The sequence below is a fragment of the Sebastes umbrosus genome, chromosome 21 (assembly GCF_015220745.1).
Source record: "Sebastes umbrosus isolate fSebUmb1 chromosome 21, fSebUmb1.pri, whole genome shotgun sequence".
Classification (NCBI taxonomy): Eukaryota; Metazoa; Chordata; class Actinopteri; order Perciformes; family Sebastidae; genus Sebastes; species Sebastes umbrosus.
Genome location: NC_051289.1, coordinates 9,972,413 through 10,026,601, shown reverse-complemented (window position 1 = coordinate 10,026,601; position 54,189 = coordinate 9,972,413). Strand labels below are relative to the sequence as shown.

At 39.7% G+C, this 54,189-nt stretch overlaps 1 protein-coding gene across 2 annotated transcripts; it reads left to right on the top strand.

Moving 5' to 3' along the window:
- Nucleotides 1-1,255: 1,255 nt before the first annotated feature.
- On the top strand, nucleotides 1,256-36,181 carry plod2 (procollagen-lysine, 2-oxoglutarate 5-dioxygenase 2). Of its 2 annotated transcripts, XM_037756969.1 has the most exons (20): nucleotides 1,256-1,718; nucleotides 13,851-13,942; nucleotides 15,041-15,177; nucleotides 17,069-17,232; nucleotides 19,747-19,859; nucleotides 19,953-20,016; nucleotides 20,270-20,367; nucleotides 22,053-22,154; nucleotides 24,797-24,922; nucleotides 25,029-25,150; nucleotides 26,746-26,850; nucleotides 27,759-27,884; nucleotides 28,935-29,076; nucleotides 29,838-29,900; nucleotides 31,185-31,298; nucleotides 31,609-31,674; nucleotides 32,417-32,521; nucleotides 33,958-34,104; nucleotides 34,337-34,462; nucleotides 35,041-36,181. In XM_037756969.1, the coding sequence occupies exons 1-20, from the start codon at nucleotides 1,616-1,618 to the stop codon at nucleotides 35,194-35,196; spliced, it is 2,271 nt and encodes a 756-aa protein (XP_037612897.1). In that variant the 5' UTR covers nucleotides 1,256-1,615; the 3' UTR covers nucleotides 35,197-36,181. The 2 variants fall into 2 exon arrangements, with proteins under 2 accessions (XP_037612897.1, XP_037612898.1); XM_037756970.1 differs by lacking the exon at nucleotides 29,838-29,900.
- The last annotated feature ends 18,008 nt before the right edge of the window (nucleotides 36,182-54,189 follow it).

Below are 54,189 nucleotides of genomic sequence, written 5' to 3'. Positions count from 1 at the left end.
AAAAAAACACTTTTATAGGCTGGCGTGTTTATAAGTTTGTTGCTTGCAAATCCTTTGGTTTTTGGTTTTATTTGTCTTTTAATTCTGTTCTTTTATATTTTATTGCTTTTATTGTTGAGTATCAGCTTCCGTTTTATAAATTGTATACGTTTTCATTCTGTGTACTATTATTTATTTTATTATAAACTGTGAAGCACTTTGTAACTGCTTTATTTTGAAAAGTGCTATATAAATAAAGTTTATTATTATTATTTATTTTGTTGTTTAAATGTTAAATGTTTACTATCAAGTATTTTTACACTGTGGTATTTCTACTTTAACTGACTTAAGAGATCTGGATACTTCTTCCACTGCTCCTATATAGGCATTTTGATGCTACACTGTAAAAAAAAAGTGTAAAATAACGAAAATTTTCCGGCAGCAGGGGCGCCAGAAAATGTCTGTTAAAAAAAACGGGAAAAATACTGTCCGTTAATTAACATAAATAAACTGTAAAAAAAAAAAAAAGACAGTAATTATCTTTATATAATTAGCCTTTATTACTGTAATATTACAAGAAATATTTTACTTTTAACATATTTATTGTTAGAATAGTCATACACCGTAAATCTAAGACCATTTACATATAAATCACAAATGAAACATGTAATTTTACGTTGCAAAAGTCAAAATTTACATTAACTCTCAGAAGTTTTGTAAAAGAAATCTGTATTTTTACAAGAAATATTTTTAGAATTCCATGAAATCCTTTTCTTCTAACATAAATTAATTGTTAAAATAGAGTCATAAACATATAAAAACTGAATAATCAGCTTTAAAAATGATCAAGAAAAGATTAAATACAGATAATTACGATTGTGATTACAATAAATACTGTAAATCTAAGACCATTTACATATAAATCACAAATGAAACATATCATTTTTACATTTTCTTGTCATTTTGAAATACAGACAAAAAATGTAAAATTTCTTGAAAAAAAAATGCATTTTTTTTTTTTTTTACAGTGTAGAGATGGAACAAATAAAAAAAAATTATACAAAACTATATAGTATGTTGAACTTTAACACATATTAAATGTGTTTTTTATAGTTTTGTTCCACGGTTTACACTAGTGAAAGTCTCTTCTAGTGTAGAAGTGGAGTAGTGTTGGCCAGACAGGCGCTGGGTACTCAGTGGGAGTGAACCAGAGGAGGGGTATGTTTACAGTAAAGGGGTGGGGGGGTTCAAATGCAGCTGTGCTTAGTCAAACTTTCGCGCAGGACGTGCCTGTGTCAGGGCTTTAACACCGTTATCTTGCCTCTCTCTCTTCGTGGGCTGGAACTTCACCCCAAGTGGCTGCAGTCGCAATTAAGAAACCACGCCTGTTGCTCTCCAGTCCTCCTGCTTTACACTACTTATACTTCCCTGGAGCTCAAGCTGTCTCCAGAGCTGCTGCGTCCAGACAACTTCACAACCACTGGAGGAGGATTTTTTTTTTTTTCCTTTTATTATTTTATTATCGCGAGAGCGTCGGCTACATTACGAGCCTTCAGGGCTGAACCCGGCCACTGCTTTTCGGGCTGGGAGGTATAATAGTCCAGCTTTGTCCAGGGAAACACGCACAATAACAGACATGGAGTACCTCAAGTTTTGTTTTGTGTTTTCATGCTGGATGAAGTTTGCAAATTGCCTCTACTCTACTGATACACCTCAAACTCCTGCGCCTATTCCTAAAGGTAAGAAACTTTTTTTTTCCTCCTCTCTATTGTTTGCGTCATTACGCACGAAGCTACATCATATTTAATCCACGTTGGATCGTCTTCTATAGCTGCATATCAGAGCTGCCAAGTGTGAGAATATTGAATTATCTATTTTTAGAAGATGCAATTTAGACATGATGTCACCTACTGTACTTGCTTGAGGCGCAGGTTGCATGCCTGTGTCTCCCTGTGCGTGGATCTAAATCTGTGGAGCTCTCCATATGTTGGAGCGTAAAATTACATGATGCTTAACCACAAAAGAACCGTCTGCGGTTTCACACATTCCTGTTTTTTTTTATTTGATGTTGTCTGGCAGCGTCTTGTATATACACGTCAGGCTGTAAAATGTCAGTGCAACGAAATAACTAACCAATTGGAGGCGACTCTTTGAGGGTTTTCACTTGTTGACACTTGCTTTGCATTTTAAGCTCCAATGAAAACCAGAGCAAGCAGTTATAGAAGCAATGCTTGATGCTTTACCATAAATCACAATGTGCAAGAAATCCATTAGCATTTGATTTAATAGCAAACAAGCAATTATGTGCTTGAGAAACAGAGAAGTGGTTGTAAACCTGTTATAATTGAAGGTTGGTGGAGTAGAGCCAAGCAGAAGCTGATCAGCTGTTGAGACAGGCTCTATATAATACAGTACATGTATAGCTGTCTGAAGCACCCAGTTTTATGTTGTTCCTATTGCTCAATTGCTCTAAATTACCGTTAACTCATTTCAGTTAAAACACAGCCCTTTTTCACAGTCTCAGGGAATCTTGTAAAGACCTGCAAACATCAACATAAGTGGGTGCTGTTTGTTTTTATACCGGTGTTGATGTCATAAATGCTGTGGGATCGTGTGTAGGTTAAGTCTGGTACTTTTTTAATGATGCATTTTGCTGGGAGAGGCAGGGCAACAACAGATGCCTTCACTCTCCACAGGCTTGTTTTGTCCTGGACCAACTGGGTGTCTCCCATACAGTAGCCACATTAACTTTACAAGGGTTAAAAATGTTTGCTTATAAAGCCTTGTTATCCCTGGGGGATTATGTCCGGAGGTAAATGTAATAAACTACTAAATCTCTCATGAATGGAATTTAAAGGTAGATTAGCAGTTGTAAAAGAGAGCTCTCATACTTTAGTTTATATGACCGTGCAAACTGAGTGCAATTAAGATTTCATTAAATGACGTTAACGTGATTATATGAAGTATTTCAATTGGATTGGGTTTAATGTTGCTCCTGCTACTTAGCTCTATTTTTCTTTTAAAGTATATAATGCACTGCCTTTGCTACAATGGTTGAAAAGCAGAAACCTTTTTTCTTTTTAGATCAATAGATTAAATAGATTTGATTTCTGTAGGAAAAAGGGTGGGTCAAAAGAACATACATTCAAAATTTAGTCCATTTTTTTCATTTTTTCCTTACGTTTCATTGCCAAGGGAACATCATACACAGATGTTTCGACTCCCTTGGTGTGCAAAACAGCAAAATGGGATTTAGACTAGACTCAATTTCTGTATGTGAAACCTTTCTTTAACCACTAAAGGTGTTGTGATGCACTAAACAAGGCACTGGCGAGCAATTCTACTGACTCAATTAACAGTTAACGCAGCTTAACTCCGTGAATAGTTTGCTGTGTTGCAGTAGGATTTTGAAGCACAAGACCCAACACACATTGCATGAGGCATTGCGTTACACATTATATGCCAATTTTAGATGTAGATCATGCGTGCCTTTGTTTCTCTTATTTTTCTAATCCAAATAGGAGCCATTTGTTTTTGACTCATAGTGATAGTCCAATAATCAGAAATTGTGGGGCCTGTCTGGGTCGTAACGTCAGAAACACTTCATTACACTTATTCTATGAGGTGTTAACAGTGTGGAATATCAACCTGATGAGTCATCTTTTCCCGCAAGTTTCAAGTCAAACACTTTTTTCTCCTCTTTCCTGAACAAAGAAGAAGATTATTGGGGTGAAAAGTGAAGCAAATAACTTCTCCTTTAGAACACCACATCAAAAAGAACAAGTTGTATGTTCTGTTTCAGGGTGACGTTCCTGATGCTGCTCATCCTGACAGGGTATTACAAAGCAGAAATAGTGATTAGAAAGGAAACAATAAAAAGGTTACACGAAATATTGCATTTACAGGCGGCATAAATGTATTCACACTTCCTGGTTTGTGTTGAATGCCACCAGTGCAGATGTAGGGAGAGTGTTTCTCTGTTAGTTCACACTTAATGCAGATTCTGGTACCTCTCTGCCAACTCTCCTCTAAGACCACAATGACTCTCCAGCGGTTGTAGCACAAAGACGCAAACGGTGCAATTCAGCAGCAAAAAGGGACAGTGAAAGAAGAAGGAATGCAGGGCTCTGCCCATTTCTCACCTATGCGCACCTTGCCAATCGCTGTGAACAGCGGACGTGGCTGTTGGTTTGTCGGTTTTGGAAAGTTACAAAATTGGGCGGCGTAGACCCCCACTGTCCAGCCACCTGAAAGGAACCTTTCACTTATTTTCTGTCTGACTGTGTGAACAGCACCTCTGACAGAGTATATTTATATTGGATTTAACGGAGAACATTAATATCTGAAAACGATAAAAGCTGTGGTGATCTAAATGAGATCTGTTTTATATCAACACTATCTTACAGAGAGATGTTGACATTTGCTTGGAAACAACACATTTCTTGGGGAGTGTATGTGTGGGAGACAAAGAAAAGAGCCATTACGCAGTATGATCTGACAGTTTCCACGGAATAGTCATCTTTAGATTAGACCTTTCCCAGACAACAACACTGATGTGTCAGCAGGGAGCATGTTATAGAGAAAAGAAAAGGAAACTCCACCTAAGGTTGTCCATGCCTTATATGCTGTATAATAGCGCTCTATTGCCTGAAATTCCAGTCTAACAATCTAACAAACCCTGCTGGCAGACCAAGCCTGCAATCATGCCTAAGAACATTGTCACTGTATCACCACAAGGTCGTTTTCGTGCCTCCTTTCCAGCCAAATATGCGTTGTGTTGTCTGCTTTTTTTGTCTCTTTTTTTCTTAGCTGTCTGAGGTATTCTGCCGACTATCAAGTAGATAAGATGGCAGGATATCAAGCGGACAGTTCCAATGATGAAATGTCTTCCTCTCAAGGAAAACTGAAAACAGATGACATTTCAGCTTAAGTTGTCAGGACTAGTAAATATGCCATTGTCCTACCTAGCAAGTCATTTAAATGATGACTGTGTGAAAGTGGGAATTGAGCAGCTGTTGATCTTTGGCAAGAGCTGTTGGTTGAATCTTGAACTGTTGAAATCGCCACGTATTGTTCAACTTTATGTTAAGTTGTAGTCATTAATAGTTGTCAACATACTAAATGGACTAAGGCTTGAATATTTACTGTAATATACCAATGTGATAACGTTTTTTTTTAAAAAGGAGGGAAATGGCTACAGGAAAATGAGACAATCACAATTAAAATCTGTAAACAATTGTCAGAAGTAGGCAGGACCAGCTTGCAGCTTTTTACTGGGAAACTATCCCTTGGTCGAATCACAACAGGTTATCCAATAATTTCAAAGTACCGACTTTTGTTTGTGTTTTTTAAGAGCCAGATATTTCAGTTTGTATTTAGAAATCATTGAAGCCTGTTGAAATAAATCAGCTAGCTGAGGAGAACCTGTAGATGATGCCAAACTTGCAGTTAGGGAGCATCTCACTGCTCATCTTTAAAGAATTTTCAATTTACTTTCCAGGAAGGGAGAAACATGAGCCGTTTCAAAGAAACAGCATGTGGTTTTACATTACAATGATTGGCTCATATCTCCTTTGCAGGAAATATTATCAAAATATAATATCTTATATCATCAAATTGTGGTTTTCTTTCCACTTACAGCAATTTCAGCACAAAAAATTTGAAAACACACTGTTTAAACCTAAATTGTTAACCTCTAAATGTATTATGTTGAATCACGTGTGTGTTCCTGTTAACAAAGAAGGATTTAAAGCTCTACAGTAACACCGGACTGTGGTCAACAGAGGAAATGACTGCACTAACAACAGCACTGCCTGACATAAACCAGATTAGATTAGTTCTTCATTCTTTTTGCATTACAGTAGTTTTTGTAGGGTAAAATAAATAAGCTATTCTTGATTCAAAAATGGCGTGAGTCGAGACGACAAAATTGTTTCCTTGCCTAATGCTAGTGACATCATGCCACATCCAGAGGCTCAAGTGCTTGTGGTCTGACATACTGTATGTAATTGGAAACACAGGCCTTTTCTGCAGATGCACTACACAGCCCTGTGTGCGTTTTATCAATTATTGGTGACTTTGAAACGTCACTAGAAAAGAAACTCTATTTTAGTTTAGTGGACAGCTAAAGTAATGTCTGACTACCCAACCAGTGAGCATTAGCTTTTCTAGACCCTTTTGTATCCATGCATAAAATGCGTTGAATACGGCTAATTACAAACACATGGGTTACTTACCAAGGTAGCAACAATGGTATTTTTTAAGCAAAAAGGAATGTCTGCAGGTCTGGGGGTTTAGATAATAAGTGATACTTCTGTGCCAAAGCTGCATGTAGGTACATTATTTCTAATGCATTCTAAAGCTGGAAAATCTTTAGGTCAGATAATATGCTATGTTTAGCTGAGGGCTGAGAATTGAATGGATGAAAGAGTTACTTAAGTGAGGACTAAGCAGTTAAAGAAATGTATTCTATGTCTGTCTACAAAGACGGCATGAATTGATTTTTGGGTCTATTTATTCTTCTTGTATAAATTCAGTCCAATACACTAAGCAAATGTGCTCAAGAAGTCTTTGTCCTTAAAGGTTCTCTATACGATATCTAGAGCATTAATATAGCAACAAATAACTATTTGCTATGTAAAGATATAGAGGAATAATGTCTACCTGAGCAGAGAATGAAGTCTCTCTCCCTCTGTGTGTGTTGTAATCTGAGCTTCTCCTCGCTTTGTTGACCTATCCGGGCTGAGTATGCATGCTTTTAGCCGTTGTTTTCACCGTTATCGCTGTTAGCACCGCGAGCCACGAGCTGCCGGCTCAGTTGTCGCCATGTTGAGAGCCGTGCGAAGGCAATAGAAATGCGACCGATCTCACATTCAGCACTTTTAAACTGCTAGTATGCTTCATCAGAACTGCGCAGGAAACTCCAGAGTCCCCGGGCACCTTTCCAACGCCACTTTCCGTAACCGACACTCCGACACATTCATACCCACTTCACACAGCGGTTAGCCAGCTGTGCGGAGGTGACAAAAGAGGCAGGGTTTGAACTCGTCTCTGTCTTTTTTCATTCTTTACACAACTATCTCTTTTAAATGTACAACCGAGTGCAACACTACGAATGCCTTCCAGGGGGGACTGGAGTTGCTCATAGTGATGAATATACAGAGAATTAACACCTTAATCTGCAGCTCCCCTCGATGTATGGAGCTGTATAGCGGGTTTCAGATCATTGTTTAGCTGTCCGCCCCGCAACTTTCCTGTTTTGGTTCACTCTCACTGCTCTCACAGTGTTGTTTATAGTGGGAGAGCTTCACAAACCCACTGTATATACACAACCTCCTCAGCACCAAATGGCAGACAGACATTTACAGTAGCAGCTGAACAGCCAGATATTTCCCCCAGGAGTTGATAGAGAACCAAAAACGGAGCTGATAGAGAATATTGAAAAACTAAGAATATTGGATCCAAACTAATGATAATGTTGCTCCATAACTGCTGGATGTGTAAATAATTTCCGCTGTTCCCAAGTGGCCAAAAATGTATTTTATTGGAGGTTTAATAATTGCCTTTCTGAACAACTCTGCATGCATCCATTTAATGAAGTCCAGTAGTTATGTATTATTTCACAGTTGGATTAAATGCGTGTTTGCACTGTTGGTGAGATTAACACCTTCCTGGTTCTAGCTGTGACCCAATATCCAAATTGCAGCACCATTTGAATGTGATTATTTTTTAAATGAGTTGAATAACTTATCCAAGAAATTAAACATTTCATTGAAACAAATTTTTTAGCATAAACTAAAGTATAAGCAGGGCCAGAGTTACATTAACCACGACAGTAGATAAGAACATGACACGTGGCCTTTTATATTTTGCAAAATGGATGTGAATGACTCTGAGGAATGTTATACAGGCCTCTATGGAGAGAGATAAGCTCTGTTCCTGCTCTGATTTATTCTGTTCAGTGTCCAAAATATGGATTGTGTGTCTTCGCTTACACGCTGACTTCTTCAAAATGCTTGTCTTTCCTTTACTGTTGTGAAAAATTAGGCCACAGACTTATTTGCCTTTTCATTTCTCGCTGCTAAGGTAGTACCTTTCATTTACTCGGGACATGTCTGTCTCGCTGAGGTGGCCAAACGATGTCGACATCAACCCATGCTTTACATACCAACAAAATACTGCAATGTTGTTTTTTCCTATAAATTTCTTCTTATGCAACCTGGCTCGAAATTCCACAGCATTTCCTTTTAGAGAAAACAGTCACCAAGATACAAAGGTTGTATTACTTTGAGTAATACAATGAGGGGTTTCAGCTGTACAACGTGGCAGTGCACATTATTGTACTGCTGAGATTTTGACACAGCTCAAAGGCTAAGGCCCATTCATGAAGAATAAATGCCTGGTGGGAGTCTGTTACACTCAGCGCATTTAAACAATTTCTTACCACTCTCCATGTACCACCGATAGTGATGTCGCCTTTCATTATTTCAGTTCACTGACTTGAGTTAAAGTTAAATTCACATTTAATATGAGGGCTGGCTTTTCAGGAGGGTGCTCATCCTCAGGCAAATCTCCAGGTTCAGACATGGCACATTGGATTGCACTCACAAAAGCAGAATTAAGCATTGCTGAGCAATCCGTGCAAGTGCAAATCAGGTCAAACTTGGTTATAAGCAATCATTTTTCTTTTCCCCATCTCATAGTTTCTTGCTTTACCTAGGGATTAAAGTCAGGCTCAGTCAAATGCAAGGGCAAAGACATGCAGGATTATTAGCTGAACTACTTGCACTTTCCTTTGCCTGACACCTTTTGTGAACACTGTTTATTTGGATGACCAAAATAGAAAGAACAGGGGTTTGTGTTCACTGCCCAGGACTGTCTCCTCAAAGAGGAAGGCTCCTGTTATCCTTATGCTCAAAGCCAGGGCGCATTCCCATGATACTGCTTTCCGTTCTGCAAGAAATGCTTACTTAAGCTTAGTTCCAGCCAGTGAGTCAGAACCTTTGCTCGTCGAAGTGTGAAAGTTTACCTAGACGGCTAGGCCCATGTGGTCCGGAGAAAGAGTGAGAGAGAAAGACCATTTGGCATCCGTGCCTTTCTCAAAGAAGAGTTACAGCAGCACTGTATGAGCTGCATTCCTCTCCTCCCGTTGGCTGTTCATACAGTACTGACGTGAGAGCTTGCTGTGTTTACTCTGACTAGACACTCATCCTCCAAAATCCCTGCTGTCTAAAAAAACTTTCCTTTTGTGTGTTGCCATCTGTCTCCCAGTTAGGCTTCATTATCGATGGGATTTATATAAACACATCAAAGGAATGGACAACTGGCACAGGATTACATTTTGTAGTTAGATTGGAAGGTAGTATTGTACTTTTGTTATCCTTGAACAATTGTTTTCTCTCCTTTTAATTGATTAATTTGAACAATGAAGCAGTACGAGACTAGCCATTCTTATGAACAGAAAATAAGGTACGGTCTGCACGTTGCATGAAAAGGGCAAATACCCAGACACTATTTCTAAATTGTAAGCAAAGGGAAATCAAGTGAGACAATATTACTTTCAATCATGGGAATCTATTTCACTTTGGTTGGTGTCATGGGATCATGGGCTAACTGAATATGACAATGGGTCAAGGTTGTACCTTTTGTAAATATGTGCCTGTTCTGGTAATATCTAAAATACAGATATCAAAATTAAAATCAGAGTAGTACATTGGTAATAGAGTAATTCCCAGGTTGTTCACATAAAATTTAACTTAGTAAATGTGCATTTAAATAACAAGTGGGTGCAGATCATCCGGTGTAACATAGAATTAGATATCATCTGCGTAGGGATTTTACAAGAACCCATACTTCGGTACCAAGTCGATACCAAACTTCTGAAGACATGACAGTACAAATTTTTCTACAGTATCACAGGTACCATAGATACCGGGGGAGCTTGAGACTAATAGTGTCTAAAATCCGGAAGCAATAAACTCACCATCGACGCATTCAGGGGACGCACCCTATTTTTTCCCAGAACACTACAGTAAACAACAAATCTATGATGAAAAATTGGCAGGTGGTACGCTACTTAACGTTAGCTGGTAGCAGACAATGTTCAAGCTCTATTCAGAAAAAAATAGTATTATCATGTAATCTTGTAAAATTTAGTTTTTGGCGAGAAACCTAAATAAATACAGTTGTTCGAAAGAGATGTTTTCACAGCAATATAAATTATATAATATAAATACAAAATACCGAATTATGACCTGTTTAACTTCCTAACACTACCTCAAAGTGTTTATTGTTTTGTTTTTTACCGTGGTAGCGTACTGGGTTTGGAGAATTGTGGAATTTCACTGGTATTAGTATTGACCACTAAATGTATGGTATTTTGACATCTCTACAACTGTGAACACACAGAAGTTAATACTATGCTTGTGGATAATGGACCCTAGTGGAAGCAAACATATACAAACCGAACAGTGTGGAATCAATGATGACCTGAAAGGCATGCCTCATAAATGTTCTGTACCTGAGGCAAAAAGGGACCAAAAGACCACTTTGTTGAGAAAACCAAAAACACTCAAAATTTCCTTTACATATTTTTAGATGTGCTAAAGGACGTGCTATAAGACCGTGTGATGGCATAAATTATGAATGAAAGTCAGTTAAAAATAATCTGCTCAACATTTAAAGTGTGCAAGGTTGGTCACTTTTAGCCTGTGATCATAGTTAGATGTGCAATTTAATTAATTTGCCTGTCTCATCTTTTAAATCAAAGGTGGTTTGTATCTCCAGGCTGTACTTAACTTGGAGCTTGCTTGTTGGGGTGCACTGATGTGGCCTGTATGTTTACAGCCAGAGGAACATGTGTGGTTCCATAAGGTCAAGGCAAAGTCACCAAGGGGTAATTGGTGTGAGCTGTTGGCCTGTTTCATTCTGATGACAATGTCTGCCTGACATCACCGGCCAGCGAGTCAGCGTTTTTGTTTTCTGGGCGCGTGCAAAAGTACAACTTTTAATAGTTTAGGAAATTAAAATAAGTCATAGTACTAAGTGAATAGAGCAGGGATCACAACACGCAGCTCACCACATGCTTTCATTGCACAAATACAAACAAAGCTACTGGTTGTGATTTTATTATGGGCACAGGGACATTTACTGAATCATTGCAAAGAGAAATACAAAACACATGTCCTGGCTGTAATCACAGCATTATGAAATAGAGAATGTTCCTGGAAGTACCAAATGTTGCCAATAAATCCCAGCAGACAATTCTTGAGGCACCGGTATACTCTCAGAACTGGTTGCCGGACGGTCAAATAGCTCTGGAGACCCCCTCCTCCCACCCGTACCTTTCATACATCGGATTGAGGGGGCTGTGTCCAACTATTTCTGTAACTTTCCAACAATCCAACAGTCACACACAAACTTTGGCCAGCTGTACAAAGGTGTTTAAAAATTAAGCTGTGTTTGAAATTCTCTTTCAGGCTCTCTTTTTTCATGGTATTTGTGGCACTTCTGTGTGCGCCGTTATCCCTATATTTATAACACATCTTTTGCCAGATGAATTGGTCTTCATGCATGCCCATATTAAATTTAATTGCCTGAAAATGTGTTTCCCACATGTGGGAGATACTGTACTAACCCCCTCACTGTGCTTCATCGTCCCAAGCCAAGAACAAGAACATGGACACACCTGTGGCTCAGAATAGGCACCCCTTCCCTCTGTGCGGTGCTTAATTTGAAACTCATGTTGCTCTGAATCTGCCCAGTTTTTTTGCTATCTGTCACATGATGCTGTTAGGTTAGAGACAGACGGAAATATTTCTAACCTGTAACAGAACGTCTGTGTCAGAGGAGTGCTGGAATTGCTATTAGAGCGACGACAGGGCCAAAGGCTAGACTGGGATGAGAGAATGGCTAAGTCACATTGACAGGAAATGGATGGAAAAGAGCTGCAAGGAGGCTGCTTGTAATGTACTTTAGTGTGGATGAGTGGGTGGTAGGTGGGTGATTTAGATGACAAATAATGACTTAGACTAGGACCTAAGCTCTTGTATCTCCTGAGGCTGTTTAGTTTAAAGGTGCAAAATTCAATATCTAGAGCCTTAATAAAGCTGCAAACGACTATTTGCCATGTCCTGAGTAATGTCTACCTGAGCAGAGAATGAAGTTGTTCTCCCTCTGTGTGTGTTGTAATTCAAGCTTTGCTTAGCTGGGCCGGCCGCGTGTGCTTTTAGTGCATGTTCGTGCATGCGAGCTCTGCACTCCTGACGGTTGCAGCTGATAGCGCCGTCCTGATCAACGCCGCAGAAGCGTAGCGCCCACCCTCCGGTTCCGCCCAGGTTAACACTGTTATCTCTGTCAGCACTTTTGCTGTTGTTTGCACTGTTAGCTCTGTTAGTACCATTAGCTACGAGCCCCCGACTTACCGTCGCCATGTTGAGAGCCGTTGAGAGGTTATAGAAATGCTCCCAATCCCATATTTAGTACCTTTAACTCTCCGGTGTAGGAATGAAGTACAAATACAGTGGATGTCAAAAATCGCAATTTATGTCCAACTTTTCAACATCCACAGACCACTGATTGTCTGGTATGTTATATATATATTATTTTTGATTCCAATGGAGTTGTTTTTAGGAGTTGTCTATATCCCTATCCAAACTTTCCCCTTCCATAGCAAACAGAGTGGGTTTGCATGATGGTGAGGGGATTTGTACCACAAATAAAACAGTGACATCACCACATATCTTTTTTTTTATAGCTTGAATCTTTATGTGCTTGGTGATATTTGCTGTGCAGTCAACAAGATAAATAATCAATGAAGACCAGGCTAATGGCAAATTTCCCCAAAAATGAAACAATGAAGGCATGTTAATCTTGGTATTCCAGCCCTTTAACAGGCAGAGTGCACTTTTGGGCCCTTTATAGGGCCCTGCTATATTCTGTTTCACACTTCCAATCCTACTTGCCAATGTCCAATAAATCATTTACAAGAGTTTAGTGGAACGTAGTGCTGTATATTAAACAGAAGGCAGATTGACTCTTGAAACATGAAAAGCAGGATTAGTATTCAAGTGGTCCTATAAAACCATATTAAAATGTCATTAACTTTTTGTTGGCCTGCCTGACTACTAGCGCAGAACAACATTTTGCACATTTTGAAATGATCTTTTGGAAGCTGTAAATGAATGAGTGCTCCCCCGTCATGCAATAACAGAGTTTGATGAACCGGATAGAGAGATCCACGGTACTTCCCTCCTTGGCTCACAATCACATATTGCGGCCTTTCTAATCAAAGCTACCCCCGGTTGGTTTTACAAAACATAATAGGACAAGTGAAAACTAGCTTAGTGGGTGTGGTCTGCCTCTCTCACATGAGGCCATGGTGCTAATTTGTATTTTTGTATTTGGTCTAACCTTTCCTCAAACCGCAGACTTTAGCACTCATGGCCACTGGAAATGTCCTGGAGGTTTTGTGGGAGTTCTTTTAACCCAAGAAGAAAGGAAGTCCGAGTTTAAAATTATGCCTCTGTTTTTGAATCAAATCAAAACTACAGTACATGTTCCTAATTTGAGATGTAGGTTTAGGCTGCTAAACCAAATAGCTGCCAGTTTGTTGACATAGGTCTGAGGTTTACAAGGAACCTGGTTCACAGGATTGGAAATCACAATACTTACTGTATATATAAGCATCAAACGCTAGACACATTTCTGTGGATACTCTTCATTCGAAACCAAGAATTTGCTCTAAATTCACAACTTCAACTGTCACAACTTAGTATATCCGCACATCCCTATAATTTGGTAGCCAGAAAATATGTGATGACTTTATAAGTCCCATAAATAAGGTTGTGGAAATGTCTCTCCTTCTTTTGCAGAAAAATTGCTCGTCCTTACTGTTGCAACAGAGGAAACGGATGGCTTCCTCCGCTTTATGCAGTCTGCAAACTACTTCAAGTACAATGTGAAGGTAAGATCGTCTTCTCATATTCTAAAATTATGCCCAGAAATGTGTAGTTTGTTCCAACTAACGATGCTACACTCTCACAGACACACACGCAGCAGCCAAATGTTTTCAACACACACTTCCCAAGATTGATTAGACCTGTTAAAGGAAACAATGAAGTGCAGCAAGCTGCAAAAACATCCTTCTTAAAGGGATACTCCTCAATGTGGGTCCACAATTCCCCTCTGAGCCAGCAGTAAAAAAAAACATTGTTTTTTTTTGCTCGGAGGTCAGAGTTAGTGCACCGCCTGCATTTGCGTGGTCCTCTTCCTCTCTTTGTGACCCTACTGAACCTGTTTGTATTCTATCTCTTGCAGTCAAACACTTCCAAGCTACTTTGCTAGCCTTTTTGAGCCCTTACTGAGACCTTTCTAAATAAGAGTTAATGTTGTCAATTTCCTGTTATTCTTTGCTTGGTTATATTGTTTCTCAGGGTTGGTGTACACTTATCTTTGTACAGCAAACCCAATGACACTAGTAAACAAAGAATAACAGAGGACCTGATAATTTGACTGCAACTCAGGTGTTACCTCAGTACCACAGGTAACTCGACCCATGTGGATGATCAGTATGAAGCTGCCTTAAACTCCAAGGCTCACACTCTTACTGTATCTACATCTCCCCCTAGCTGTGTGCCTTTTTACATTCACAGTTGTGTTAAAAACCAGAGAGATTGTGTGAAAGTGTATTTTGGCAGCACTTAACCACAGGAGCTTATAAAATGTGCAATTCTAGCTACCACTGGGTGAAAAGGGTAACATAATTGCCCTATTTTCCAAAGCAGTTTCTTTACATTCTTTTTTTTTTTTTATAGATATTATAGTCTTATGCTGACCTATTCTAGGAAAGTTCTTGGAAATGTCTTAAATATGAGAAGAAAAGTGAAAATATTCCTCCCACTTGCAGAATTGCTCACTGGTTTTGAGAGATAAAAATATGAAGACGGAAAAATGAGACTTTGGTAGATGTGTATTTTTGCAGTGCTGCTGGGCTGCCTTCTGGTGTAGTTTGGTGTCAAGCCAGCTCATGTTGGGCTCTAAAACTTCCTGTGTTCTGTCTCAGGTGTTGGGAATGGGAGAAGCGTGGAAGGGTGGTGACGTGGGCCGCTCTATCGGTGGAGGGCAAAAAGTCAGACTACTGAAGGAGGCCATGGAGGCTCTGGCTGACCAGGAGGATCTTGTTGTCCTTTCCGTGGATAGGTATGTTGACGAATAAAGACTTTTTTTTTTAGCTGTTTTTGTTTTACAGTATTTAACTTTATATGACAGAATGATTTCACCATTTTTATGGTAACTTTAGACCAATGCTACCTTCCCCTTGTAGTCTGACTTTTCTTAAAAGAAATTTGATTCAATAGCAAGAAATATATCCCAAAGCTTAAATTAATCTTTGTTCAGTGATCCCTGCAGAGGGATTTATGTTAATAGTATCTGACTATCTTCTGTGAGAGTCATTTTCTCAAGAGATATATTACTTTAAAATACTGTAGAGAAGTGAAGTCCCTCATTCTGATTCCATATGTTTGCAGCCAACAAGTATAATAAATAAAAAATATTTGTTATAAATTTTTTCTTTGCTCATTTATATGTTACTTTTCTTAGAGATTGACCTACTGTATATACCAATTTAGCTTTGATTTGAAATATAAATCATTTCCATAAGAAAGGGATGCAAAACACCTTTAATGGCTGTGTATCTGTATGAATCAGAAAATAAGCACATTTCCACAATCACAGAGTGTAATAATTGCTATGAAAGCGACGCCTCCTCAGTGAGAGGTGCTTCTGCACATTTATGTAGCTCTAAACCGCCCCCCACTCATTCATGTAAAGGCATTATTACAGAGCAAAGGCAAATATACGAGGAGAGTAATTTTCACATGCAGGTAGCTGAATTACGAGTTTTCAAAGCCGATGGAAAGTTTTACTGAGTTAATGTGAGTGGTTTAGAATAATAACAGCTTTGCAGGCCGTATTTCCTCAAATGGAGCAGAAGATGATGATATTTAGTGCACCATGTCACATGAATAATGTGAGCTATAATTGCTGTGCAAAGTTGTCACACCCTTGAAACAGGTAAATGAATGTTTTTTTCTTTTAGAGGAAATGATAGAAGATTATGAGCCATTCAAATGTATTTTTAAATCTATAATCCTGCTGGGCCACTTTGATTGTTTTGACAGTGTCTGATTCAGTCACAGCCTAAAATGTTGTCCTATATGTAATTCACTTACTGAAATGTAAGTGAAATCCAAATTCATTCACTGTGTTGTTGAGCTTCTGCGCGTGGGCTGAAATTCCCAAAATGAAAAGAAAATGATTGCATGCAATTCCAAAGCGATATACCTTAAACGGAGACTTCAATTGCCATTCACACTCGGAACGTTTTCAGCCGCTCTATTCACATTTGGATACAGATAGAGCATACAGGCTTATTCACCTACTTTAGACTTCTCTTCATCTCACTACATGCCCGACCGAGGTGGTTCAGGTTGTCTTTCACTTTTCCTGTCACCTTATATAAATTATGTGTATATAGTACAGGAATTTTGGGGATTGGCCAATTTTAAATTAATGTGCACAGTACACAGACAGAAGAGGGTGTTTTATAGCGAGTGACTCTGTGGAAATGGTGTCACCAAAATGAATCAGCTCTTTTACTGTTATGACTTCACGCCTCAACGTACAATTGCCAGAAACATTAGGAGTTTCCACATCCTAAAATATCCACCCTTTGAATAACAGCCGGCTTCAAAAAAAGTCACCACGTGGCCTATTTAGAGGGTTAGGCACTTTTTCCTGTCTGTCACAGAACTGTGTGTGCATTGTGTGTTAATGTCTGTCAAAGCAGGACTCTTTTGGAAATACCTTACAGTACAATCCAGAAATGCTGGCCTATACAACTGCTCACTCATGAAGAATGTTCACTGTTTACATTAAGATTTGTATCTATCTCAAGCAAGTAGAAACCTAGGTTGTGTGTGAGATGATAAGATAAAACCTACTTTAGGACAACTGTCACACTGCCCCTAAAGGGGGAAAGAAATGTAATAATGATCTGTTGTATTTTATCTTCACTCCTCCCTTTCAGCTATGATCTTATCTTTGCTGGGGGACCAGAGGAGATTCTCAGGAAGTTCCAACAAGCCAATCACAAAGTGCTGTTTGCTGCAGAGGGACTGATATGGCCAGATAAGAAACTAGCTGACAAGTACCCCTCAATCCGCAGTGGCAAGCGCTACCTCAACTCTGGAGGTGGGTTCAAAAAATTCTAAATATGAAATATATCGAAAAGTTTTGACCTGTTGAATCCCTTACCAAACTCTGACCAGTGTCTAGAAGGTAACACCCATATTGCAAAACTCTCACGAGATGGTACAGGTTAGGCATTGCATTGACCTCGAATGGTTAAGGTTAAGCAACCGGAGAGTAGCCGTTTACGTTACACTTACGCGACAGCACAGTGCCGCAACCGTGGGTCGGGGAGCAGCGTTGTCAGCGGTAACCGGTGTATGAGTGATGTGCAGTGCAGCGGCGATTAGCTAGCCAGTGGGACACACAAACAGCTTGCATTAACATGATGGGTATCGAATGAAGTACTCTATTGGTAATAGTATCACTTTAAGGATACTGGTATTGGTAGTGGCATCGTAATTATTTAAAAGATACCCAGTATCACTTTAAGGATACTGGTATTGGTAGTGGCATCGTAATTATTTAAAAGATACCCAGTCCTAGTCATGGGGCAGCAAGTATCGTGAGAGTTTTTGCTAGTTTTTGCAATTTGGGGGTTACCTTCTAGACACAACCACCCTGACCTCATGACCCTGACTAATTCTAACCCCAACCCTAACTGATACTACAGCATATCTACCATTTACCTGAAGAATAACCATTACCCATAGACTCATCTGTACAGACAGAATAATCCCAATGTAGTGTGATGGTCATCTGTGTGGGTCAGTATGGGACAATGTGAAATAAAAGAATAACTTGCTTTATCTGAAGATAATACTAAAATATTCACAAACTCAAAAGTAGTTTAAATGATAATGATTTAATTTATGTTCTGTGCATAGTGATTTTATGTCGGGGTAGACTAGTGTTTGAGTAACTTGATAGTTAACTCATAACGTCTATGAGTGTGCATGGGTTTATACATTCCACCATCAGCTGTCAAACGCTGAAGACCTGCAGGCCTCGTTGGAATTCAGGGGGGTGAGCAGCGGTGCAGCTTCGGTGTTATTGGTCCAAATAGTGGTGGAGCGATTTCAAGGAATGACAACATCATGGAGTTACTCTTAAAATATAAAACCGCAGGACTTTTATTATTATCTCTCGCTGTAAAATGAAAGTATATTTTCCCTGTAAACTGTCTCCTCGAGGTATTTCCTGTCCAAGTGGACAGAAGGTGACAGAAGCCCATTCATGTGAATAAGAACTGCAAACTTTGCTCCTTTTCAGCTATTTTTTTATACTCAAAATTAATTTAGCAGGCATCTACATTACATATGAAGATGTTTTTAGACATAATATGATTGTGACATTAAGTACACAACAGATGCTGAAGGAGTACTGAATATATGCAAAAGTAACAGTAACAGTAAGTTATCATCCATAATCCACATGACATGGCCAGCTGCATCCTGCCAGTTGTTCAGAACACCGAATTACTGCTTTCCCTGTGGTCATCATCTGGTCTGACCTCCCGTATTGGAGCCTAGCCGTCTCAGACTGATCACAGACCGTTTTTAGCATTCATTGTCACTGACATGACATGTGGATTTATCTTGGCCCCCAGAGTGTGCCATAGTTTGTATAAAATTGCAGGTTTTGTTTATGTTCCTACGGCTACCGCCCAAGTGACCATTGGGGAACTGAGAGTACAGTATTTCAGGGAAGGAATCAACATACAGTTGGGTTGTGCTGTGTTGCCTGTGTGTTATAAATGGTTGAAATAAGGACCTGAAACAAATGGGAGGTTGAAAAATAACTCTTGCAAGAGCTATAAATTAAACAGTTTTCTTGAATTTTCTACAGACAGTCATATGATAAGTTATATTGCTCCATGTTGCATGCTTTCAGAACAATGTACACTGTGTTTTCCAGCCGCGTAGCATAAAACTGAATTTTTGCATCGGGTCAAAAAGGCATGCACTTCTCAGCCCTGTCCGCAATTTTAAAGCCATCATTTTGTGGATCCGCTACCAACAATATAATTTGCATAAAATGCTGTGATTTCCTTTTAACTTTTTCTCATTCCTGCCATTTAGATTATGTCATGTCTATCCGCGGACTTGTTTACAGTGTCTACGGCTTCTTCGTCTTTTTAAATGATGGGATGCAAATCGCCGCACACCAGCAACATAGCCAAACCCTGCAATCTGTCACTGTGGTCAGTGTCCTTGAGCAAGAGAAGGAAAATGTGGAGACCGGGGAAAACTGGAGTAGAGAATGTACACTTAGAGAGGGTGTGAAATGCTAGCACACACTGTTGGGAGACAGTTAAAACGTATATATTACAGCTTTCTTACTACCCATTACTGCACTCCTTTCTATGTCCAGACTGTGGGAAGAGAGAGTGCCTGCCCATTTCTTGTTTGCTTGGGATTTTTGCCAAAAATCACACTTTATGGAAGGCATTCAGGCAGTATACTGCAATTGTCACCAACAACCGTCTACCAGTTGTATACGACCTTGTAAACGTCTCTCAACCCTATACTTTGCCGCTGGATATGTGTTTCAATTCACACTGTTTATTACTTGCAGGTATAATCGGCTATGCCCCATCCATAAACGGAGTTGTTTCACAGTGGAACCTCCATGACAATGACGACGACCAGCTTTTCTATACCAAAATATACGTGGATCCTTTACAGCGAGTAAGTATTTTGTGTCAATGCCTAATATGAAAATACATCCCTATAAAGCATATCTTGGATGGCTAAGATATTCTATGTTTTCATGACTTTCAGCAAACTCTCAATATGACTTTGGACCACAAATGCCAGATTTTCCAGAACCTGAATGGGGCCGTTGGTGAGAAATCAGAGAAACTGAACCAATCTGTATATTATTTGTCAAATATCTAAAACCCCAGTTTTATGCTGGCTCTTGTAAGTGAAAAAATTGTAGTTCTGCTCTGACACTCTGTGAACGATTGCATATTTTCATAGAACTTGTAGGCTTGGCAATTTACCCAGTAAGTTATAAACCTTTACAGCTCTAGCCCATGTGGTAAGTCGATTTTCATAACCTGGCCTGAAACGTCTCGTGTTCCTCTTTTTGGCAGATGAAGTGCTTCTCAAGTTTGGAACAGACCGCGTCAGAGTTAGAAACACAGTGTACGACTCTCTGCCAGTGGTTGTCCATGGCAACGGAAACACCAAAGTGAGTAAGAAGAAGTTATGCCCTCAGGCACACCTAATATATCGTGCTTATGGCACAGTATAAATACTTTCAAGGTAATCAGCCTCATCTAGGAAATTAGCTTTGAGTTGAATTATTGAACTTGTCTTTTCCATTTGCCAATGAGTTAATGTTGGCATGTGTATTTTAGATTTTCATCCAACGAATATTAATCGCCAAAGATTTCGTTTCACTGCATAAATTCCCACACATTCAGGAAATATACATACGTTTCATATGATACTTGCCAGTAACCCTGGCCATAAAAGCCAGCTCATTATTCAGTGGAAGACAGAGCTCTGGCCAAAACTAGGCTACAATGCCTCCGTCCATATGTCCCACATTTTCGTTTCTCCTTCGCTCTCTGTAAATTAGAGTGATGGGCTCCGCAAGCTGAAAAGCAGGATGTCTGTATGATACCATCATCATTTCGTGGAATTTTGTTTCTGGCCTTTTTCCTTCCCTCATCTCTTCACAAGTCTCTGGCCTTCCTTGGTAATGAACCAAACCCACCACACTGTTGAGTCATACTTCCCAGACAAGCTCTAATATAGATCACAGAATCCCAGTCGGTCCGAGCAGCGGTTCCTACCATTAGAGCTGCCTAGCTGGATTTCTGACCATTAGCTTATTATTGTTTCCAGTTATGATGCCAAGGATAGACGCTAATATTTGTGCACTGGCCCCACCGTCTACCAAGCCCCTAAATTTGGTGTCCAAATTACATTTTTGGCGGCCCAAATGTAAATTCATGTAAAAACAATACAGAAAAGGCAATTTGAAGCAACTGAACACAGCCTTCCTTAACTGTGGCATTAACCGAATGAAAATATGTAATTATAAATTAAATTGACTCGTCCATTGCAGGGCTTTCAAAGCGAGCCACAGGAATAAATAGAAACAGGGCCTCCGACAGAATTCAGTCATGCTGTGCAACGCTGCGTCGCTGGTGGTCAGTTAGGACACTCCAGTAGAAATCAATGCAATTAAACTGATTTTGTTGCTGATGCTCGCTTGCGTCACATTCAGTATACAGTTCATGGTTAGGACACAGACACCGCAATCTCATTGAGACACGCAGTATCATTCTCAAGAGAGACCTGATAAAACTTGGTGGCCACAGGGGGCCACTGGCGGGGTGTTTGGTGGCCAGAGATTAACTTTTTGTGGCCATGGGCCATCGGGCCCACGAACCCTGGATGCCAACTTCAATCTGGTTACAAACACATGATCACAGTGTCAATGTCTGCGATAAGAGATTTGTAAACAACAGTGCACTGAAACTATTATGTTACCCATAAATTTGTACTTTCCGTGCACACTAAATATAGAGCAGAGATACTTGTGATGACAATATGTTGAAATTTATGAAGAGAATTGAGAAGTAAAGGGATAATTAAACCAGACTGTGAAGTCTCAATTTCCCTAGAAGAGACATTTAAAGCCCTTTGGTCTTTAGTCTGGCAAGTGTTTCTGACTGGTCATCATATTCCTACAATGAATAAGAGGATTGAATATCCACAGTAATATTCCGAGGTATTCCAAACACATCATGATGATAAAAGGGAGTTCTGCTGAATCACAGGAAAGATTTGGCGTTTTTGCTTATGCTGATGTTAATCTTCTGTAACCTGGCATTCACCTGCTCTGAATTCTTTCCTCAACAGATGTACTTGAACTACCTGTCCAACTATGTCCCCAATACATGGAACTATGAACATGGCTGTAGCCACTGTGATGACGATATTGTGGACCTGTCTCAGTTAAAAGTAAGTGCTTCAGATTAATTAATTTTCCTCAGAGTGCTGATGTGGAACGTTTGTATTAAGCCACCTCCCCGTGGGCACAGGAAAGGATGAAACACCACCTGGTCTTCCAGTGTGAACCATCCATCTATCAGTGACTGTGTAGACAGCGGGAGTGGGGCACAGCTTGTCCTATTTCAACAGATATGCAAGACTGCTGCACACACTCCCTTTCCAACAATAATAGGTTATGTGCCCGTTGGTCCTTTTGGACCCTTTTAAAAGAGCATAAGTGCCAGGGAAACTACTTGGGAAAGAGGAAGCACTGTGCTGCTGTGGTGCAGGATATGGCTTCTGGGGTTTTCAGAAGGGCTCATTTAAAGGGGAGTCACTGACAACCAGCCTGCCTTTTAGTGGGCTCCGCAGTATGGGTTTTATCCACAATAGTAAGTTATAGTGGTTATGCCGAAAATTTGTCGCAGAGTCCAGCCAAGGCTGGCGATGTATAGACAGCAGGAATGGCAGAAGGCACTAGAAAATGGCTCTGGCTGTGTCTGTCAACAATGTTATGAAACCTTACTTTACTCTTTGTGAGTGGTGAAGCATACACAAGATCCCAGTTAATCTATTATCCCTGTTTTTATCTTCTTTGTTTCTGCAAATTAGTTTCGTACAAACCTGTTCAAAAGTGCAACAAGATGTGTCTCTGCTAGAGATGCTAATTTTGAAAAATGTTCTTAACCAATAACTGACCCTCGTAAACCGATTATTAACAGTTAAACGACAAGATTTGTGCCTCGCATGCAGCGGTGCGGCAGCTGCAGTGTATGAGCACAACAGACAACGGAGTTCATAGTTCACCCGTACGGGAGCGTTAACTTAGCAGATAGATAACTTAGATGCTGCGTGTAGTGTCGCGGACATGCAGCCACTTTCCCAGTAAAACATTATAGTATAACATTTCTTATAACCATTTTAACCGATAGTGTTAATCAGTTAAAATGCTTAATGACGGTTAACGGTTAATTATTAACATCCGTAGTCTCTGCAATTAAATAACACCAAGGTCTTCGCACTACACAAACAGAACAAGGTCTATCACAAAATGTGATACTGAGTCATGAATCCCTCAACATTTACTGTACCCCTGTAGGCTCCATAAATAAATGTGCTGAAATAGTTTAACTGGAAAGGATTCAATACAAACCTAGCTACATGAAAGGCATCTCTGTGAAAGTTGCTCTCAGTGACCGTCCATAATGAATGCAGGAAAAAATGCTGCTTCTCAATAATAGGCAAGTGAGTGAAGAATTTCATTCTGCTGTTCCACTCTGTGTGTTTGGGATTATAAGATCAGGTCATGTGGAAACTGGTCACACTGTGTCCAGGCCTTTTCTTGTGGGGTTAACCCAGGCCACTGTCTGTCTAGCTTGGCTCCTTGTGTACTTTGGTTTTGGGAATAATCTTAGGCTTTACAAAGATGGTTACACTGCTACACTATACTGAGCTAGCCAGATCCATTCACTACCTAGTTTTGTCTCTTGTGTTCAAATGAAAGTCTGTGTTGGTCCGGTCTGCTTTGATAGATGCTTTAGTTATGCTTTTCCCTGCCCTTTGTGCCACTCCTTTCCTTTTGCTGCCTGTCTGCTGTATGTCCGTAACAATTTAAGCTCACATTGGCAAGATGCTTGAGTTGCGCCTGAAGCAGTCATTGCGGAACACGCAAATTAGACGGTTCGGCTCGGATCCCTTTTCATCCCCGGCCCAGACCTTGCTGTGAACTGGTCAAGAGGATGAGGAGACCAGACTGAGCTGTGTGGGCAGGAGCTTAGTGTCATGGGAAAATGTATCCTCCTCTCTGCTCTGTGTCTCTTGCTGTACAGTATTTATTTTTCTATCTTCTTTGCCCTAACGGTCTGACCCATCATTTTATATTTCTGCCCTCTGGAAAGAGTTACACGTGGCAATCTGGGTTAGAGGATAGGATTCCCGTAAAGCAGTAAAAATACTAATAGTTATTGGATGTAACTTCAGTTCTATGAGTATGAGAACTGCAAGGAGAGGATGAGGGAGTGTGGCGGTGCCTGGACACGGGCAAAAGATGTGAACCGTGATCAGATTATCATAGTTTATAAAAATGCAGTGAGGATACAACCATTTCACACACCAGTTGTATATAACGCAGAAGCATTCAACCCACGTTGGACCCGTTCGTATGAGTCCAACGTCTCTCTCTCTCTCTCTCGCTCTCCTAGGCTTTAATACGTTTAAACATTCTTAAATACATTTTTTTTTCCAAACATCCACATTTTAGAGCAAGCTCTAATTGCCTGATCTATTTTACAATCAATAACCACAACTCACACATCCTATTGTACAAATTGCCTACAAGTATCACTGCACAGTGACAGTAGGTCAGTAGCAGTTGTAAGCTTTAGCTGACTGGAGATAGAGTCTGCATCACAAGGAAGCTAATAATGGACTAATACACCCGCCCACGCCCACACAAGACAATGTCGTCATGGAAAACATCTGTTGCAAATTAACTGTTTGCTTTTGTCTGACATGATATGTCAAATCATCCATGATTTATGTTAAACAGTGTCCCATACCTAAAGCCTGTTGTGTGAAATGATACTAATTCATCTCCTCTCTTATCTAAACAGGAGTATCCCAATGTGTTGGTTGGAGTATTCATTGAGCAGCCAACTCCATTTCTTCCTGAGTTCTTCCAGCGGCTGCTGACCCTGGATTATCCCAAAGATAAACTCAAAGTTTTTGTCCACAATAACGTGAGTGTGTGCAGCTGCAGCTGCTCTTTGGTTTTCTTCTAGATCTCTACCGTGCATGGCTCCTCATATGTGGATTCTAATCCATTAATATTGGCTCTCCACTCAGGAGGTTTACCATGAGAAGCACATCCAGCAGTTCTGGGAAGAGAACAGGAATGTGTTCAGCAGTTTCAACGTTGTGGGACCAGAAGAAATTTTGAGCCAAGGAGAGGCCAGGAATATGGGCATGTATGTCTCTAAATCTATCAACTCTCAGAACTGTGTTTTGAAGAACTAAATTGATAAAACCAGATGATGGTGTTTTTGGATCCAGATAAATCATATCCTAAAGGAAAACTTGCATGTCAAATTACTTTTAAAACCTCTAGATGGTGTTTGCTTGATTTCTATTTAATACGGTCATCTTGTGTTGCAGGCAATGCTAATGCATTGTTTCCCAGGTTGTTGTGGTGGTCCCTTTTGGCCCCTGGGTGTTTCCATTCCATTCAAACTAAATGTTTAATGCACATGTTAGTTCTCCAGACTTAATGTGTCCTTTCTTGACTAAAGCATACAGTATTGTGTTTCCCAGTGGTTTTCAAAGTGGGGTCCAGGGGTCCTTAAAGGGGTTTCAGGGGATCCCCAGCAAAAAGGGGCATCATTTATTTTCACTATATTTCCATCCATAAGTAACACAACGACCGAATGCATGACTATTTTGGTTATGGGTTTCATACACTTTCTGTAATACAGTGGTACAGGGATGACGTATTTTAGTTTTTTTAGCAGTGGTTAGAATTGCACTGGTTCCCTCGACAAAAAGCCAATGGGATTTTTCCATTGGATTTTGGATTATTGCAGAAAATAAACTCTGTGGAAAAACAAACGTTTATGATACTTGACTTAAGCTCCACAAATGAACACCACTTTTATGAGTTTTGAAATGTGAATGCAATAGCCTGAATTAAAAAGCTAGGGTTAGGCTATAAATGAACTACACCACGGTCGCATGAGCGCGAGTTCACGCATGGACGAGTCGGCGTGACTTTTTTAAGATGTATAAAAGCTTCAAAGTTCACAAGTGGGATATTTACTGACATATTTTCTATTGTACAACAAAATGTTAAAATCTCTTATGCTTGTGTCAACCACAGACCTTATTTCAGACATCTAACTAAAAACCCATTAAAAAAAACATTGACTTTGAGATGAGGGAACCAGAAGTGCTAAAATGCTAACTCATTTTCAGGGTTTTAGGACTCATTCTTGCACCACTCTATAAAACATCTAAAGGCAAAAATCCTATCAGATGGGGGGGACACTGGGACAAAAATCATATCAAATGGGGGTCCGTGGTCTAATCTGTGTCAGTGTAGGGGTACTTGACGTGAAAAAGTTTGGGAACCACTGGTGTATGCGATATACGACATAGCAGACAAATAGGTGCAGTATTTCTCCTTGATTCCTCTTTTATGGGCTGTGTCTCTCATTACTCAGTGTTAAGTAATAGTCAGTTGTCACGGTGATAATTCAATCTGGGAGACCACATCACAGAGATACTATCAAAAACACAGTATGCCTAAAAGCATTGCTCAGGACAGCCCTATAATGAAGAAGTCTAAGGTTTATTAGCAGCCTCTAATCTTCCTAAAATCACATTATCCTCTGGAGGCTTAAAGATTAGTAAGAGTCTCTGTCTGCAATTGGAAATGACATCTTATACTTAGGAGCTGATAAATTTCAACATATGACCATGATCACTTCCTGGTATTTCATTGACTGTAATCAGCCGTTGATTGAATAATCACTACTCTCTCTGCCATGTCTGTTTTTTATTTCTTTAGGGATCTTTGCCGTAAGGATGCCACGTGCGACTACTACTTCAGCATAGACACAGATGTGATGCTCACCAACAGACAGACACTGAAGCTCCTCATTGAGCAGAACAGGTAATCATATGGTAGCTGGAATAGAAACCACGCTGGAACCCATTCAAGAAGCCTCCCTGGTTGTTGTGATCGTTGAACCATTGAAAGTGGCAAAGCCGCAGGAACATTACAGCCGAGAGAATAAAAGTTTAAAAATAAGCCGCCCTGGCTTCCTGTTTTTGCCCGGCCACATGGAAACAGTGAAAGAGTCTGCTGCCCTAACCGAAATGCCACTTTGCGTTATACAAAAAACAAACATCCAAACCCTTTTCCCTTCTGCAGCTCGTGATTTTGAAGAAACCTCCCAATGAACTAGATGTCATTGTGGCGGTGGCGTGGCATTGTGACCTATGGGAAGCATGCAACGTAAAACCCCTTCCAGGATATTTAAAGACGGCATGAGAATTTTCTGCTGGTACTGAAGTTGTGGGAGGAAAATTTCAATCTATCTTAACTTAAAGAAACTTTTGCATCAGTATACTGTGGGTCATCCATATCAACCAACTGTGATTTATGGCTCTATTATTTTAAATCTGCCCTGTTTATTTCATATAAAAAAATCCCTTTCATTGTGGTTTCGGTTTGTAAGACTAAGAGGAAAAATCTTGTGTTACTGTAAGTCATGCAAATTCAAAGAAACAGACCCAATTCACGGTTTAGAAAAACAGCCTGCTGCAGCGAGCCGCGATCTTTTTTTGAATCCAGTTGAGGATGATTTACGGCTCTGGTTTGCATTATGCACTTCAACGATCTGACTGTTAGTGACTTGGCAGTGATCATATCTTTCCACGGAGAGGCTGATCTCCTCGATGCAGCACCACTACGAGGCCCAGAACATTAGGTGGTTGGCTGCCTGTGAGATGTCACTGATTTTTATCTGCTCTGACAGAATTACCATCTCTCCACGCTGCCTTCTGCTTCCCTTACAGAAAAATAATTGGTCCCCTTGTCACTCGTCACGGCAAGCTGTGGTCCAACTTCTGGGGAGCCTTGAGTCTGGATGGTTATTACGCTCGCTCCGAAGATTATGTCGACATTGTGCAGAGGAAACGTGTGTAAGTCACAAGTACAATGAGGGTACACACACACAGCAATGGCTTTGCATTTTTATGGTTCACACACCAGTATTGGATCTCTCAGCGTGTCCATGACTAAAATAAATCTCATCCTGTTGTGCTGAAGCTGTTTTTCTCATCCATGTTTAGCCATAAACAAGACACATGAGATGCCTTCATCATGAGCTACATCCTAGAATACACGTATGAACAGTCATTACAGCCACAATCTACCTGAGAAGTGATTTAGTACTGAGCATATACGCCTGAGGCACTGTAGTCAATTAATTTCTTCTCTCTCACTTTTTATGCTTTTAGAAATAATTGAATGGTGGCCAGATGGCGCAAAGGAGTAAACATTCACCCACCACAGTAAAAAAAACAGATTTAATCACCTGCGGACCTGTGGGGAGGAAGACAGTAAGGGTTCACTTTAGCAACTCCTACTGGTTGGTCACCTCCAAGACAAAAACTGTAGCACAAGTGGAATTGGCCGTAAACAAACTGAGACAAAAAGGGGGGTAAATTTCAGGGGGAAAAACGTCAAAATGTAGCACAACTTTGGAGCATTATTTAGCTTTCTCTCCGACAAGCTAAAATTACATTGTTGGTACCAGTGGATTCCTTAGGTTTTCCAGTTTCATATGATCCCAGTATTTCCACTCTAGCTTTAAGCTTCAACCTCAGAAAGACAGAATATGGGCCCCGGCAAATTAAGAGGTTAATAGTTTATATAATAAAAGTTTGATACTTGATGTCCGTGTATCGATACAATATTTCCACGCAAGATATTGCCATACTATGCTGTATTGAATTTTTCCCTCATCCCTAAAAATAGACAAGATTCTGAAAGAGTAGCATCTTTTACCACATTTGACATATGTTGCCTTATTTTACCATTTAGTTCACCAATATGTTCTCCAACAACTCCTACAACACACATGTAGTCATGGATGGCGTGATGATTACAATAAAAAATCTCCAGCACTCCAAGAATGCAATTTTGCTGTAAAATGAGCTCTTCCTTTCTCTATGTCTTGTTGTTTCTAGGGGTATGTGGAACATTCCTTTCATGGCACATGTATACCTTGTCAAGGGCAGTGCTTTGAGGAATGAACTGAAAGAGAGGAACTACTTTGTGCTGGAGAAACTAGACTCAGATATGGCATTTTGTAGAAATGCCAGAGAAATGGTAAGAACACACAACCACCATATTTAGGGATTCATGTCTCTGTATTATAAACATATTGTGAAGTAGTAGTCTGTGCCGTGTAGCATCTATAAAAACATGTCAGCATTAGATACAGACATTTATATTAGAAAATGTTATTCTGTATTTACATATAGAAATGATTCAGAACTGCTAGTTTAGATTCTTAACCCTGAAAAAGTCAACAGCTCAACGGAAACCAAAGACTGGCGAGTATAAGCGGTTTGAAATGTCTTTGTCTGTCATCAAGGCATGAACCTCCTCTGTTTATGGTTGCTATGGTGCACTTCAGGTTTTCTGCTCCACTTGTATCCCATCATCTTTCACTTTCTCTTGCCGTCATTGTGGTATGACCACAGACAGTGCAACCAGTTGCAATGCAACATTTGTCTTGTCTGTTATGTCTTTTTTCTTTCGACTTGTAAACTGTTGATTCAGCTGTGTTTTATACCACTGACATAACACCTCTGCTCTACACTAAACAACTACCATACCTGATCCAAACTTGGCGTACTTTTGGATTTCTTGGCCTTTTTCCCAGCATGCATTCCTCCCATGTTAACCCACGAAAACATCAGCTTCAGAGGGACCCTTGCTCCTTTTTAATGCAGTCGCATTTTCTCTCCTCCTGAGTTGCTATGTATGTGACATATACAGTATATATTTCATCTGTCACCCTGTCTCTTATTCTGAAACAATAATTTATGTTATCCTATTTACATGATGCTTCTCCTTTATTTTAGACCAGTCACAGAGAAAAAGACTCCCCTTCTCCGGAATCATTCCATATGCTCAGGCCCCCAAAGGTTTCCATTTGTTTTGATTGTTCTGTCTTCTGAAACATCCATTTCCAATGGGTTAGCACTCCGAAGCCATTACGAGCTTTAGCTCATTTCATAGGTAGACTCTTTTTCACATGGAAAAGAGGATTTCTTGGCCCTGCCGAGTTAAATTCCGTAATTGTGTAGGTTTTTAATGAGTAAAACACTGAAATTTCATGTTTCACAATTTCTCTATTCTCCGTCGGAATTCATATGAGCGTTATCAATCATTATTTCAGATTGGGCAGTTACATATTTCTAGAATAGAGTTAGTGTCTGTGCCGCTGCCTATATCCTTACATAAGAAATCAGGATGCCTGGCAGCTCTTTGGAAATTGATGTTGATATTTTGCTTTATTTTAGGTCTAAAATCAGATATTTGTCTAAGCTAAAGAGAGAAAGGCCTGTTTTTTGTCCGTTTTTTTTTATAATGCCTACCGAGAGGAGATCAAGGAGGAGAATGAAGGTTGGAGAGTCAGTTCACATGCAAGTCCCCTGTCCTGATGCTTTACTCCCAAACAGCCAAACCCTCTAGGAAACATATGTAACCAGCTGCTCCTTCTAAACAAACCGACTGATCTCAGACTAGGCTCCAACAATATTTCCTTTCACTCATGTAAACCATCTGGACTAAATCACAGCTTTTGCAAGATGATTTTGTACATCAGCAATTTGGAAAATTTGCACCAGGATATTGCAAAACCATTTCTAATTAATCATCTTGTTTCCTCTTCAAAGCCTAGTCTGATAGTGAGTCCAAACCTACCCTTACACAGCACCGTCCCCATGCTTCACTGTAGAGAAAATGTCATTCCTGGATTTGCTTTATCCCAAGCTGCCCAGCACCCCTCTGTCCCTGTTCTCCCACTCCTCTCACCTTACTGCCCCACCCTGTCCTGTTCCCAACCCACCAACGCCCTGCAGCCCTCCCACCCACTACCCATAAATAATCTTAGATTATTTATTTGTCTCCCCTTTGGTTCTATCTAGTTGAATCTTACTGATTTCAGCGTGTTAAAACACACTTAAATCACACTTTATTTTCATTTTTGGGCAAATGAAGCTTTGAAGTAGTTTGACCCACAAATAACAATTTGCCAGTTTTTTGTTCAAGTCATAAACAGTTACCATAGTTATAACCTGCAGTGTGTTCATGTGCATGCAAAATGGTTATGTAGATATGGATCTGTTAGAAATCCTGCCTGCAAGACATTGAAGAGATTTCAACTTTTGTGAAACTGACTAAACTTTCTTTTCTGTTTGCTGCAGGGAGTCTTCATGTACATAACAAACCGTCACGACTTTGGGAGGCTCATTTCCGCAGCCAATTATAACACTTCTCATTATAACAGTGACTTGTGGCAGATATTTGAAAACCCTGTGGTAAGTCATTACGATCTCTCATTATTCTTCGTACACAAAGAAAGCCATTTTTTTCTGAATAGCCGAGATAAACAGCAGCCACCTGTAAAGGTTATTAGCCATAATGGAAGGATTACAGATGTGAGACGATTTCGAAGTAATGACTTCAGCGTGATAAGACTCCTCACTGATAAGGCTTTGTGATTTACTACTGTATTTGTGCACGCTGGGACCTGCCCTGTGGGAGAAAGGATTAACTCTGTGAGGTATGTAGGTCAGCTAACAGTCCCAAAAAAAAAGGCAACTAATCCAACAATCTTTCTCCTTTCAGGACTGGAAGGAGAAGTACATCCACCCAAACTACACTCGAATTTTCACTGAGAACTACCTGGAGGAGGTTTGTATTTATTATATGTGTGTATCTGCCCGCCCTGTCTCCTAAAAATGATGTTCCCATACAACAAAATTGTATTGTGAATTATGTTTGGAGGGAAACGTATTTTGTCGCAGATTACGTTTGTGACCCAGCACAAATACGTTTGTAAAATCTCATTTCCACATAGCTCTGTGTACGTATATGAGTCAACCGGAAGTCCATTCATTTCTATGGGAACCTCCATGATCATCCAATCTCCATAATTTGCCTCAAGTACGTTGAAAAATGTGAACTTTTGCGGCAGATTACGGACAGACCATATGCACTGTGTGCCATGCTACCAATGTTAAATATGCCATTGAACTTTTCAAAAGTCAACGTTCACTTATTTGAATTTATATCTGTAGGTTTTTTGTTTTTTTACTAAACATAACCAAGTAGTTTCGTTGCATTTTGTTTTGTTTCGATTTACAATGTTAACCACGTGTTTAAAACTGTGACTGTAATCCTGGAGAAAATATGTTTCCCTTGAAACATAATTGAGAATGGTTTAGTCGTATGGAAATGTAATTTTGTAGGAGACGGGGTTAGTATCTGCATGTGTTCCAGATACAGACTGAGAGACAGTGAAAGAGGATGACGATGTCAGACAGAACTCCGAACATCTGTTTTTAGCATATATTGGTATTACATTACAGTCACTACAGCTCACGGTGAAGGTGTGACTCAAGTCTATTCTCAGTGGTCTCATTGTGTATTGCAGCCCTGTCCAGATGTGTACTGGTTCCCAGTCTTCTCAGAGAAGGCCTGTGATGAAATAGTTGAGGAGATGGAGCACTACGGGTCATGGTCTGGTGGCAAAAATGAGGTAAGCACTGTTAACTCAGGTTCACTGAACACAGAGCTGTCGTCAACACACTGCAGGCACACGTGTGGTTTGTCAGTGGTTATGTTCACACATCTTTGTAAGGGCAAGGATGTGTGAAGAATAATACTATGGCTGCAAACACTTATTATTTTCATTAGACTTAAACTATCTTTTAATTAATTAATTAATTAATTGTTTCATCTATAAAATGTCAAATAATATGGGACACATGTCCATTGCTGGTTGTCAGAGCTAAAGATGTCCTCTTCCAACACATTACCCCACTATATCTCTATATTGCAAATAGTTGTTTGCTGTGATATTATTGCTCTGAATATCATATAGAACACCTTTAATAACAATATGAGATTGAAAAAAGCTGCATATTTGCTCTAATTTTTGGCATTTTCATTTGATAAATGACTTAAAACTTTCTTGTTCAAATTGTTGCCTATTTTCTCTCAACAAACTAATTATTTTAGTACATAATAACACTCATCAAAAGTTTGTAACAATAGGTTGCCTGTCTATTACTGCACACATCATTCCCAGGAATGGTTGCACACAGTCAGCACAGTTGGAGACACCAGTGCTCATTTTCTAACCTTCAGAAGAAGCCATTTCACTGTAATTTATTCAGACTGCATTAAAAAAACATTCACAACTTTGAAATTGCCTGAGTTCGATAATTATCATAGTAAAGATGAAGCCTTCAATGTCTCGTTGTGGTTAAGTGTTTGTTGTAATTAATCCAACCCAGACACCAATAGAAATAAGTGGAAGCAAGGAAATAATCCCTCATGTTGCCTTGTAAACTTTATTGTAACCATGCCATGTCTTTGTTGTTTGATGGCTGGGTGAGCGGTTGCTTTCAAACTACCTTTCACACCGTTTTATGGGGGTGGTGGGTGTTAAATGTTAGCTAGATGTAGGGAGTAGTTGCTACTTTTTAAAATTTGATGTCATATTTTTGTGAGGACATGCACAATCTCACACACAGACTGGTGCTCTGGGTACTTGTACACACATGCTTAATTTTATTACCATCCTCTCCAGATCCATCATTTAAATATAACCAAATAAATGGTTATGATGTTGTGTTTTATGTTTATAGTGTCTCTTTCATGTGGCCTGCTTTATGTAGTTTGAAATTGGTAATTAATGTGTCTAAAAGTTTTCCTGGGAGACTAAATGTGTGCGGATACTTTGACTAACTCTGTTTGGGAAAAGGCTGAGCTGGATGGGTCATTAAGCCTCAAGCAGACAGACAACAGTACAGCCTGCGGTTTTTAAAGACACGCACATGCACACACACTCTAGACACGTCGTCGTCATCATCATCACTTTGTGAGCGCACATGTCGAGGACGGTGGGTCATTTGTTCCGTCGTCAATCAAACTGCAGCGGGCTTTATTTTCTCTCCTTTTTTTTCACAGGACAAGCGGATCTCCGGCGGCTATGAAACCGTGCCGACAGACGACATTCATATGAAGCAAATCGGCTATGAAAAAGAGTGGCTACACTTCATCCGAGAGTTCATATCGCCCATCACGTTAAAAGTTTACTCTGGCTACTTCACTAAGGTTAGTGTGACCTTGTGGAGAAATAATAGAAAGATAAACAGTGAATACCACCTCTATTTGCCCAAAAGCTAAAGAAAAAAATGACCTCTTTTCATGGAACCAGTTTTTACATGTACAGTGCGTCACATTCTTTTGTGAAATGTACTTAAAAGGAGCTGACAGGTTTTCCATTGGGTAGGTTAAAATATACACTAACTGTCAGCTAACTTGATGTATTCATCCTTCATCCCAGGGTTATGCTGTAATGAACTTTGTGGTGAAATACACGCCTGAGAGGCAAGCGTATTTGAGGCCCCATCACGACTCCTCCACCTTCACCATCAACATCGCCCTCAATAACAAAGACACAGACTTTCAGGTGAGGACTTGTATTAAGGGAGATGAATCATGCTGATGTTAAAGTGAAATGCCTGAATGCATCTGGGTGTCATCAAATTTGATTTAATGTGAGCTTTCCAACATACATCATCTTCTTAAAAGGTCTTATTGATAACATTATTATGAAGACGAATATTTAAAAAAAATAATAATACATACACAGAGCCTTTAGAAAGGTGCCAAATAAAAGTATGGCTTTTCCTGAAAAAAATTATTATGTGAATTGGTCATTTAAAAAATGTTGGCGGCTCCAAAATTAATGTTTGGTTTATCTATTAAGTTATCTGACGTTTGGTTCGCACCTCTAACAAGGCTTGTGAGCCAATAGTAAAACGACGTTGGTATCACGTGGTATTTCTGGGTCGTCAGGAAAAAGCGATAAGGAGATGATGGTAAATCCCTGGCATTGACTTGTTGTGAAGTAAATGCAATGGAACAGGGAAGGGATAATGCGAGTGGCTAGTGCCTGAATGTTATTAATGTTATCAATAACACCTTTAATATTCTTGTTCACCCATTTTTTTAATTTTAACCATCACCATCCTTTTCTTGTATCAGGGTGGGGGTTGCCGTTTCCATAGATACAACTGCTCCTTAATTTCACCAAGGAAAGGCTGGAGCTTCATGCACCCAGGACGACTGACTCACCTCCACGAAGGCTTGCCCACCACCAACGGCACCCGCTACATCGCAGTGTCCTTCATCGACCCTTGAACCATCTGATTATACTGTAAATTAGTCTTTTGACCTTGCTTTGCTTTTTTTCCCCCTGTCATTTTTGTTTTGTTTTGTCATTGACGTTTTGTGCCCCAGATGTTTTGCTGATGCAATTCTATTTACAAAGCAAAAACTTTAAAAGAATAAAAAATTGCGTGAAAAAGGAATCTCTGTCAAACAGAGTGTAGAAGGAAAGTGACAAAAGTAATTCACACTTTAGATACACAAATAAGAAAGAACAGTATGCTAGCAGGGTACACAATTGTGCCACAATCTCATTTACATTTATTTTTAGATTCAAAACAAACATCCTACCTGGAATTGTTGGTACTGTAGCTTATCATGATTTTCACAATACTGATTTATTGGCGAAAATGGAATATAATGTTAACAAGTATGTTTTATTTTGCAATCTGCAACATCACTGCTAGATGCCACCATATCCTACACACTGCACCTTTAACACTGTCAAGATAACTTTGCTAGCCATTGTGTATTTATTTGTGTTTCAGGTAAAATGTCACTGAACGCATTTTACTATAGTAACTTGTCATTGCTTCAATGACTACTGGTGCTTATAAGCACTCCATGTGTCTGCATTTGACATTTAAGTCAATATTGGGTGGAGTGTAAGTTAAAGTGTTTTTATACCCTGAAACAGTTCATATTCCATTTGTGATATGAATGAAAGTAAAGTGTGATATGTGCCCTGTAAAGAAATAAATCTATTTTTGGAATTTTGCACACCAGAAAAACAAGACCGCAGAATTCAATATGAATTATGTTTGAATGAAGTTCAATATTCTGTTTTACTTGAAAGGGTTTTCTTCCTTCTTTATTGGAAATTTGTAAAAATGCATTTACTTTCCTGGAGACATTTCTGCAATATTGTTCTGAAATATGTGTGTGAATGGATTTTGAGACTCAGCAAGTTGTTTAACTTATTGTCAAAATTGAATAAAAGTCTTTATAAAAAATGAAATATTTTTCTTATTCTTGTGGTCAGCACCAGTGATTTGGATGCACACACTAGCCGATATTCAGTATTCTTTGTTGCTGCTTCTGGCAGGAGCAAAGAAATGTCTGGAAACTATCACTCGCCACTGCAGACAGCCCTCCATTGTGTCATTTTCACTGTATCAGTTCATCTTAAAGTCTGTCAAGTTGTTCTCCACGGAACAAGTCATATGTAGAAACAATCAGGCCTGGTCTGGACTGGAGTACCGCTCCGCAGCTGGGAGTAGCACTGGAGCGTTTGGGGTGTGGTGTGATGATGAACACCAGTGCAAATGTAGTTCAGTTTACTTCAGGGGCTCAGAGTAAACATACATGTAACCTTATGAGAGTACACAGATGGGAGTTGTAAGACTGATGACAGAACAGAGGGGGAAAGCATGGAAGATGTGGACTACAGAAAACCTGTCATCTTTTAGAAAGGAGTGGCGGTGCTCTTTTATTTATATCTTCTACCATTTCAATCAGCCAGTTGGATTGAACAACTGGGACAAACTGATGCAATCTGATCAACTGGAGTCAGATAAACAAAAGAACTGTGAGCTGTTACAGGCCTCTAACTGTGTCCCACATAGAAGCAAAATACAATCTCAACCTTAGATCAGTAATTCACTTATGAAACATCATCTCAGGTCTCACCTTCCTATCAAATCTCATTAGTTTTTAGCACCCACAGCCTCTGGAGACTGGAGGACCAGGTTTTTACCCTGCAAGGTTGACTCCCTGACTAGGCACGTGTTTCTGCTCCCTGTGAAGCCTGGATGAAGGCTGAATGTCTGAGTAGCTGCTATGAGGCCGAGAGGAGAGGGGCAAAGAAGGAGGAGATTTAGGTCGGCATGGGGGAAAGGCTCTCTCCTGCTGAAAGAGCCCTTTGTGGCCATCATTTCCCCTGGTCTGCCCTGTGTTCAGACCCTCTGAAAGGTGACATTGATCCCAGCCAGACGTGCAGGAAAACCTGCATACCTTCTAAACTAGCAGGTTTTCACAAGAATGACTTTATCAAAAGGCAGAAATGGAAGAAAATGTTTTAAGCCTGGGTATTTCTGAAGTCAGACGGAAAATAAAACAGGCTGGGTATTTGAAAGGCAAAGGTTCTTTTAGATCCTTTTGCACCTTTGAAATAAGAAGATTCAACTCCGGAGTGCCTGTTTATACAGTCAAAGCTGAACACACCAAGAGGCCTTAAACTCCCTGTTTATATGGCCTTGCTTGGGGTCAGTGGCTCGCGAGATGGGAAATGTGATCCTATACCAAAGTAAATGCATGTGTGCCACTAACTGCAGGGCGCCCAGCGACAGATAGTGATTTAGCCATTGCCACAGTGCCACTGCGGCATACACTCTGGTCCTGACTAAACAAAGGATTTGAAGTGTTGTTGCAATGATGTCAGCCTGAGGCCACTCGATGTGTGGTCATATCTGATGCACGTGGTTTGGAGGCAATCGTGCTATGTGCCATATAGAATGAATAAAGACACAAATACATACTTTCAATTTACTACATTCTAATTTCCTTCATTTTATTGAAATTTCCCCTTTTTCCCCTTTTAATTTCCCAGAAATAGTTGGGCAATGTCGTTTTTACCAAAGTCAGTCAAACTGGAGAAAATGGTGCATTTGTTGGGTACTATTTTCACCTGTGCATTTATTCAACTTTGGTGCACTACTGAGTATTTTTGTATGTAGCTCATTGATGGATTTTTAATTGTTGTTAACACATTAGATGTCTTTGGAACAGACAAATAAGTTGCATCACCCTTCGGCTACACAAGTCGACGGTAAATATATAGAATATCATCAGCCTTATGCTCTCAGACATTTAATGTTCTTCTTACGCAATAGTCTTGAAACAGATACTGTGTGTTAAATAAATAACTGATTTATTTGAAATCTAGTTTAAGGCAGGAGTAAGCCATCTGTGTAGAATGCAGTGCAACATGTTGATCCGAAAAGCATCATATGAAGCATGCCAACTATTTGTGTGTGATATACAGTATAACGCATGGTCAACTCACTGTACATTTATCAAGTTATGTTTGGAGGAGAGGGCGAAGGGGTGGGGGCTATCCAGGTTCAGGCACAGTGCAATTGTGAGTCAGACATTAGTGGAAAAGTACTGGGATAGAAAGAACTGAGGAAACGTTCAATACAACTAGGCACAGATGTCGTTGTGTGTGTGTGTGTGTGTGTGTGTGTGTGTTAGTGGGTGGGTTTGGGTGAGTTTGTGTCCATTATTTTTACTTGCGTGTGCAGTTCAAAGGATGGTTAATTTATTAGACTTTACATTTCATACAAATAGGACTTCAGGGAACAAAGCGCTCTAGGAGCCGAGTGTGTGAGAAAGATACATTTCATACAGGAATGTTTGAAAGCCTGAAACAAGACCCCCTCTGTGTAATTTGCTACTTGGCAGTAAAAGACCGAGCGTCCCCGTTTTTTAACATTCCTTGAAAAATGGGGATGATGAAATATGAGGCCTGCTGTTGTTTTGATACTTTGAAAACGGTACCTGCATCAAACCGAAGAAAATCGAGAGTTAAATAAAGATGCATAAAAACAAACAGGTGTTGAGGGCAGCTACATGCACAATGTCAGTAAGTTCCACCATTACAGGTTAATAAAGATGCCTCACTTGCATATCAAGCACATTTATCATCTTGCACAACGAAACCACCATGCTTAGATACCATTTACATTTTTAACGCTTTCATTTAAAAATACAAAAGTATAAAACCATTCGGATTGCAGATAGATTACAATAATCTACATTTAACTAGACTCTATATAAATTTGCTTTTTGATTAAATTTCCATCACCATGGTGAGTTTAAGCGCTTTACCAGCTGAAGAGAAAAAATCCTTTAAATCTTTAATTTTAACAACTTAAAACCACCGTCCCTGGCAACAGTAGCAGCCCAAACACATTGTAAAAAACAATTATTCGGCTCTTTAAATGGCTATGGGAATGAATGCAAAGTCCCTGTTCATTTTTGTGCTGGGAATGTCTCATACAATATTAGGCTAATATCTATGATTATACACTATGTGAAACAAAAATGGATTCAGACGTGTCAGGTAAAATGTGATCTAGGGAGTGTTATCTATATTGTATAATTTAACCAAAATAGCGCATATGATCATGAGCCTGTCATCATGCCAATCTCCCAGGTAAATAATCAAGTATGTCCACAGTCCACAACACCAATTATAGCTGATTGTATGCTTCTAGACTATCAGCACACTCCCTTTTTACCAGCCAGACTGTTTACCATCTCAGAGTAAACTGGGTGCAAGTAGCATTTAGCCAAATTACACAGCAACGCTCTGTAAAAACAATCAGCAGCCCCACACTCCCAGACAGATATTGATTTATGGAAAAAACAAAAGCGGAATGGAAGACGGGTGGAGGATGGGGAGTTGTCAGAAGCCACAGAAGCTCAGTTTATAGTAAGCAGAGACAAATATAAGTCTCACAAAGTGCCTTTTATGAGCTATTCAGGGGTCTTCTGAATGATCCTTCAGTCTGTTTAGTCTGCTTTTGCTGCTTCAATCACTGCTTTGCAAATTGAACTGCAGAGGAAAATAATGGGAGTGTAGTCTGGTGTCAGGGTGTGTGCGTGTTTGTGTGCATGTGGAGGCTACGTGTCTTAGGTCAATATGGGTGTTGGGAAAGGAGCAACAGGAGGCCGGTCTTCAGACCCCCAGAGCCCCCGTGTGGGCACAGTTTTCCACTGTGAAGTCTGGATGCAATATTATGGTCAGAAGAAGTTCTGCTTACAAGATGTATCACTACAGTCAATCTTTTATATGACAACTGCAAGGTATGATGTAATGAACAAGCAAAAACTTGTATATGGATCCTTGGGAAGCAATAAACTCCAAGCAAAAACTGAAATACTGACTTGACTGGTTGTTATAGGTTGTTGTATCAAATAAAATATGCTGTTTGTATGGATTCAAAATGATTGTTGAACCACTGACACTGACTGTTCCTGTTGTCTCATGGAAGCCACAGGTAACTTCACGGACAGTGAAAGATTGTTTAAGCAACTTAAAAAATATATATTATTTTTTTCACGCTAAAGAAATGTTGCCCTTTGACAAGCACAGGAAAGTGCTTCAATGTCTGTCCTGACGTTTATTTTGGACAGGCAGTGAAATAGCCCAGAGGTCAGATGATGCTACTTGCTGCAATGTTTGTTGATGTCTCGGTTATGTTTACATGCACTCAATTTCCTTGCTCCTTTCACCAGTGCTAGTTTGTGATTTTTGGCACAGTGTTTGGGATGCCCACCCACGCTCACCATGACCATGGTACGTCATGAGAATCTGGTGTCTCACACCGACTGTGAAACTTCAATCTGTCATTAAAGGTTTGATTTTATGTGTTTTTGTGCATCCGTCAAAGCCAAAAGAGGGTTGTTTGACCACTGTCTGTGCAAACCTCATTATCGAAAATGGCATCTGACAAACATTCTCTTCGTCTCCCAGCACAAAGCACTTTACAATAAATAACCTTTTTTACTACAGTAGGATACAAGACAAACCTAACCACCCTTGCCATAACCATGTATAATAAAAGGCATTTGACTAAATAAGTGGTGCAGCCTATGCGCCACATGTCTGTTGGCTGTCTAAGGAGTATGGAAGATCATTGTTATACCTTACTGATGGACGGAAAGGGTCGTCTAAAAAAGATGAAGCCTTCAGACTGAAAAAATAAAAGAAATAAACAAGTTTAAGAAAAATGGTGGACATCAATGTGGCCTTTTCAAGATGAAAAATTCGGAAGATAAAAGACTTTGAGGTGATACCAAAGATGTTTGCTTTCTGCTGGACTGGTACCTGAAGTCAGTAACTGTCAGTACAGACCACAGACAGTGTCATATCAGCTATACCAGCAAGGAAGAACCTTAGGGGAAAAATCAAAGAAGACATTAAGATGCCCTCAGCATAACTGTAGATTTCAACAACACGCTGACATACCGTAGCAACCATCTATCTAAACCTGTGACTACTGTAGAGTAAAATATCTCACTAATCTGAATGTGCCACAAGGTATAAGCAAAGCTCATCCATGTCTAAGTCTATATTTATGCCACCAATTCAGTTGTGAATGAATAGTTGCAGCAGTACCGGCTGTGCCTCACTCACTGAGAAAGAAAAAGTGCAGGGTTCTGGCAGCGTTCGTGACATGAGCGCATTCCCACAGTCGCTCTTGACCTCATTCCATGAACGCTATCCATTGGTTTGATATAATTGTATGTTCCAAGTTGTGTGGCTCTTGTTGGATTTGTAGTTAGCACTTCTTCTACAAGTCCCATCAGAGACTGAAGACGGGGCATGTTTGTTTTGAGCCATCTTCGTGAACCTGTTGCCCTCTGAGGAGCCTGAAGCAATACAGCAGCAGACTGGCAATCTGGTGACCACAACACATCAACACAAAACCAGTGGTGATCCGCCCTAATCCTTTTAATTGGTTCCCTGGCTCCGACTTAAAAGACCAACCACAAGTGAGGGATTTTTTTTTTCCCATTGGATACCTCTATTGCATGTACAAAGGAAATCTTGCACGCTGGACGTTGTGGTCTGTAGCTCAGTGTCGTGGCATTCTGCCTCCGTCTGGGCACCCCGCCATGACCCTCTTTTGGTTTTGACTTTCACAAGTTTACGTAGAGGGATAATTTATGATCTGGGTCAAGTGTAACTAACCATGCAATACTTTAATATCAGATTTCATGACGGGGGTTTGCCTTGAAAGGCACACAACACATAAACAAATACTGTATGTGTGAGTGAGTTTCCGTAAGACAGTTCAATCAATATTTGTTACCCTTTTTTGCCCCAGAATCTAAAAAAAGATGCATAAAGATATCCATTTTGTTTCCATAAACAGAGCAGGAAAGCTAATAGCAACCACAATGTAGTTTAGGGTTATTAACACAAAATACTGAAGAAAAGGGTGAAACCTGAGCAGATTAACATTGAAGTTAGACTGTGAACATACTCCTTTAATAAATAAATTAACCACGCCAGCGGCTCTGTGAGGCTGTACTGAGCTAAATACAAACATCAGCGAGCTACTGAGGCATTCCACTCAAAACCAGAAATGTCAGAGGAGAGGAAAATTCAGGAGACTACCAAAGTCATAAGTATACATCCTCTGGGAACCATGAATGTCTCTACAAAATGTTGTGCCAATCCACCCATGGGATTTACTGCAGTAAATGTCGAGATAATTCACCAGATAAGGGAAAACTTTGACCTGCTACTGATGCTAGATGAAAAGTCAGGGGATCATCAAAGTCAAAAGCAAGGACCCCTCCTATGATGTAATGATAAATTGCATATTACTGTATCAGGGTTACACCACTTCCAGAGTTATTTTAACCCAAACTATGATAATTTCCTAAACCTAACCAAGTAGTTTTGTTGCCTAAACCTAACTGAGTAGCTTCCGGTGAAGACAGAAGTTTATTTTGAAAAGACTGTATGCATGTAACGAGTGGAAATGGACAAGTGCGTCACAAAAAATGAGGAATAACTTTTCTTACGAACCGTTTTATGAGGATACGTTGATTTAAAGGGTTCCATTTTACTTTTCCATTTTACTAATTTGTCTCAAATCTTTCAATGCAAATAGTTTGACGTGGTAGTAGGGAATAAAAAGCAAGAAGCAAGTCTATTGTATCTTTATACACTTTGTAAACACAAACTGAACTACAAAATGGAAAGGTCTCAGCTTTCCATGACCAAGTTCAGTACATTTGCAAGGATGCCTGTCCCCACTAACTGCTCAGAAAGCAAGTGTTTTGTATTACAGTAAATAACTCCAATGCAAAAATCCCAGCAAGTGAAACATTAATAAAAGTGTCTTCTCTCCTTATCAGAAAATGACTTTACTGTCTATGTCAGTTATTTCACATTGTTTGTGGTGGCAGGAGATAAACGGTGTTGCTGCTATGTCTGTCAGGTGCTGCCCTGTGTAATATTAGGGTTGGTTTGATACAATTACAGAGTAAAGCCGGACTTAGCAGTGGGTCCTCTCTGCAAGATGGCAGAGTAAATTTAGTCTTTGAAGGTCAAGGTTTGGTTGAGAAACAAGTGGTGGTCATTATGGAGCACACATGGGAGCCCCACCCCCACCCTCACCCTCCCTTCTTCCGCCAACGCTCACACATAAACACAGAGGTTAGAAACCAAGGGGAGCAGTGAAAGCTCGAAATCGCACAGTTCTCTTGAGCAACACAACCTCCCAGGAATGCAAAGCCTCAGACTGGTTCACAAGGTCAAAATGTATCTTCTCTCTCTCTCAGATCGCTTTCTGTATCTTGCTTTTTCCCTCTCCACCACTTTCTCTTCTTAAACTAAAGCATGTGAGGGCACTCATTAAAAGTGTTTAACATAGTAAAAGCATGTTGTTTGATATTTTCTGCTATGTGGCAAGATTCCACAATATCTATGATTTATAGGAGGAAACGTGGACACTGCAAGCATACACATGTTTCCACTTTTATATATAGACTACAGCTTTACTTATGCAAAGCGTGACGCAATGCATACCGTCGCTCTCTACAAGCTATCATTCTGTCACTTAGGCTTGATAACTATTGCCCAAAAGTACCCTGGAAATGTGGCAGCATTACTCAAAAACACTATCGCTTCATCCTGCTACACCTCTTTGCTCTGAGCCTCTTACTGTCTTCAAACAGGCACCAGGCCTACGAAATAAGGCCATAAAAATAATAATCCAGGTGTATCAGCTTGCCCATCTGAAGTCTGTTAGATTTAAGAAAATGCAGCTTTGAAGTAAGGAAACACAGATGACACAAAAGACACTTCTTGCTGGCAAGAAAGGAGGACTTTGCAAAACTGAGTGTATTCACCTTTCTCCTTTTGCTTACAGTGTGTGCATGTGTGTGTAAGGGTGATGAGCAACAGGTGGTGCCCCATGATTGGTCCGTTTGAAGGGATTGCTGCTTCCGGAGGCTGATGACATCATTCCATTTAAACGCTAGCTGACAGCAACCTGCTCTCCTCCACTTCTGCCACTTCCAACAAATGAAGCTAGCTTTTAGTTGTTTGTGTAATGAGAGTTTCTGTTAAGTTTTGTTAAGGAAGTTGAGGGTTTGTTGTTAGTGAATGTTTATTGTTTTGTGCAATACTCAACTCTGAGGTTTATAATAAATAAACTGTTACTTGAAACGTTGATATCGTGCAGCTGGCCAGATTGGGGAGACTGGGGGAGTCTAAGTTTCCTCTAGAGGAGGCACATAACAACCCTCTTGAGATGGTCTCATAATTCATTGCTTGTCTTTATGTTGGCATGCTTATAAAGACTCATAAAACAGCTGGAATAGGGTATGTTGCATATGGGAAACTCGTCTGTTTTTGACAAAGTTGGAGGTGATGGACCCAGACTTGAACTGGCAGGTGATCTGGAACATCCGTCATCTAAAAAACAAACCCTAAAAAACCCGTTATCATAAATTTGTTTGACCTCATTCATATATCTTGGAGAAACATACCATTGGAAAGGATTCCCATGTGTGCTTCAAATCATTTTGGAGTGTGTACTGTTCTGTATTTTTGTCAGGATCTTTATAATCATTCCAAATAGAGTCTAGCTGTCATCATCAAAGATCGATTTATATGGATAAATGAGCAAGAAAACAAGACTTTGTTCAGAGTGTAGGCATATAATTTATATTTCTCAAGGGTAAAATATTGCCATGGCATTTTAATTAGGCCTATGAAAAGTTCAAATACAAAGTTACAAAGTTACAATGAACAACTTATAAATATGAAGCGGTTTGTTTTAATCTGCTGAAGGATTTATAGTTTGGGTGTTGAGAATGTGAAACTCAAACAAACAAACAATTTTCCTCCGGCCAAAAACATTCAAATGTTGAATAAACTGCAACTCTTTTGAGCAAACCATTAGAAAACATACAGTACTGTACATAAATGGATATAATAAAGGCATGATAATCTGAAAGAATATGCTGCAGACATGCAATACTACACTACACCCACTCTCACACACACACAGACTCTTTCAAGGCACTCATTTGATTTAGTCAGTAGGCTGAAATAACTGGGGTCAATCAGTGGTTGCAGTATGTTTGCCTACGTGCATATTCACACACAATTTCCTATAATTTTCACTTGCACGGGAAGCCAGTTAAATGTACACATATGGCTACCCAGCTATGAATAGTTGTGTCAGCGCCGGGTGTGTTGATTGCCTTCTGTCCCACCCACCATGTGCTGATTCTGCCTCTGAAATCTCACAGTCTAACTCCACACTTTAAGGAATTTCCTTATTGTTGCATGTATGGTGTGTAGGTTTAGGTGTAGGTTTGCTGCTCTATCTGAATTTATGTGCCATTGTACAGAACAAAAATGGAAATACAAAGTCAATACATGTTAATTAAATTGTGATGTTTGTACAGAACACCTGGCTATTCATTCATTTGCATGTTTTTGTATGCAAATCATTGCTGCGCAACTCACAATGCAAATATATCCAGAGATATTGCAAGAAAATAAAAAACATCTAGCTTACAGTACTGGCTGCTGTCCCAAACCCCAAATCATCAATCCTGCATATTGCAACATGTGCCGCACTCCACTGCTGCAGTTAGGAAGGCATCATATAAAGCAACAAGACTCGGTCAAAACCGAGTATATGGCTGGACCGTGTATGGTCAGTCTGTGAATTTGTGGCTAAACTGTTACACAAATAGTCAGTGGTCATGTCTATAATGTTGAATCCAGCGGTACATGTCCACCAGGTCCGGCGAGGACACTAGAGGACGCGTCGCTACACTGAACTCGCTGTTCAAGCGGTGACTTACCCTATCGTGGATTGTATTGCCGTTTCGAACAGGAAACAACATGGCGGCCTGCTCACGGCCAATGACAAAACTCCAACACTCGGTTGACCAATCGCGTAACTTCATCACTCAGTAAGTCACTCTTGACAGACTTTTGAGTAGAGCTGGCCTTCTGCGGTCCAGCCAAAAAATGTACAGCTTTGCTTACAAGGCACCCAAATATATATGTAATGTATAAGAGAGCTATGAGAAAGAATCCAGTTTGTAGTCTGCACCCTAGACAAGAATAGTAAATGAAAACCTTGGCTTGTTTTTCATGCATAAAAAAAAAAACATGGAAATGGGTGTTGACAGAAAAATGTAATGGCAGAGGTGTTTTTCCTCATAGAGTTACCGTGGCACTGCCAAGACAGCTGTAACTGCCAGGGGTCCAAATGTAGGGCACCGTTAAAATGCAGCCTGAAACTAATGAGTCATGGTAGTCGGGGCAAGGGTGACATCATTTCCTCTTAGCCTCAGCGGGTCTGGAATGTCACCCCTCCTCCTCATCCACCCTCCAGCCCCTGCTGCTGTCTGGATGTGACAAAGCTGTGAAATTCATCTACAGCGGAGACATTCGGTGTTCGCCGACACTCAAACCTCCAAGTAAAAGTAAAATATGACAAAAGCAGGAACCTCGCAACTCACGGGGATCCACAAATAAGGAGGCACTATGATAATATAATTTCACTTGAGGCACTTTAAGCTGCATGAAGAAAATAATAAGAGCCCTAAAATGATGGCATGATTTTGGTATTTTCCCGGACTGCTATTTACAGAGATGTGCTGTAATCCAGCCTTGTCAAATTGCTGGGTAGAGACACAAAAAATAGCCATTAAGTGAGTTTTTCTTCCATTATGTCCCGGGCATGGATGAAACATAAAAAGCTAAATGCCAAATTGAATGGTGCTATTACTGTGATCTGATGAAATACTGTGGAATTTAAATGGAACCATGTCGCAGACGCAGAACTGAATGTGAATACCAAGAGTGAAATAAACTGAAGGGATTGTTGGGGAGATGTGTATTCGCAAAGAAGCCAAAAGATTCCCGCAAATGACGTGTATTCTTAAGAGTTACATCCCCTGCACTGATATGGTGACTCAGTGCTGATAAAAGATGGATAAAATTCTCTGGTAGTTTGAAATGATGTGTGAGGGAGAGCTCTGTGAACAGTCATACGTTACGGCTGGAAACGCTCTATAGCTTCTCTGCTGTGTGGGACAGACATCTGGTCAGTGAAGTATGGGAGTGGAATGTAGCCAATCATGCAACACTGTAAGACTAAACCTTCACTCCCAGGAGGTTTGGTGTTTCTGAGATCCAGGGTAGATATAGATAATGATGGTACTTGAAGTTCTATTTAGGTTTATGTAAAAAAAAAAATACATTTTCTTGTTATGTTGACCATATTTAAGCGTCTGGAGAAAGAGCAACATACTCTTTTTTTGTACACACGGGAGGTCGTTTCACGATCTATAAAATGATGGTGGTGATGTTGTTTTGACATATGGGAGACAAGTCCCAGTCGCATAACACAAAGCATTTGGAAAGTGTCTCAAATGCATCTAAAGTGCGCATTTTGTGCATACTTTATTATTCCATTTAATTTGATTTTCATATCCGAGTAAACTGAAACCACTGCTACACATTTGTGCTTGGCCATACAACTAACAACACTTGACTGATTGTGCTGAATGTCAACACAGCTGTCCACGCTGGAGGAGGGAAAGTGTCAAGTGAGAAGTTGTGGCATGTGTACTTTAAACACCGTAAAATTGGACACCTGGAACTGGTGTTAAATGTGTGTTTTCATGGTTGTAGTTGTTGTTTGGGGTCAATTTGAGTCTAACATAGAGTCAAATAACACAGTAAACCAGGGCTGCAACTCACAAATATTTTCATTGTCGATTAATCTGTCGTTTTTCTCGATTAATCAAGTAGTTGTTTAAAAATTTTAAAAATGTTGATCAATGTTTCCCAAAGATTATTTTCTTAAAAAATTATGCAAACTGATTAATCAAAATAGTTGGAGAACAGTTTAATAGTTGACAACTAATAGATTAATCGTTGCAGCTCTGCACTAAACCACAAAATGGACAAAGATAGCCTACTTAATATTCTGTGATGGAAACAGTCACTGAGAATTGAAATAAAAGAGGTGCTTATATTTCCTTGTAACCATCTTAAGTAACATAACTAAGATTGTACTATAAGACTTAGCGAATGTTGAAAATTGTATCTTATACAGTTTAAAGTTTTAAATACGTTGCTTATGCTGCTGACAACCTCCACAAGATGTCACTGTGAGAATGACCCTCAGCAGATGTGCAGAAAATATTAAATCCTACAAGAACACATTACAGGGAGAGATGAAAAAAAAAAATATGCCTCTGAAAACCATTTGGATCAAAAGCCTAATTAACATTTGCATTTGTCAAATGCTCATTCATCACACATTGACTGAAGTTGCTGTCAACATCATTAACAACAAAGCAGAATTTCAAATGAAAAAGAAATATTTGATCACTGAGATGAGAAGCCGTGTGCTTGCATCTGCTCCACTCCTCTTCCCCCTTGTGGCTGAGGATGGGACACAAAATCAGCCCTAATGAAGGAGACCCTATTAGATGTTCAAGCACGTATTTTAAAAATGTGTTAATCCATGCCTTTAGATACTTTGGCCAACAAAATATTCTAGTGAAATGATTTCTGAATTCTTTTTTTTACACAGAACATGCTGTTTTATTGGTTGTTTGACTAAAAAATATAATTTCTAATAAAAAAATAACAAGAATGTTTTATAATTTAATGTATTGATACTGAGAGAGAGCATTTATTTAAGTGGGAAAATTTAGGAAGTTTGTCTTCAGACCACAAGGCAGCGCCAGTGAGCTGTGAATGGAACTTCCAAATTCCAACCTGCATCCAAAATCCAGTTTAACTCCTCAACTAACTGCTCACAGTGGCTGTGTGCTCCCTAATTGACGATGTGGGTTTTGAGTTCCTGCGCCATTCATTGGGAGCAAACTGGGTCATAATTTACAAACATCATTTAATAATAATGCCAATTCATTAGTGCAAGACCCAAGCAATCTCTTTCATCAGCAGAATAGAAGAATGCCACTGGGGCTTGAAAGCGGGTCGGGGCGGGGGGGGTGGGTGGAGAAGGCGGGGAGCAGGGGGGTAAACAGCAGTGCACATTGGCTGGCTTAATGTGGCTGCCTGCCTGGCAGATTTCTGAGCCTTCAGTGAATTTGTGATCAGAAATGAGCTTCATCTGCAAAGTATAAGTAAATGTTTTCATGAGGCACTGATCACTGATGTCTTTGACAAAAGCATAAAAAAGTCAGCGCTTTTATTCTCCGCTCTCTTTTCATAAACAAATTGAATGGCCCATATCTTTTGTAATAAACTGAAATCTGCAACATATTTCCCCTTGGAGAGTCAAACATATTGGTGTCAGTAGTTTCAGAAGCTGAGAAAGAGAAAACAGTTGGGAAGCGGTTGTCAAAGAAAATTGTTATTCAGTGTGTCCTGCTTTAAAGAAGATCAGAGGAGACTGCACAAGTAGAAGAAGAGATGAATGGTCATGGAAGAGGCTTGGTTTATCTTCTCTGCATTTGTGTCCGGGGAGATATGATAGATGCATGTAGTAACCGTGACTCTAGGTGTTGACTGGATGGCAGAGGCACAATAGAATGTGAGGGATTTTTCTCAAGGTGGGTCCCGTATCACCCAAGGATAAGGACACTTATCTACCAAAATTGCGGTCCTGAGAGACAACATCAGGTGGCAAGGGAACGGAATTGCTTCTCATCCTGCTCTTTGTGTCTGATAAATGACGGCACCACAAGCACTTTGCTCTCACAATATTGAATCAGCTTACAAATCCCGGGGACCGACTCTTGTCATAGACACTGTCAGTGGGAAAAGCAAACATGAGCCACACTCGGAATCTGAGCAGCAAACAATGATGGAATTATTATTAGGGCTGAAATTATTGGTCCATAACCGTACAGTCAAACCCCAGAAAGTTTTTCACCGATTTTGACGATCAATTAATTGACATTCATTAATTGCTGATTTTAGCCTCTCAAAACAAGGCTGGAACCCAGACATTTTTTGTACTTTTTCCATGAAAAATTGTTGCAATCGACTAATCAGCTAATCATTTGGAAGCACGCAATAGTGCACTCACTTTTCAAGAAACCTAGACTTGAACCTCTGTATTAATAAAACGTTACACCTATTTCTAAATAACCTTTGTTATCAAAAAGTTTTAGAGAGTTTTATTTATTTTATGAATAATCATTTCTTTAATCAGGTTAAATGTTAATTAGGTTTCCATTCCGGTCATAGCACAGAAAATTAACATTGAAGTAACATATTATTTTTTAGTTGTAGCAGATGCTGGAGATTGTTTGATTTTAAGTCTTATCAATCTCAGCTGAGCATTTAACTCAGCTGATCCATCTATTCTATTCTTTTGGATCTCCTTCAAAAGTGGGTTGCCATCAGGGATACTGCTAGACTGGTTCATATCTTATCTATCAAACAAAACTTTTTCAGTAGTGGTTGGTGATGCCTCCTCTTCTGTGGCACGTCTGACCTGTGGTGTTCCCCAAGGCTCCATCAGTGGCCCACTGTTGTTCTAGTTATACGTGGTGCCATGGTTATAGATCAAAAGATCAACCAATTTAAAGAAAAGTAATCTACAGATTAACTGCTAACAAAAATAATTGTTAATTGCATCCCTTATTAGCATTATTTTTTTAAATTCTACCCTCAATAGCTTTCCAAAACGTACGAAAAGACAAAGTGATTATAAATTAATTGTAGAAATCAGTGTTGTGACTGCATTGTTAAGTTTGTCAATGGCTGTCTAGCTGACAGTCAGTGAGGGTCAATTGAGTTAAGGCCTTGTCTATTAAGTCATCTGGTAACGCCCAGCTCAATAGCAACTCAGGATATTATGCTCGTATTTCAATGTTGAAGCACATTGAATTCTTAAAGCATTCCCCCCGAGTCCCTCAAGAACCGTACAACAGGACAATGCTCAAGGAGAATTAATTCAGCAGAGAATAAAACCTATTCAGGTCCAAAGACACCTCTCAGTGTCTCGGATTAAGTCCCACATGGGAGAGATAGATGAATTATTAACAGAGAGTAGTCGGCTCTTCTCTCTGTCCATTGCGTCCATACAGTGCCAATCTGATTTCCCACCATGCTGTCAGGAAGATTAGGTCAATGTCACAGTCATGTGAATCCCGACTGCTTTTATGACCTTTCAGCTCTTATTTGAATTGTGTGAGTTGGGAAGTGCAAATATTTGGGCTGCTAAGACAGTTTGCTAAAAGCGTAGGCACTTCCTGTAACATGTACTTCCTGTATTACAGTCAGTTTTGTGTGGGTGACAAAGGTATTAGTAGTGGTAGAAGGGAAGCAGGTGGTCTGGATGATGAATTTAAGAAAAATGTGGGAGGTAGATCATAAATTGAGACATCACCTCTGCTCTAACCCTGCAGGCAGTTGCCTGTAGTGTCATATCTACCATATTCCCATTACATGCTCCCTCTGCGCTTTTCCTCTGGTGAGCACAGCAAAGTGGTAAATAAGAGGGACACGGGGAGAATGAAAAAAAGGCAAGAGAGGGAGAGGACCTGAAATACAGGCATCCCATATCCGTAGCCCTCCCTCCATAAACGCTGTTGTCAGTACTGGCTGCAGGAGCAATTAATCTCAGCCAGAGGAGGCAAAAAAAGAGAGATGCACAAGTACAAAAGCTATCAAGATGACAAGACTTTGCAGTGCAATTTACTAGATTTCTGTTGCTGCCATGGATATAAATGCCATGATAAACTTGTTATTGTGTGTTGGGAGCATATTGCTGATGCGAGACCCGTGTTGATAATTGTTGTAATTGAGATTTTCAATTACATCCGTTTTGCAGCTAATGAAGAGAATATAGTGTACACAGTCTAAGAACTAACACACACACACACCAAAGTACACATTTGTAGTTGGTGTTATTAAAACAAGAAAACAGGAGGAGCATATAAGGGGAAGTGCCTTAAGAGAGTCCTACTTTGACATCAATTCTACAACTCAAACTGAAATTAAACTACGAGGACAAATGAGAGTGATAAGCTGGAGAGTACCATCTTCAATTTACAACCACAGACCTGCATACAATGACATAAACTAAAGGGACACTAATTGTGGGCTATCAAGACATTGAGGAAAAACCCTTTCCCACCAATAAGTACTAGCTGCTATCTTTATGATGCATTCTAACAACTTAGAGTATCAGCTTTTTTACTTAAATACTCCACAAACGCTGTAATCTTTCATAGTACACATCTTTATTATAACATGTCTCAGTCGCTGCTACCGTATGTTTACACATAATATATTACTGGAATTATTTTTTTTATACTTTTCTAAATGTTATGCCAAACTTAATTTACCCCCCTTGCATCATGGGCCAAACTGCCACACTTGAGAAGTAATGTCACATTATCATTTTAAAATGCACCATGATATTCAAGGTCACTTAAATGTGCTGTTCCCTTCCTTTCCTTCTAGAGAAACCAAGATGGTCCCTGTCACACATTCTAACAGGACTTGGTGGGATTTTAGGATCTATGGTGGAATCCATCAAAGCACTGAAGCACAGTATTATATACACACACTGTAGTTCTGTAACAGATGGAGTCCTGTCACTGACATTTCAAAGAAAAATACGAATCATGGTCTGAAAATCCTTAGTGCAACTTCACTTCTCATGTCACGGTGACAGCTGGGTATGTTTTCTTTAAAATCTTCGGAAGTCGTTGATGACTGTGACATTGATTGACTAATTTCAAAGGACATCAAGCAGGCTTTGAGATTGTTAGGTACAAGCAGTAAACACAAAGAGAAAAGAGCAACCAAATGTTAATATACAGTAGGTGGGGCATATAGGTAGATTGGTTGCAGTTAATATTACTGAGAGGCTTAAAAAGTATACAGTAGGTAGAAAGCAAGACACGAGAACTGTTAGTAATAGTCATTGTTTTTTCTACGGATTGGTCAATCGATAGTAGGTTAAAGTAATCACTAACATTTATGAACTAGAGACCATCTTGTGATGGGATCATACAAACAGAGGCCCCAAAATGGACCAGGGGTGTAAAGCGGTGGGGACCCTTCCCACTTCCAGCGCCCTCGCTCAGACCATGGCCATCTTCGAACTGGACCTTCATATTGATCTCAACTACACACATGTAAAGTTTCATTACAGAAATAGAAACACCTGGTAAAGTACCAAAAACTGCTTGTGTGGTATTTTCGGATACATTAGGTGTCTCCAGGACCACATTTTGACATGATGAAAAACACAGAGACGAGAAAACAATTCCAGAGTCGCTGTCACGGCTCGTAACTATCTATTCAAAAATGCAAACAGGAGTCTGTAGCATGGCGTACTTCCAATGTCAGAGCAGCTACATTCACTAATGATTGCAGTCTAGACTGCAAACTGTGGAGGTGATGAAGGTTCATGCGCATTAAAAGAATTAAAAGGGTTAATAAATAATTAAACAGCATAAATAGGGGTAAAATAATATCGACATAGTAAAACAGTATTAAAAAAATACAAGTGTCTCTGCATTATTTATATAAACAGAAAAAAATACAAGTAGAATCCTGCAGAAAAGAACAGAAATACAGACGGGCTTATAAAACCACAAATCACAACAAAAGAGTTAATACCCGTGTGTGCGGATGGTAGGCAACTGAGCGTGGTGAGGAGAATAAGATAAGGGAGACGGGGAATATCCTTCTGTTTAGAAGGGCAAACTAACATACATTTAGACTTGAGGAAGATGGTAGATAGATTTATACTAATAAAATGATTCTGTTCATGATTGTATAACCACTAGGATGTGTTGTCACAAAATCCATGAAAATACAATTTATCCCGAAGAATGTCATGGTTGGCCGTATCAAAAGCAATGGATGGATAAAAATCTGAAATTACCAGGTCAATGGGGAAATTCTGTCGGAAGACATGGATGGAAAGTGTCAACTGGTCAAATGCTCTTTCTTTATATATC

Excerpts from the sequence above, each read along its gene's own strand:
- plod2 (XM_037756969.1), top strand. The coding sequence starts at position 1,616 with ATGGAGTACCTCAAGTTTTGTTTTGTGTTTTCATGCTGGATGAAGTTT. Across the intron at positions 20,017-20,269 it reads GAACCTGAATGGGGCCGTTG|ATGAAGTGCTTCTCAAGTTT; the intron begins GTGAGAAATCAG and ends TCTTTTTGGCAG. Across the intron at positions 34,463-35,040 it reads ACAAAGACACAGACTTTCAG|GGTGGGGGTTGCCGTTTCCA; the intron begins GTGAGGACTTGT and ends TTCTTGTATCAG.